Below are 72089 nucleotides of genomic sequence, written 5' to 3'. Positions count from 1 at the left end.
ATGTAGTTAAATGCCTGTTGGCGTATTATTACTGTTAATTGTGCTATAGTTTAGTGACTAAATTTGGGTTGAAGGAATATTAAGTAGGTATTTGTTAAATGTGCTGGTAACCTATGTTTTGGAGCAACAGAGGTATCTTTACATTCAAACCAAACACTTATTTTTTTGACATATGGAGTGTAGTCCTCTGAAGTGGTTGTGGCACCAGTGTGGTATACTATAACTGCTGTTGTGGAGGTTTTCTTTCCAAGAGATACTTGGCCGTATATGCTGTTATTTTTGCTACTATCTGCACTGTACCTTAGAAGCATTAGCATGACATATTGGCTATGTGAGTTTTTTTGTACGGTGGAATGCTTCTTTAAATTGCAAAAAGGGCATAATATGCCATGATTTGCATTCTGCAGAAGCTGGTGAAATGGAATGGATTCAGAATTTGATATGGATGCATATACAAATCGTTCATTAGGCATGTGGTCTTGTGAAACATGGTTGCAGAGAGTGCATGTATGTTTCCACATGTATGAAATCTGGAAGATTTCATTTATAGGGATGTTTTTGGTTACCAATACTTGTAGTAAGTACATTAGGAATTCTTGTGGATCTTCCTGTGTGTTTATGGTAAATATTACCATTCCTGCACAGTAGTCCAATTCTTGCCTTATACATGAGACACTGTAAGGGTTGTCAGGATTATTTGTGACATTTCTGTGAAGGACGAGCATTTGCAAACACAACTGGTCTGAGCTGTTTAAGTAAATGTTGTGAACAATTGCCTGTAATTGAAAGAGAAAAGTCATTGTCACATTAGCATAACAATTTACTCCAGTTGTGTTGCTGAATTTAAATGGATCAGAGAGTTCTGTTTGTGTATCGTTTGATGGGCCTGCAGATCTTTCTGGAGAAGAGGCATTTGTGTCTTTCTTTTCTGATGGGCCTAAAGTTGCAGTTTTGTGGTTGTATTGTGTGATGCAGAAGGAGTTGCTTATTGTGTTTTTAGCACTATTGTTGGGAGATCTGCTATAGCTTTTGTTTGCATTACTTGCCCTTTGAAAGGTTTCTTATTTTGAGGTTCAAGGTACATATCTAAATGGGGGTGTATAGTGCCCATAGCCTGTTCTATTCTAGGATGTAAGGAATATCAGCATTGACTTTGTTTGCATCAAAGGTAACTAGGAATAGACCATTGAGTGTACGTAGATGTGCAAGTGCTACGTAACTCATACCTTCTTTAAAGACTGTGCTGACAATCTCAATCAATGCTTGATCTAGGGTTAGACCTTGTGATTTGTGAATAGTAACAGCATATGCAAGAGATAGATAACACTTCTCTCTGTGTACGTACATGTCTTTGAAAAGAAGGAAACGTCCTATTGTCTGGCCAATTCTTTTAACTTCTGCAAGTTTGTCACAGTGGATGTTGTCAACTGAATGTTGTCATGTGGATATGTTTGGAAGCCAACAACTGTACCAATTGCTCCATTGACTAAACCTTGTTCTATGTCAAGGTTACATTTTAGAATTACTCTGCAGTATAGACACAAAGTTAATATTTTCTCCAATCCGGCTGTGTTAGAGGTACAATTTCTAAGCTATTTAGTCGTGCTGTTGATGGTTGACACATAGGAAGTGTCATGCTGTGCATTTCTAGTTTGTTTGTGGAGTTGATATGCAGTATGGGTTGTATTTCTTTTTTCAACACTGTCTTATTGAATTGACTACAGCTTATAAGGGTTGGATTTAAGGAAATACATTTTAGATTTAAGAGTTAATTGTTCCATGACATCAGGAGCAGATGTGCTTCGCCCATATAGCTCATGGATTAGTCTACTAGTTAAAATGGATTTTGCACCTTTAGTAAACATGTTAGCATAGGTGAGGTCTGCAGACTGGCACATGGTTTGAGTTAGTTCTCTGTAGTGAAAAGGATGCCCGAGATTCACATTTCCAATGCGGAGTCCGTGAGAGAGTCCAGTCTGCTGCAGTGTGAGCAGGAGAGAGGAGCTGCAGCTACGGTCTACGGTCTACGGTCTTTGTTTCAGTGTGCCAGTGTGCCTTTAAGGAAAAAGGCACAACTGCCTTTAAAAACATCAGAAGAGCGCGGAGCGCGCGCGGAGTCCGTGAGAGAGTCCAGTCTGCTGCAGTGTGAGCAGGAGAGAGGAGCTGCAGCTACGGTCTACGGTCTTTGTTTCAGTGTGCCAGTGTGCCTTTAAGGAAAAAGGCACAACTGCCTTTAAAAACATCAGAAGAGCGCGGAGTGCGCGCAGAGTCCGTGAGAGAGTCCAGTCTGCTGCAGTCCGCTGCAGACTGCCGCTGCTGTCGTCAGAAGTTAAGTCTATAGGTAAGTGACTTTCATGGGGGACAATAGGCCGTGGACAAGGCTTAAGTTAAAACAAACCCAAATATCCTTGCCTCTAACTAACAGTAAAATCATGGACACTGAATTGCATTCAAATAGAATTATTAGAAGTGACCTTGAAACGGAAAGTGAAGCAAGACAAAGTCAACCCCTCGATGAAATCGAGGGAGGAGCTGAGAGTAGCAGGTCGAGACTGACCAATCCCGTACTTTCAGCTACTCCAACCGCCACTTTAACCGTCCAATGCTTCACGCCCACAACCTCGGAAGAGTGTACAGATGGCGCAACGCCGGACTCGATAGAAGCCCCACCTTTTGTAGAGCCCGAGACGGCGAACGCGCCGGTTTCCAATGAACTTGCAACTGAACTTGCTCCAGCCAAGACGCAGGTCGACGTATGTAGAGCCACCATTATAGCTAATTCAGACGTGGAATCATTGCCAATACCGAAGCAATTAAATCTGCATGATCAAGCATCGTCTGCTAATGCGAACGTACGCGAGTCTGCTGAGAGCTTAGTGGTATTGAAGAGCAAAATGGCAGGAATGGCAAAAGCCTCCAGCAAAGCACGCACTGAATCTATGAATTCATACGCACAATTTATCAATGATGATAACGACAGCAACGGCAGGAACAGCAGTACCGCTAGGATAAGCATAACTGAAGACAAAAATCCGAGGAATGGAACAAAGCACTTGGAAGCTGATTCCAGCAGAGACAATGAGACAATAGAAGTGATCGAGATAAATGCGGAGGCATTTCAATCACCATTCGATGTAACAGACAACAAACTGCTCGCACTCGAAGTGCCACACATTGCACTTGATCCAAATTTACTGAAATTCACGTTTCCACTATCTACCAAACCACGAGAAATCCATCGGACAGAAAGTACGCCAAAACTAAAAACCTTAAATGGAGCCAAGAATTGCAACCAAACTACAGCAACCACGATGACAAGCAATGTAAATGTGTTAAATCCCTCACAGTCACTAACTAGTGGCAACTCAGTATCCGGTGCAATAAGTAGCATCCAGCCCTTTGGTCTACAACAAGGCCTCTGTAATGAATCACAGCTAAAAGAGACAGATCTGGCAGCGCGAGAAGCACGCCTGACAAAAAGACTCTTAGCCGATTTCGAAGAAATGAAAGACAGATTAACAGCAAGTTTCACTCTTGGAGCCTCAAGTAATAACAGCACTACGGAAACTGTCTCCGACATAAATTTTGAAGGCGACCAAGAACGAACCATCAGCGACAAAGCGTTAGGTCTGAAACAGACATCTTTGGATCAGAAGCGCAAAGCAGACCGCCTCAATTTAAATCCAGCAATTGACACAACTCCATGCCCAAAAAGCCATGGAACTCACTCTTGCACTATCGCCAGTACTCGCCCAAAAGCGCAAAGACAGGGGGGAAAAGCAATTGATGTGGCAATCCAACAACGGCCGAAAAGTACTCCTTCAATCACTATGAACGAACAGAGTACTTCAAGCAAAGAGAACACTGGCAGCTCACACTGTAAAGATTCTGATTTAAAATCCAACCTATCAGTTGCGGCTGCCATACAGATCCATAACAACGTTTTGGCTGCAACTTCTCTTGCCTTGATTCCATTCATAAAACTTTATGAAAGCCTGAATGAATCCTCCCAAAACAACGGAGCTATCATGAGACACTTAGATGACAAAATAAACAAAATCGAAACTGAATTCGTGGCTTTTCAATTAAGACAAGAAGCCGAAAATACTCAGTCTACCGAACACATGAGCAGGCACTTTGAACAACTGCTGATGGAACATAAAGGATCCAAAAAACGCATTGAAGAAATGTTTGAAAAATTAACACAAATGCAATCACAAGTAGCAGAGAAAAGAGATACCACTAAGGATACTAATGGAAAAATAGACATAGGGATACAATGCACATTGGACGCAGAAACACGTGACACAGGAAATGCAATTAATAATTCAATCTTAGTCACTGGTCCAATCTTGCAAGCTCCCACTGACAGAACAGGAAACAGCTCATCCATGGCTCCGAATAAACGGAATCACGCCCGAGATAAACAAGATTGCTAATTTCTCAAATCAATCTCTAGCAGAGGGAATCAGTGATTCAACAGCTGATTCGCGAATCAGATGCAGCGTGACAAACCCGAATATGGGGAAGAGTTCCGAGCAGCCATCATGTTCCTTCGCAAAAGCATCATATGGCATTTTCAGCGGCCCCGCCAAAAATCTTGAGATTACGACAAACAAAGAAAAATCAATCCCAGAGACAAACAGCCACCCAAAGAAAAAGCTAGAAAAAAAAAAGAACACTCAGACTGTCCCTAAACACAGAAGCAACATAAAGCAATTTATAAGAAATTTGACCACGCCGGTGAAATCAAAGTCTACCGCAAACAAAAGTTCCAGTAAATCAAATACAAATAGTAATGTGAGAAAAGCTGAGATAGTAGCTGAACCAAAGTGCAAATCGCCTGCAAATCCAAAAAAGCGGATGAGAATCGATTCAGACCAGAGATTTTCTGATCTCGGAGATCTAATAGAAGACCTATGTAACTTGTCTACATATGACGACAACGAGGCTGAGGATTCTCCTCGAGGATCTGCTGTGGTCCTGACAAACATGTCGACAAGTAGTATAGACTCACCAATTCAGACAAAATCAGGGAAACCTCTTTTAAAGAAAATAGAAAGCCAGAAAAGTGATATAGGTGAGGCCGGGGAGAAACAAAGAACAATTGTCGAATCTTTGTCTGGACAAAAGCGTGGAACACCGGAGTATATCTCCAAGTCAGCAAACAACTTTCGTTCAGACTTAAATCCAAAACATACGTCCGCCTACAACTGCAAGTCCTTTAATGACTTACATGACTTACCCCGAACAGCACTTAAGGCATCCTATCAAAAGATCATGATCGAAAACATCTTCCAAAATGAATCAGATGTCAACTTGAATCGTGGAAACATCTTACGTCTACTACATGCAGTACCAGCGCTAAGGAACATCAGGTCCGACGATATTCGTATTGTCGAATACTTTTCGGAAGAGCGAGTTGACATTGTACTTCTCCATATATATTCCCAAGCAGTACGTACAATGTTACTAACTGCAAAGCAGGATCTATTGTGCTTAGGATTTGAAATCTCACTTTACGATCCAACAAACAGTCACGGACCAACAGTGATCTCTGAGAAAATAAAAGCGAAAGAAACCTTGGAACAGCAACGTGATAGTTTGAGGAGACAGTTAAAAAGCACACCACTTAGAAATGCAAAGAAAAGGAACCATGATAACAAGCTGACTAAGCTTTAGCGTAAAACCAATAAAAGAAATTGATGCGCCTGCGACTGTGATTTCTTGGAACACAAGGGGCTTCAACCATCTATACACCGACTTCCCGGTTGATCTAACAAATAATTTCGCCATCTGCCTACAGGAAACCTGGCTGCGGGTGCCACCAACTAAAGATGGATATTTAACACTGCTAAACCCAGCAGTAAAAAACAGTAAGGGACCTCCATTTTCTGGCTTAATTACAATGATAAAATCAGGAACAAATTGGGAAATAACTGAAAAAATAAACCCAAATAGTTATGTCCAAGGAACACTACTTCAATCCTCGAATACTCAAAACAACAAAGAATACTTATTAATCTTGAACGTGTATTGGAATCCGATAAAAATCTCGACTGATGTATTTATATCTGCTGTAATGCAAATAATAGATACCTACCAACGCACCTGTCTGGACCTTGCAATAATCATTTGTGGAGATTTGAACATTTCGTGGTTTGATGAACACAAGGAACCCATCAAAGAAAATTCGTTGGATGGTCGTCATGGAAATAAAAACAGAACGAAATGGAGAACTGTATTGGAAGCCCGCGACTGCATTATGGCAAATGGTCAAGTGAGAGGTGATATACCACCAAATTTCACCTGGGAGAACATGGGATATAAAAAGATCTTGGATTATTTCTGGACTTCTAGAAATGTGTTTGCAATTATCACCAAGCTTCAAACTATACCTACAATCAACAGTGATCATTACCCATTAGTAATGTCTTGGCTTTTGAAACATAAAAAGAAATGTGGGACTAACAGCAAAGCACTTGAAGTAAATCATGGGCGAAATCGACTAAGGATAAGAGAATACCAAATTATTAAACTGTCCAATGATTTACAAGCGACAAACTATGATAACGGCGACCAGTTAAACTACATACCGTTGTTACCCAACCTGAATACAGGCTTTGCTAGGAAAGCACGCCAAAATAATAATGATCATAAACATAAGTGGAGCCACACTTTGACAAATCAAAAAAAACAACTAAGGAAAGACATAACCAAATTAAAAAAACAGCATGGAGCGAATGTCTGGTGTCAAATAAAACAGAGAAAACAACAATATCGAAATTGGTTAAAATCTTTCTCTATTCAGAGAGATCAAGAGCGTGGCGAAGAAATGCTGGCCTTGATCAAAAAAAATAATTCAAGGGAAATATGGAAAATCCTGAATAAAGGCACGGTTAATCAAGACGCCCTAATGTCTAATGGAGTGTCCGAAAGCGACTGGATAACGCACTTTCAAAGTGTCTTTACAGGAAAAAAGACACCATACTTAGAAGTGAGTGAAAAAAACAACATAAATTGGGACATAATTGAGTCTAGAGAAAATATTATAACGGCTATATCAAAACTAAAGACCTCAAGAGCCGCTGGGCCAGATGGAATCAGCAACACTATGTTAAAAGATCACAGTCAAGCCTGGTCTAAATTCATTTGCAAACTTTTCATGGCGATAGCCGCAAGAAAACAGGTACCGAGCTCATGGACTGAGGCAATAATAGTACCGGTATATAAGAAGGGCAGTCGTGACGACCCCGCCAACTATCGACCGATTGCCCTCCTGGACACTATTGGCAAAGTGATGGCGACTTTCTTACAAAAAAAGCTATCAACATGGGCCAATGAAATCAACTTACCTGATATAAGACAAACTGGTTTCACAAAGGGCGTAGGAGTAGAGAACAATCTTGTGCTGGTAAATCTGCTAAAACTTGATGCCCTAAACAAGAAAGATCAATTATGTATGGCATTCATCGACTTACAGCAAGCGTTCGATTCAATTAATCGAATTAAATTATGGGAGAAGTTAGAAAAGCGAAACTGCCCAAATGCCTTGCTTCAACTGATAAAGGCACTATATTCCAATACAACAATTAGAGTAAGACTAAACGCAAGTGGAGACCTGTCTAAACCTATTACTACCTCTAGAGGAGTAAAACAGGGATGTCCACTTGCTGCCACCTTATTCAAACTCTATATTGCTGACATCTCTACTGCACTGGCTAGTGTCATCTGCTTCCCCCCAAAAATAAATGGACATCCAAAAAGTTATATGATATATGCAGATGACTTAGTATTAGTTGATAAGACTCAGATTGGGCTACAAAGGCTCTTGTCAAAGCTTGAAGCCTACATGAATGATAATGATTTAACAATCAACGTGAAAAAAACAAAAATTATGAGGTTTGGCAGTGATCGAGTCGCCAAAAAAAAAAAAAAAAACTTCAAATGGCGAATTGATAACAATATTCTTGAAGAAGTCAAGGAAATTCGATATTTAGGAATAATGATGAACATCTCGATTCGAGAGCAGAGCTGGGTTTATGATCTATTACAGCGGACCAGAATGTTGGCCCTACAAGGAGCAAGAATACACTTGTTATACGGAAAATTTTCAGTAGTACCGCTACGTACGTTTTACACCCAAAAAGTGATACCTACAATAAAGTTTGGGACAGAAGCAGGCTGGAACTTGGATCTAAAGATCTGGCCCACCTTGGAAGGCTTATTCTGGCGCCAAGTCTTGAGATTGCCAAAATACCTCTCAATGACCTTAATACGCCACGAATTGGCACTAGAAAGCTTATACGGAACAGTTCTATGGAAATCCATATCACTGTTGCGAAAGATGGAGATGTCGAACCCTGCACCAGCTTACAAAATCTTAAAATCTGAAGGAACACACCAATATATGGGGCTGCTCTTAAGATGGTCTGAGAAAGTGAAAGCCATCTTGCATAGTGCAAATATTTCAACGGAAACCCTGATGAATCGCCCACAGATCGCGAGAATAAAATTAAAAGAATGGTTATGGATAGACAACGTGAACAAACTTGATACAATGCCAACAGCATTGAATCTTGGGCCAACAAAGAATAAAGTGGACAATATGCCAAACTACCTATGTCAATTTCCATCGAGATATCATAGAGATACATTTATTAGACTCAGATTAAATCTGCTGAAAACAAACCACATGCAGGTGACGAGAAAAATGAAACCAGACACTGAAGAAGCCTGTCGGCACTGCAATCTTTTTGCAGAAACACTAAAACATCTGACAATCGAATGTGTGGCCCTAAACAAGTTACGTTCCATCCATTTGAGTAAATGTAAGCCAGTAAACGAAGAGATGGAAGATCTGTGGTTTCAGATACTGAGTGGAAGCTCGACACATCTTACCTGTTCAGTGATAAACTTTCTAGACAGAGTCCTAATCTGAAAATACATGAGCTAAATTGTTAATGGAAAGCGTCACTAATGATCTAAGGAAAAGTTGTAATAAAAGTTTTTGTAAAAACTAGATGTTACAAATAAAAAAAAAAAAAAATGCTGCTGAGGGTATTGCGGTATTGTTTGTGTCGTAATGTTTTGAAAATAGGTTGATCTTTCACTGGTGTTAACTAAGAGGTCTCCGAAAACAATAACACGATTTCCTCTAAACAGTTCTTGGTAGTTGGTTTTTAGGACTTCTTGCAGTCTAAGATGAATTAAAGCTAACATGAGGTTGGAAACCATGCTTACCTTATCTATCAGGAGCACTTTCATTTGTTTTAGAGTTCTGCATACTTCAGTAGCAGCTTCTGTTGATAATTTGCAGTATTCTAATTTGTTTTGGTGTTTTACGGGGAGGAGCAGTGGTCGGTGTAATGTTACACCTCCTATGTTGTTGGCCGCAAAACCTGTGGGGGCTGTTCCTACAGCCGAAAGGTTGTTGTTTTTTAAGTTTTATAGAAATTTGCTGATTATTTTAATTAAGAATGTTTTACCAGAACCAGCTTCACCATTTACATACAAGAGTAAACCTTTATAATTTTTACAGCTACAGGAATTAGTTTCATGTTTAAACCTATGTTCAATTTCTTGAGTGACTTCCTGATCAATGGTGAGTTGTTCATCATTTAGCTGTGATTCGAGCACTGACAAGTCTTCCTCATATTGTTTAAACAGATACATGGTATTTTCTAACTCATTCATGGCTATTTCCGCTTTATTTAGAAAGTGTGGTTCTCCAAGTGGTTCTTGGCTTCCTGTAAGGGAAGGATGATTGCCCTCAGGAGTGTCTTTGTCTAGTTGAGCTTCAATTTCTTCCTCTTGTTGGCGTTCATTGTCCAACATTTGTTTGTATTGTTTGAAATTGTCATTTGCTATACTGCTTTCATTTGCTTTGAAGGCAGCGTCAAATGAGTCATAGTCACCTAACAATTTGTTTTCTTTTTTCCAAGGTTTAAAGGGTTGGAGTAAGGCCATGTAATACAGTTCTCTATGTTGTGGAGATGTACATGATAACTTTTATATGATTAATTAGACTGGGTTTGGTGAGTTTCACTAGGGTTCCTTCACAAGTTGAGACTGAATATTTGCCAGTTGTGTCATTTGGTGTGACATTGTTTTTGTAGGTGTAGTTTCGGGCAGTGTTGTACAGACACATGTTTTCCAAAGCAGTGCTTCTGTTTTGGTGGTATGTGTCAATTACATTGTTTTTAAAAATGTCCTGGCTATTGGGATCATTTGTGGGTATGTTTTCTATGTCTTGGTAGGATTTTAGTACTCTTTTTCGGGATGAAGCTAGTCCAAGGTGCAGGCAGACAATGTGTTCAGATTTGCCATATAAGGCTGTACCTGTTAAATGGTCTGCAGCTTCGTAGCACCCACATTCTCTGTGGGAGATCATTTTGTTACAGAAGCTGTTCAATTTTTGAGTAGTGTTTTGTCAGATGATATGTCATCCCAGAGGTCTTTTAGCTCTGTTTTCTCTGCGTTGGTGAGATAGGCTTTGACATATCTTGCAACTGCAGTATAATTGTCTGCAATGTATTGAATGTCTATGTTTGCATTCCACAAGAGGGCAATGATTGCATTCTAATTATTGATGTACTTGGATGCTTCATCCCTTTTAATGTTGTATGTATATTTAGGTGATTTGCCTTTTATGCTGTGTCTAACAGAAGACATCAAGCTATTTACCTGTCCTTTGTTGCAAACTGGTCTAGGGAAGCCAAAGCGACATTTGGTATAGTAGTTGCCTTTGTTTTTATATCTACGTCGGCAGTATTTGCCACACTTATGTTTTTGGAAGCATAAGACTTGAGTATGTAGATCACTATCTGTGGTTTCTGAAGGGATGTCGCAGGTAATGTATTTATCAATAAACTGTATAACAGTAGTGTCACTATCATGGCCAAAATTAGGATTATCTTTTAGCTAAAAAAGCATGTGGATGTGTGGTGCTCCTCTGGATTGATATTCTTTTCTCCAAAAGAATTGTTGCACTTCTCTGAGCAGAGGGGTAGTTTTATTGCAGATAAAATGCAACATGGCAATCAAGCGATGGTGAAAGTACCTTGATACATTGACAGGGTGAAGAGAACGGAGCGCTCCTGGTGTATTTATATCTTTTCCATCTTTATTTTGGCTTACAGTGCATAAGAAGTCTTGCAAGTCATCCTGTGCGTACTCTTCACAACTTAAAGTAAGAAACCATGTGGGTGGACCTAGGTTACTTAGCATACAACATACATCAGTTGTGATATCGGAACCAGTATTTATTTGTATCACGCATGTTTGCCAAGAGATCTGAGATACTTGACCGCAAAACTTCATCTTTGTCTTTTATTATTTGAAGTAGTTGGGTAGCGGATATGTTTAAAAGGTTAGAGCCTGTTTTCAATGTGCATGTAACTGCATAACACAGAGTTGCTAGTTCACTTTTGAAGAGGAGGTGAAAAATGTATTCAACATTTTGTCTGAATCTGGGGTCTTCAGAATACATTATTAAAGAGCGATATTCTGATGCACTAATTTGCGCTGACCTTTCATCATATCTTCATCCTTTTCGTGTAGGAAAGAGTAGAGGAAAAGAATGTGCTTATACACTTTTTCCCCATATGCTCATTGGGGTCCTTTGGCTTGATGCATTTGATATGTTTCCAATGCATCATCAATTCTGTCTTTGGAGTATAGTGGGTGAATTGTATACTGGTCTAAAATGTTGGCTGAAGGAACAGGGTCTAAACATTCCAATTAGGCAGATGCTGGTGTGTCTTGAATAATTTGGGTGGTTTCTCTTAGGTTTTCCTCTATGTTTATATCTTTGTAGTGTTCATTGTTTTCTTTTAGATATTGTCAGGCTTGTCTAACTTTGTTTATGTCGACTAGTTGTTGCCAATTTATTTGTCTTTTGTTGGCACACCATTAACTAGTATAATCAAAGATTGATCTATTGGTCATGATACTTCTAGAGTTTATACATTTTCTTTTAGATCTAATGGCAAATATACTACTTTGCCACGGATGCCCTTAAGTTACCCGGATGGAGGTAATTTGGTTGATTTCGGTTGAAGGCATATTATAGCTTGAAATGGTTGCACTGTTTGTATTATAATGCTCTCATACAAGTTAAGCTGTTGGAGAGCTTTTGAAAGTGGGAATATTTCGAAGTTATTAGTGATAGCACATGATGTATTTGTTTATTGTCAAGCTTTGTGTTGCAGTATGTGCAAACTGTTGAGGGGTCAGTTATTTTGTGTTTAGTTTCTGCTGTTAGATATAAAGCTCATTGTTTTCTATTTTGTAGGCTAGATCTACTGTTTTTGTTATCTTTTTATATAACGTTCTGTGACAACAGACACATATTTAGTTTGGTATTTCAGCAGATGTGTTTTGAAACATAGTTATTTCTTTATTGTATGTCTTTATTAGGGCATTGGTGTTTATGAGGATTTCGGTAATGTTTTCTGAAGATACAGAGTTTAAATCATCTTCAGTTCCAAAGTATTTACATTGGATGTGCTCTATTTCTTGTAGGAGAATGTTAATAAAGTTTTGCAGTTCTAGAGCAGGACTTTTGCATAGTATAGTCGATGCACACAATTCTGTATAGTAGAATGGTGGTGTGTCGCTAGCATTTTCATATGGTGGAAAGTGCTTTTGCAAGTATTTCCTAAAATTCAGGCTTATGAATGTCCTCGGAGACCAGTGTGGCTGGGCACTAGAGAGGAGTCTGTGGTTTGTAAGGTTTCAATTTTCCTTTTGTCATTTAGTTTCACATGGTGATTGAGGTATTTCGTAAAGATTTAAAGGATTGTTGGCATACATTACACATAGAGCTACATGTCTATTTGTACACTGGACTGTTTGTTTGGGTGAAAAGATGAAAAGAGCATTTGGTTAAAAGTTTGTTGGGAACTTTTTTTCTACAAGGGTGTCTTTTGCCATAATGGTGTGTTCCACCATTTCATACCCTCGACCATTATTGTCTATGGCAATTTTTTTTGGTTGTTCTTGTTTATAAGCTTCTTCATTGAAATATGGTTATGTGCTGCTTGTTTGAATACATTCACCATTACAGAAGTTTGAAAAGGTTTGTATATCGACACTGTGCATGTTTGGAAGTAGTGTATGCAATTTATTGATTGATTTAGTTAGTGGTTTCATTTTGCTTATAATCAATACAAATAATGTTCTCTTTAGTAGAAAAGCGCTGTCAATTAGAGCTTGCAGGATGAGACTCCTGCAGTAGTTTTTAAGGCTGGATCGTGACTTTTTAGCTATTTACATAAAGTTGCTTTACCGTGACTACATTAACCCTGGTATATAGAGGGTTAGGTTTGTTAGTAGGTTTGCTTTTCTTTGTACATATTTTTTTACTTTTAGTTGTGCAAGAGGGGCCTTACCTTTTTTAGTCATGGCTGCTTTAGTTTTGTTGAGTGAGGTTACTAGCTCTTTTGTTTTAATGTTTTCTCTAAATAGTTTTATAGGTGGATGACTATATGGTGTAGTTTTATTCTTATCTGCTCTATTTGTTCTTTCTCTTCTACAGAGTTGCTTTTTAGTAGGCGTTTTGTTGTGTCTGTTGGGAAAAAAGAAGGTTTGCGTTAGAAAGTTGTGCAATGTATATGCATGTATGGTGGATGGGTTTGTGGGTGTGATTGTAGAGATTATTAGAGTGCTGTTTGATTGTGAGGTGGTATATTTGGTGTGGTTGGGAAGGTTGTGAGTGTAAGAGTCTGCAGAGTTGTGATGGTGTTGGGTTAGTGAGTAAGAGAGTGGTGGTGTGATGGAATATGTAGGGTGATTGTGCTGTTTTGAGCAAAAGATTGGGTGTTGCAATGGTGGTGTGTAGATTGGAATAGTAAGAGTGTGAATGGTGGAATATAACGGGCTAGAGTGATTCAAATGTTGGTTTGAAAAGAGCAGTCTAAGGTAATATATAGTGGAACTGTGCTGCTGTAATTACATACATATACATGGTGCATTAATGTACTTACTTTGTTGAATGCAAAGGTTATTCAGTTTTCGGATAATACCTGCAGTAATGTGCTTCTTTCCTGTAATTGTAAAAGAAAGGTAGTGCAGATATGTGGTAATTGCAAAGTACTTTTAGTAAGCAAGTTTCATATTTATGAAAGAAGGAAGAGTGGTGGGGGAGAACAATTAATCAAATTGGTGGACGGTTAAACATGGTTGCTTTTAGGAGCATTTTAATGAAAGTTAAGAAATGCGTATGTGTATTTGTAGACGCTCTGTAACGTTTTGTAAAAGAAAAGAAAACTTATTGGAAAAGATTTTTAGTACACTTTTAAATGGAAGTTGGTGGGTAGAAGTTTGATGTCTTATGAGTATATGCATGATGCATTCTAATCTGTAGGTGTTTATGTAGTCCTAGATTTCTTGTTTGCGTTCTGTGACTTGTATTTCCACCTTTCCCATTGTGGAAGTTGGAGTTCATGTCATAGAATGTAGAGAAAAAAGTATGACTGCATAATCAGCTGAAGATTAGAATGGGTTATGTTAGGAAGTATACATGTACTGTCAATATATTAAACTGGCACACACTGAGTGCCAATTACAAATGGTGTACAAATCTATTTCATCTGCTTTTACTTTCTTTTATGAAAAAGTGACACAGTGCTGGGTCAGTCCCGGTTGCTTCATGGATGGGCGACCGAATGGGTATCTGAATTACTTATTTTTTTAAAACCATACTACTGTCAGTCCTTGAAGGTTTTGCATTTAGAGACAACTTTTTTGCCTTTTGCTGAATTGCATTCTGACATTTGTAGTCTTACAGTCAATAATGCAAAATAAAAAAAACAGGTATTCTTACAACAACAGTGGGTTACCCATCATTGCAGTAACTGGGATAAACCCTGCTTAGCTTTAAAGTGAGGAAGAAGAAGAACACTTAGAGAAACATGGCCTAAGGGGGCTGGATCCTTCCTGGCTTTGTAACTAAGCAGGGATGGTCCCGGTTACTGCATGGATGGCAGAAAGTCTACAGTCCTGAATGCCGTGTGTTTTCTTAGTTTTAAATATCTCATAACAAACAGCATCCGCATCACAGAACCCTGGCCTTAAGGCGTTTGAGACATAGCACTTAACCACTATACTACAATGATGTTATTGTTGGATTTAAACAAGTTTCATACCTAGCCTTTTATCATTGAACATATTAAATTGTTATCTAAGTATGAAATGTATGTCCTATGAAGCAACAAGCCATTGTGGCCTTGAACTCTGGCAGACTGCATGTTTTTATTTTTATTTAACTAATTTAAGTTAATTTAAAGAAAAGCAATACAAGTGGGAGGTGGCGAGTTTTGTGGCAGTGCAGTTCTGTGATTTTATTTAGCATGAGGGCATTTAGACGTGGCTGCAATGTCAGCCATGTCCAAACATCCCTCGTGCCAAAATAACAGCACCGGAATGGCTTTTGTGCTGAAAAAGGCACGCTGAAATGGGTGCTGCAGCAGAATACCCATGCCAAATCGGACCGCACCAAAATGGTGGTGCCAAAAAGGGGTGTACCGCTTGGAGATCGCTGCTTAAGCAAAGTGTGTGCTCCATGGCAAAGAATGTAATCTTACTGCACATTGCCTTAGAACATTGTGAATTCTCAAAGTTTTAGATATCTCATATATCAACACACGGCATCCACATTTTTTTTAAAAACCGTGATACTGTCAGTCCTTGAAAGGTTTGCACTCAGAGACAATTCTGTTTGCCTTTTGCTGAATCACATTCCGGTATTTGTAGTCTCACAGTCAAGATGTGGGGAATAATGTCACAATTGTACACTCTTGCCTAACATAGTTCTATAAGGATTTATATATATGAGTGACACTATGGCATGAGTACCTTTGAAGTTAGCGTTATAAAGCAGAGTATTGTTGAAAGACATACATGGGGGTGAGGAGGGGAAATGATGAGAGCTCAAGTAAGTCATGAGTATTTGCCCATGATGTGGCAAGAGAGTTTGCAATCCTGGACACTGGTGCAGTTATTTTCCCCTGATTGTGGTTGCTTTTCAGGGCACCAGTAAAGGACACATGTGGGTGGACAGCGTAACCTTTTTCAGAGAGCGAATGCAACCCCTTGGGTTTTATTGAGGTTGGTAATGTTGCTCAAGTATTTGGATACCCGAATTGTACTCAAATTGTCATGTTCCCAGTGCAGACACTCACCCACAAGAACACAAGCACTTGTTTCATATTGGGATTTTGTTTTCCATGGAATATTTCACTACAGATTGCTGGGTTTAAAAGGCAAGTGGTTCATCACAGCCGGTGACTTGAGGGGAGTATCGAAAAGAAACCGAACTGTGTTGAATGAAAAATAGCTAATTTGAACTATGAAAAGCTAAAAGACACTACTGATGAAAGAGGGGGAAAACCAGCAACAGAGGAGGTCGGCACCACGTGGGTACTCATGCAGGATATTCTAGGCAATTACCCAATGGTAGAACTACCATAATTAGAAGACCTTGGTAAGAGGCAAAAAGAGGTCAAAGTGTTCATAAAGGGGTCTTGTAAAATCCTCTGTAGCGTCAAAAGTCTTTGACCTACAAATAACAGAGAAGGAAAGTGAAATGAGTCCCGCTTGGTGAAATGAGCCTATGAACAGTATATTGAAGTTGGCAAGAGTGAACTCGGCAGAGGGATGCTAACGGAAAGGGGTAAAGTCTAAAGGTCCCATGGTGAACTGTTTTGTAGAAGTTGGCAAGAGTGAACCAGGCAGAGGGATGCTAACAGAAAGGGGCAAGGTCTGAAGTGTCTATGAACAGTGTGTTAGCTAAAGTGAACCCAACCACGGTTGTCCACAGTGAACTGTCTGTAAAATTTGGCGAGAGTGAACCCGGAAGAGGGAAGCCAACAATCAAGAACGAAGCCTGAAGTATTGTTTAAAAAGACATTAAGACTTGTGAAACTGAGAGGTATTGGAAGACCAGGGGAAGTGATTTGTCCCCGTTGTCAAGTGGATCCGAGCCCGGCCGAGGGAGATCCAGGGGTGAAAAGTCATCACCCAAAGTTCATTGAGCATGGAACTGTTCAATTGATTGGTTGAATACAATACGTGAGGGATTGACGCCCATAAGAGGGGGACCCAGAGGTGAAGCCATCAATCAACGTGAACTGTGGAAAATAACTTTGTTTGTTTGTTGGTTGTGGAATACTTCAGGCCCTCGAGGGCAAAAGACTTTTTAATGAAAAGAGACTTTACCATTGAGGAACCTGATAGATGGAAGCAAACTGTTGGCTCATGCTGAGAAAGCTCAATCGTGTGCTGTGCTAACTGGAATGGAACTGTCGCATCCTGATGAGGAAGCTTGAGCGTGTGCTGTGCTCCAAGGTCCCACCTTGCCCCATGCTGAAAACGTGGGGAAGGGAGACCTCTGGCAATGACATCCTTAATTATGATTTTAGAACACTTCTTTCGTTATTGACACCCTATCTCACACTCTTTCTGTAATTAGTTGTAAGGACCTGGCAATATTTTTTTTTAGTATAGGCCCTTTTATTTGACACAATGCCACTACGACTGCCTTATTTTTCATTTGATGGGCAACGCATGCTAACATCTTAGATTCAGGTTAGGCGTTTTTCCACCCTGCATACATTGTTCAATAGACACCCTTAAACTTTGATCACTTGTGTCTGTCTTTACTGTTGCCACCATGGGTTCCTTAGAGTACACTCAATGGTCTATTCCTAGTTAACTTTGATGCAAACAAAGTCAATGCTGACATTCCTTGCATCCTAAAACACAACAGGCTACGGGCACTGAACACCCCCATCTACATATGGACCATGTACCTCAAAAATGAAACCTTTAAAAGGACAAGTAATACAAACAGAATCTATAACAGATCTCCCAACAATACTGCTAAAGAAACAATGACAAACTCCTTTTGCATCAAACAATACAACCACAAAACTGTCTAGTACAAAGTCAACTCACATCCATCAGAAAAGAAAAACACAAATGTCTCGTCCACTTAAAGATCTGCAGGCCCATCAAACGATCCCCAAACAGAACTCTCTGGTATATTTAACTTCAGCAACACAACTGGAGGAAATTGTTATGCTAATGTAACAATGAATCTTCTCTTTCAATCGCCACCAATTGTTCACAACATTTACTTAAACGGCTCGGTCCAGTTGTGTTTTCAAATGCTCGTCCTTCATAGAAATGCCACAAATAATTCTGACAACTCTTACAGTGTCTCAGTTATAATGCAAGAATTGGACTACTGTGCATGAATGGTAAAATGTACAATAAAAAAAACAGGAAGATCCACAAGAATTCCTAATGTACTTACTGCAAGTACTGGAAACCCAAAACATTCCTATAAATGAAATCTTTCAGATTTCATACATGTGGAAACATAAATGCACTCTCTTCAACCATGATTCACAAGACCACATCCCTAAAGACCGATTTGTATATGTATCGATACCAAATTCTGAATCCATTCCATTTTACCAGATTCTTCAGAATGCAAATCATGGCATATTATGCCCTTTTTGCAATTCAGACAATCATTCCACCATACACATAAACTCACATAGCCAATATGTCATACTAATGCTTCTTAGGTACAATGCAGATGGTAGCAAAAATAACTGTAAGCTTATAGGTGTCATGATCTCTGCTTCCAAAAGGTCAGGGTTTTCCCAACTCCCTTGGAAGCAGATCCATAACCCAGGTTCCGAGTGCCAACCAGTCCCAATTGGGACCTTTTGGACCCAGTCCTGGCGCCAGTGGCACCAGGCTCATAAATATGCCCAGTCCCAGCGCTGGAAGCGCCGGGCTCATAATGCTTGGGTGGACTTACCTTCAGCAGACCATGCTGCTTACTTGTCTGCCAGTTGAGCCTCTGATCCTCTTCTGTTTGGAACTACTTTTCCTGTTGGGTGGGGCTGGAGCCACTCCCTAGATTCAGAACACTGGAACTCTTCTGGAAGGCAGGAACTCTTTTCTTACCAGGAACTCTTTTCTTACTTAGGCGTGGCTGTGGAAGGAGACACCTAAGCACTACAGGAGGCTATTTAAACCACATCTGGTGGATGAATCTTGCTTTGCGTTCTTCTGCAACCTCTGCAGCAGAACGCTCATCGTGTCTTCTGCATCCGGTCCTGGGCCTAAGGAAAAAGGCTTACCATCCTGAATCCAGTCTTCAGCAACACCTATAAAGACAAGAAAGAACAGGTTAGCATTCCGGCATCTGAAAGGCAAAGGCTTACCTACTCTTCGTGCGCTCCGGAGGTCTTCACACTGCATTCCGGCATCTGAAAGACAAAATAAGGTGCGTTTAAAGACATTGGGGAACTTTAATACTCACGTGCCATTACTCCTTTCCACATCTAATCCAGTGGGTATTCCGGCACCCTGCAGCCGCTCCGAACTCGTACCTGCAAAATAAAAAGACAGTTAGAGCGCATAGTGAAGCAGGCAACAAGCGCTTACTTACGTGCTTCCAGGCGCTTCTATTCATCACACGGGCTCCATCTTCAACTCACTTCAGCCCGTCATCCGCCATCGCCGGAACCCTGCAAAACAAGAGACATCATTACTAAAGACTTTAAAGACATTTGAATGACTCGAAACTTACCGTTCGTGCAGTAAACGACAGACAGCAGTCCTCTGAAGTCAAGAGGCCTGCGCTACCTATCCAGTGAAGAAACTGGTTACAGCACCCTGCCCCGAGGCAGATGGAGAGCTCGGCATTCACTTACCTAAGGTGAGAGCGTTAACCTTTGGGGGTCTACAGGAGAGGAGAAGAGGAAAGAGATAGGGACACCCCAATAACCCCAGTTCATTAACCCCATATTTTCTATCTGCAGACATCTTACTCTACACGTCAGGCATACAGTGCACAGAGGTCCAGCCCAAAGAGCCAACCGGGTGCTACACATCACCTTTGAAGATACGGTAGTCGCCCAGTCAAGACCGGCGCCTCTGCGAGAATCAGGTGAGCGTTACAGAACGCAAAGCCTACCGCAAAACTCTCGCCCAGGCGCTATGGAAACCTCGGATACTGACCCACTAGCCCGGTTACTTGGGGAACTAAGGGCAGAAGTGCATGCAGCTCGTCAGGAAACGAATGCTCTAAGAAGGGAACTAATTATTTCCAAGGAGAGAACAGACAATCTTGCTAGACAAGTGCTACAGTCACAAGCCGGACAGACCCCGTTACCCGCATCAGGGGCAAATCTTCCTTCAACATCCTCTATGAATCCAGTGCAGATCAACCTACCTGGGAATGTACCTCTGGCTCCGCCCGAACGATTTTCTGGTGACCCAAAGAGGTTTGCAGTATTTATCAATCAGTGCCGGTTGCACTTCTTATGCCGGCCAGCAGCCTTTCCAACTGATCAAGCAAAAGTAGCTTTTGTACTTTCGTACCTTAGTGGCAATGCGGCAGACTGGTCGATCCCTCTAGTTAATCAAGATGATCCGGTTCTCCATGATTTTCAAGCCTTTCAGCTTAGTATGGAAAAACTGTTCGCAAGACATTCACAGGGGCAGTCCTTGGACAATGAGCTTCTTTCGTTGCGACAGGGTAATCAAGACCTTTTGGCTTATATTGCATCTTTCAATAGACTAATAGTGGAAACTCAATGGCCTGAGGACAAAAGGATTACGCTGTTTTATAGAGGTCTACGTGGAGAGCTCAAAGACGTTTTAGCCCAAGTAGTGAATCCCCCACAAGACTGTTCGGATTATATAGACTTGGTCGTTCAAATAGATCACAGGCTGCAGAACAGGAAGGCCGATCGTTCCAAGTTTGATGCTCGAGTATTTTCCAAACCTCCAACTCCTTCCAAAGGAGTAGACTCCGGGGAACCCATGCAAATAGGGGGTCTGAAAGGTCCTCTAACACAAAGGGAGCGGGAAAGGAGGAAACAGTTGCAATTATGCCTATATTGCGGAAACTCAGGGCACTTTCTTCGAGACTGTCCGGTGAAACCTGCCAAGAAGGCAGTAGGAGCTGCAGTTACCAAAGTTACAAACTCTGAGCAGGGAAACAACCTCGCCCGACAAGAATAGAGGTCCTCTTGCCGAGCGTGAAAACCAGTTCCGTGACCTCGCATTTCGTGATACCTATGGTCCTCATTAGCCCTGATAATCCGGATCGATTATATGCAATTGAAGCTTACGTCGACAGCGGTGCCATCGGCAATTATGTGGATCATGAAATGGTTTTGAGGATGAATCTAACTCTTTGTCCCAAGGCTGTAAAGGACGTCATTACTACGGTGGATGGTACGGAGATAGCCTCCGGGCCAGTAACGCATACCACTCAAGAGGTGACGCTAGTAAGTCAAGATGGACACCATGAGAAGATCGTGTTCGATGTGATCAAGGCCCCTCAGTTTCAGATTATTCTAGGAATACCTTGGTTAGAGAAACACAATCCTCTGATCGATTGGCGAGCAAGAACGGTCCAGTTTCCAGAATGTGTCTCTACTTGTCACCCTCCACCTGGTGTTGCACTGGCCGCAATTTCTTCAGAGACTCCCCAGTTACCTCCCGAATACCTAGAATACCAAGATGTTTTCCGGAAGGATCAGGCTAACTCTCTACCTCCTCATAGGTCTTATGACTGCCAGATAGACCTGATACCTGGATCTACTCCTCCTTGTAGTAGAATTTATGCCCTCACCGAGCCTGAGAACCTTCACCTTCGACAATACCTGGATCAATACCTGGCAAATGGGTTTATTCGTCCTTCCAAGTCCCCTGCTTCTTCAGCTTTGTTCTTCGTTCCAAAAAAGGAAGGAGACCTTAGAACTTGTATCGATTATCGCTCCCTGAACCAGATCACCGTTAAGAATAGATATCCGTTACCTTTGATCCCTGAACTCCTGGACCAAGTCAGAAAAGCATGCATATATACAAAGCTGGATCTTAGAGGAGCTTACCACTTGGTACGAGTAAAAGAGGGCGATGAATGGAAGACGGCCTTCCGCACCAAGTATGGGCTATTTGAATATCAGGTCATGCCCTTCGGACTTTGCAATGCCCCGGCCGCCTTTCAATATTTTATGAACGATGTCCTCAGAGAGCTCATAGATGTATGTGTTGTTGTTTACATTGACGACATCCTCGTTTATTCTTCATCGGAATCTGAACATCGGAAACACGTGAAAATGGTCCTCGAAAGATTGCGTCAACACAAACTTTTCGCTAAGTTGGAAAAATGTGTTTTCAACGTGACTGAAGTTGAATTCTTGGGATTCATATTATCACCTGGCGGAGTGCGTATGGATTCAAAGAAGGTCGATGCAGTTCTCAAATGGCCATCACCATCCTCCGTAAAAGGTGTGCAAAGCATGTTAGGCTTCGCTAACTTTTACCGCAGGTTTATCCCCGAATTCTCTCGAATAGTCCAGCCCATCACTGCCTTGTTAAAGAAAAACAAACGTTTTGAATGGTCTACCGAGGCGGAACAAGCTTTCCAGGATTTGAAGACTAAATTTATCTCTGCACCAATCTTAAAACACCCTCGCCCCGAACTCCCCTACATCGTGGAAACTGATGCTTCAAGCCTTGCCATGGGGGCAGTTCTATCACAAAAGGACCCGGTAACCAATCAGTTGCATCCCGTGGCATTTTGGTCCCGCAAATTCTCGCCTCCTGAAATCAATTACACGATTACTGACAAGGAACTTCTGGCTATCAAGTCTGCCTTTAAGGCTTGGCGGCATTATCTGCTGGGGGCCCGACACACCGTTACTGTGATTACGGATCACCGAAACCTGCAATATTTGAAGACCGCAAAAGCCCAATCCTCTAGACAACTCCGTTGGGCATTATTCTTTGCCGAGTTTGACTTCATAATTACCTATCGACCTGGTACAAAGAACGGTAAAGCCGATGCCCTTTCTCGGATGGGAGTGGAAGAACACTTGGTCAACCCTAAACCTGTACCAATCATTCCCGAACAAAGAATTCTGGGTGTAATCGCCACAGAATCCATAGAGGAAGTTAAGGATAAAGCCAGGCAACTTGTAACTCCAGCAGACATACAGAATTGGCATCTGCAGGGAAAGGACTTTGCAGTAAAGGACAACTTATTGTATTTCCAAGAACGATTATACCTACCCAGCACAGATTTACAGAAAAAAGTAATCTCTTGTTATCACGACTTTTTAATGGAAGGTCATCCCGGTATAGCCAAGACCTCAGAAAAGATCAAGCGCTACTTCTGGTGGCCGTCTTGGAAAAAAGATATCAGAGACTTTATAATGTCCTGTGGAGTATGCGCCCAAAACAAGAGTCAAAAGGAAAGACCAGCAGGCCTCTTACGCCCTATTGACATCCCACCTCGCCCTTGGCATACGCTTTCTATGGACTTCATCACCGATCTACCTCCATGCTCCGGATACAATACGATTCTAGTAATCGTGGACTTATTCTCCAAGATGGCGCATTTCATTCCGCTCAAAGGCTTGCCAACAGCAGCAACTCTGGCCCGAGAATTTCTCGAAAACATCGTCCGACTGCACGGTTTTCCTTCAGTTCTAATTTCGGATCGAGGTAGTCAATTTATTTCTCATTTTTGGCGAAGTTGCTGTCGGTCGGCTCAAATTGATGTGAGACTATCGACCAGTCACCACCCTCAGACCGACGGACAAACCGAGAGGACCAATCAAACTCTGGAACAGTATTTACGCTGCATGCTGCAACAAACTGAAAAAACTTGGAAAGATATCCTTTGGATAGCCGAGTATGCCTACAATAACTCTGTCCATTCGGGAACTGGGAAAACCCCGTTTTTTCTTTTGTACGGCAGTCACCCTCGAACCTCGGAGTTGGATCCCCTCCAAGATCTTCAAACACCAGCAGTAGACTACCTGCATTCTACAATCACCCAAGCCTTTAAGGAAGCTGTTTCTCACCTTCAAAGGGCTAAAGAACAATACAAGAAAGGAGCAGATCAACATCGGAAGGAAGCCCCTCACTATCAAGTAGGGGATCAAGTCTGGTTATCCACCAAATATCTATCTCTAAAAGGGCCACGCACATTCAACCCAAGATACCTTGGTCCCTATTCCATCACTACCATAGTAAACCCAGTAGCGGTCAAGTTGGACTTGCCCCCGCACATGAAGATACATCCGGTCTTCCACGTCTCTCTATTAAAACCCGTGCAACCTCAAACCCGACTAACCAAATCTCCAAAACCTATCCTAGTGGATGGAGAACTCGAGTTTGAAGTCAAAAGCATTCTGGACTCCAAGATCTCCAAATCTAAACTATTCTACCTAATTGACTGGAAAGGCTACGGCCCCCAAGAGAGATCCTGGGAACCTGCTGAATATGTCCACGCTCCTCGCCTAATCAAAAGATTTCACCGAACATTTCCTGACAAGCCAAAACCCCCGGAGAAGCCCGGTTTGGGAGGGGCCTTGAGGGGGGGTACTGTCATGATCTCTGCTTCCAAAAGGTCAGGGTTTTCCCAACTCCCTTGGAAGCAGATCCATAACCCAGGTTCCGAGTGCCAACCAGTCCCAATTGGGACCTTTTGGACCCAGTCCTGGCGCCAGTGGCACCAGGCTCATAAATATGCCCAGTCCCAGCGCTGGAAGCGCCGGGCTCATAATGCTTGGGTGGACTTACCTTCAGCAGACCATGCTGCTTACTTGTCTGCCAGTTGAGCCTCTGATCCTCTTCTGTTTGGAACTACTTTTCCTGTTGGGTGGGGCTGGAGCCACTCCCTAGATTCAGAACACTGGAACTCTTCTGGAAGGCAGGAACTCTTTTCTTACCAGGAACTCTTTTCTTACTTAGGCGTGGCTGTGGAAGGAGACACCTAAGCACTACAGGAGGCTATTTAAACCACACCCGGTGGATGAATCTTGCTTTGCGTTCTTCTGCAACCTCTGCAGCAGAACGCTCATCGTGTCTTCTGCATCCGGTCCTGGGCCTAAGGAAAAAGGCTTACCATCCTGAATCCAGTCTTCAGCAACACCTATAAAGACAAGAAAGAACAGGTTAGCATTCCGGCATCTGAAAGGCAAAGGCTTACCTACTCTTCGTGCGCTCCGGAGGTCTTCACACTGCATTCCGGCATCTGAAAGACAAAACAAGGTGCGTTTAAAGACATTGGGGAACTTTAATACTCACGTGCCATTACTCCTTTCCACATCTAATCCAGTGGGTATTCCGGCACCCTGCAGCCGCTCCGAACTCGTACCTGCAAAATAAAAAGACAGTTAGAGCGCATAGTGAAGCAGGCAACAAGCGCTTACTTACGTGCTTCCAGGCGCTTCTATTCATCACACGGGCTCCATCTTCAACTCACTTCAGCCCGTCATCCGCCATCGCCGGAACCCTGCAAAACAAGAGACATCATTACTAAAGACTTTAAAGACATTTGAATGACTCGAAACTTACCGTTCGTGCAGTAAACGACAGACAGCAGTCCTCTGAAGTCAAGAGGCCTGCGCTACCTATCCAGTGAAGAAACTGGTTACAGCACCCTGCCCCGAGGCAGATGGAGAGCTCGGCATTCACTTACCTAAGGTGAGAGCGTTAACCTTTGGGGGTCTACAGGAGAGGAGAAGAGGAAAGAGATAGGGACACCCCAATAACCCCAGTTCATTAACCCCATATTTTCTATCTGCAGACATCTTACTCTACACGTCAGGCATACAGTGCACAGAGGTCCAGCCCAAAGAGCCAACCGGGTGCTACACATCACCTTTGAAGATATGGTAGTCGCCCAGTCAAGACCGGTGCCTCTGCGAGAATCAGGTGAGCGTTACAATAGGCTTCACACATGGCCAAGTATCTCTTGGAAAGAAAACCTCACAGCAGTAGGTATAGTATACCACACTGGTGCCACAACCACTTCAGGCCACTACACTGCATATGTCAAAAAAGGAAGTGGTTGGTTTGAATGTAACAATACCTCTGTTACTTTAAAACATAGGTTACCAGCAGATTTAACAAATGCCTACTTGATATTCCTTAAACCTAAATTTAGTCATTAAACTATAGCACAATTAATAGTTAGAATACGCCAACAGGTATCTAACTACATCCATAATACTACAATAGTACGTTTGAACGTCAATCTAGTTAGAATACGCCAACAGGTATCTAACTACTTGAAAAATACCCTTCTTTCCAAAACACTTCAAATACGCAATCTCAATTCTTATACGACAAAACATCTTCTAACCTCTAATGTAGTTAGAATACGCCAACAGGTATCTAACTACTCCAAGCATTCTCTTACTCACAGCATACCACAAACAAACATACTATCACCCCTACACTCAAAAAATTGTAATCAGGTTTTTTCCCAATGACCCCATGATTATTTAATGTCAAAACAACAGCAGTGTGTCATACACTAATGTTGTACCGTTTATGAGGGTCTAAAAAGAATTACGTATTGTATTGTATTGTATTTTATTTATATAGCGCACTGAGCCCTGAGGCAACTGGGCACATTTCTTAGGTACATATAGGAGCATAATTATATTTACAAATACAGGCATAGAAAAATCACATCGATTACAATTACAGGCATAGTATATCACATCATTTGCAAGCCTAGATAGGCATAGTAAACAGCAGGTAGTATATACAGTATAGATAGCTAGTGAATAGAATCTTTATAGCTAAGCAGTGTTTGTAAATTGGAGATGAGGAGGATAAGTTTTTGTTCAGACAGAGCCAGGATTTGGCCATATGTTGGAATTTGTGGAAGGAGTGTTTTAACCTGATGTTGGGAGGTAGTACATTCCAAGTTTTGGCTGCTAGGACTGGGAAGCTTTTGCCTTCTGCTTTTTGCAGTTTGAATTATGGTATGATGAGATAGTTGGAGTTGGAGGATCTTCTTTGTCTTAATGATGGTTGGAGTTTGAATTTGTCGCAGAGGTATTTAGGTGCTTGATCATGTATACATTTATGTAGGAGGGAAAGAGTTTTGAGTTTGATTCTTGGTTGATTGAGAACCAGTGAATACTACGTCTCAGCTCTGAGATATGAAGTTTTCTGGGGAAGTTGGTGGCTGCCCTTAAGGCGTTGTTTTGGTAGATCTGTAATTTATTTAGATTGTGCTCACTAGTGCCTGGGTACAGCGCATTGCAATAGTCTATTTTGGTTAGTACTAGCGCCCTAGCCAGGGTGATGCATTTTGCAGTCATCAAGAAAGGTCTACATGCGTTGATGAGCAGTCGTAGAGGCGGTAGCGTTGATTTGTTTGCCAAGTGAGATGGAGGAGTCTATGTACATGCCTAGAGATTTGACGTCTTTCGATACTTTGATATTGTTGCCGTCAATATTGAAGGTGTCGTATTTGTTGTCAAGTTTGTTGAGTCTAGCTTGGGTACCCACAAGGAGAAGCTCAGTCTTGTCATCGTTGAGTCCGTTTTGTGCCATCCAGATTTGGATGATAAGATAGATGTTGTTGAGTCGTTGTGCGTTTGTGTCATGGCTGCCTGTTATGTGTATGAGGATTAGCGTGTCATCAGCGTAGTTAGTGTAAGATATGCCTAGTTGGTCAAGTTTGTCAAAAAGAGGTTTTGTGAATATGTTGTAGAGTGTAGGGCAGACACAGGAGCCTTGTGGAATGCCGCAAGTGACAGACAAAGGGGGTGCAGAGGCAGAGGGTGCGAACACTCTGGTTGTTCTATTGTTTAGAAATGACTGGATCCAGGTGATTGCTTCATTGGAAAAGTGGGCTGCTGAGGAGAGATGATTACAGAGGGTTTTATGGTCGACCAAGTCAAACGCCGCTGATAGATCTAGTAAGAAAAGGTTGGCAAGATTGCCTGAGTCCTTGATGTTTTCGATTTGGGTTACTAGATCTATTAGGGCTGTTTCAGTTCCATGTCTTGGTCGCAATCCGGACTGGCATAGCCCTAGCAGATTATTGCTTTCCAGGTGGTGTTGGATCTGCAAATAGGCTGCTCTGTCTATGCTTTTCAAGAGGAAAGGTACGGTAGTGATTGGTGTGTAATTGGGTGGATTGTTAGGGTCAAGGGCTGGTTTCTTGAGGAGGGGCATGACCCACGTGTCCTTTAGGTTAGTAGGGACGGTGTTGAATTTGAAGGAGGCGTTCATGGGTGTGGTGATAAATGGGGCAATCTCCTTTGCTGTTTCTTTTATGATAGGGGCTGGGCAGATGTCACCCATACATCTAGATGGTTTGAGACTTAGTATTATTTCTTCTACTTCTTTGGTGCTGAGTGTGATAAATTTGAATAAGTTAGGTTGGGCAGAGGGTGGGTTAGTTGTCTTAGGAGCAGGCAGGTTATTTGTTATAGAGGCTTTTTTATTTTCAATCTTTCTTTGTAGGCGCTCACTCTTGTCTGATAAAGCCTTTTGGATGTTCTGACACCAGGTGGTGTCCTTCAGGCAAGTTGTGGGAGGGGGTGTGGGTGATTGTAGTTCTTTGAGAATGTTAAACAATTTTTTAGTATTAGATTTAGCATTTTGAATGCGTTCATTGTACGAGTCTGATTTGGCTAATAAAATGGCAGATTTATGGGTAGTAGAGGCTAATATAAAGTTTTCTTTATTGCGAGGTGATGGGGTATTTCTCCAGCTGGATTCGGCTGCTCTTTTGTTTTTCTGCATAGTTCTCAATTGTGGGGTGAATCAAATATTGAGCTGGTCATGTGATTTAGCTTTGCGAAGCTTTTGGGTGCTATTTTGTTGATGGCGTTTAGTATAGTAGTGTTGTAGAGGTTTCCAGGTTTTGAAGGGCCTTCACTATGCTCTGAGGCTATGTTTGCCTGTAAGAGTGGTTGTAGAAGTGGCAGTAAATTGTCCGCTGTTATGTTTCCTGTGTTTCTAGCTAATCCCAAGGGTGCTATGGATTTCTCATAGTTGTGTGTCTCTTGGAATGGAGAAGAGGTTGGCATTGTGGTCTGTCCATGCCAGAGGGTGGTTAGACGTGATAGAGATGTTGCAATTGCAGTCGGCAATCCAGTCTAGTTGTCGCCCTTTAGCGTGTGTAGATTGTGCAAGCCTTTGTGTGAGGCCTAGATCGGTTATGCTATTGCTGATGGTTGAGGCATTTTTGTCATTAATGTAATGAAGCCCTAAGTTATAGTCTCCAAGGAGGAGAGTTTGTGAGCTTGGTTTAGCTTTGTTTGTGAGCAGCAGCGATAGGTCTTCATCGAAAGAGGACAGTGGGCCAGGGGGTCTGTAGATCAGGTGGGCTGAGATGGTGGGGGGCGTTATTACATTAATGGCTGGAGGGAATAGGATGTAGGCATGCAGCATAGGTGGTCGGGCCGTGGCGAGGTGCTATGGCAACAGAAAAGCACTGTGGTTAAATGGCTGGTGCAATAGCTCTGCAGGTGTGCGAGTACGGGCATGGTACAATCAATAGCGGGTTTAGAATGACGGTAGACACGGCGAATACTTACGGTGCAGTGAGTCCATAAGGTCTGTACCTGAAGGCAGCTGAAAGGTGATGTTGATCAGTTTGTGCTTAGGTGCGATAGTTTGTCTGGGCCTCAGGTGAACAGATGGATCTCGAACGCAGGTAGGTACGAATCGATTTGCGAGGGGGAGGGGCAAAGGGTAGTGTCACGCGCCATACTGCTGGTGCAGTCATGTGCAGACAGGAACCGGTCTTGGTCGCTGTGGGCGGTTGGCGGGGTGGGCCGGCTCACCTTGCTGGATTTGGCTTGTCACGTAGTTGGTTGCTAGGGAACCGAAATAAACAAATAAATCAGATGCAGGGCGGCGGACATCTTAGAGAGCAGGAGGCCGGAACAACGGCTCCTCGAGGTGGCAGAAGGGCAGGGGGCACTTCATAACTTGCTGCCAGCACGCTAGGCCTTCACAGGGAGCCTTGGTGGCCAATGCAGCTGGATTGTAGGCAGTAGAGGTTGGGCTGTGCACGCAGGAGCAGGATATCTTTGGTGAAGGGCTGAAGTCCAGCTGCCACTGCAGCAGACGGACTTCGTAGGCAGCATGGTGCTGCAAAATGATGCAGGGCTCCAGCCCTGGTGGAAATGAGCTGCAGCTGGAGGTACAGACAGGTAAAATGTTATACAACTAAAGCTTTTAAACTATCCTGCTTACCACATTGTACTGTTTTCTTCACAGAAAATAAACTTCCAGCTTCATAACGCTATGAAACTAAGTAATCATAGCAAGTATAATCAAATACATATTCTATGAGCACTATCCTCAATTGTACTACAATCATAAGTACCATATACAGTTCAATTACATTATTCCTCCATATTACAAACTTACATACACTTTGTACTCCCACTACATTACCTATAATTACTATACACATATTACTATTGTGGTGCTTCTGGCCATACTCCTACTACATTACCTTCAATTACTTTAGACACATTACTACTGTCATGGCCATGGCGAGTGGCCAGATTCTGGGGGCCATGGCTATACGTACCATAAACCGTCAACTAATAAAACTCACCCTGACCCGCCTGGAATCAAAATGATGCCCGTGGACACTGAAATTGACCACAGACTCTGCAGCATTTCCAAACCCTTTGTTACCTATAAAACCAGCTCCACATTACCTTAATTTCACTTCCTATCATTTCAATGCCCTCTTTCAGCCATCAAATAACCTCAAATGTATTTTCCAAGCTGGCCGTTCACGGCACTGTCCGCAAACTACTACGGTGTCTGCTGACAGCCACAACGCCTGCCCTACCTTTTTCCACCTACAAAAATATCCCCATATCATTATTTGCCACCCTCACACCCTTGCAAGCCCCACTTTCCACCACCGAATAACCCCAAATGTGTTTTCCAGACTTTTTCCCCACTGCGCTGTCTGCAAACACTGGCCAGACAGCGGATCCAACAAGGCGGGCGTTTCCAAAAATATGACGCACCTCATGCTTTTCACCATCCAATCAGTGGGCACGTCTGATGTCGGCGGACCTAATGCCGCCCTCCGGACCAATTAGAGCCCCGTCCACGTAGCGGAAAGGGAAGTAAGTACGCGGACCGAACTCAGATATCAATAATAGTTTTTTACCTACTTTTTGGTCATTTTAAAAATAACTGCTGGATGAATTTAGACCAAATTTACAAAAGCACACTCTCTCGACCAAGCCACCACTCCTGCCACAAATTTGGTGAACATTCATCCAGCGGTTCGAGCTGTAGTTGTGAGCAATTCTTTTTCCATTGCGTCTATGGGAAAAACCACCCATTTTGGGACGGCCCTATAACTTTGCCCTCCCTTAACAAAACCTCACTAAACTTTGCAGAATCAATTTTACGGGGTCATATACTTTTTTTGAATAGTTTGGTGAGGAGTCGTCCGGGGGGGCAAAGTTATAAGCCACCCAAAATGTGCTCTTCCTAAGGGTTGAGCAACTTAACCATAACTACGGGCCGATACTGCAGGCCCTATAATATTGAGGCCTATAAACATTACCTCATAAAATGGAGTATTAGCAGGTATGTCAGTGCTGTAATATTTTACTTATTTTCATTTATTGAGTATTTATAATGCGCCTATACAGCAAATGGTGTTTCAAGGAGCCACAAGACAAAAAGGTGGGTGGGGGGCAGAGGAGGAATAACAAAAAACAGTCCTGCTAGGGCTTGTGTCATTCAGATCATGCACGTGCAGTAACAAGAAGTGCAGGGGAGTGGGGTCCACATGCAATGTGTGAGGATGGGCCTGGACCGGGCTCAGAAGGGGTGCAGCCCTGCCAAGCTAGTACAGGTGGAGGGAGCCCAGTAGGGCAAGTACAAAATGGATGGACGGGTCCTGGGAGACCGAGGAGTTGGGGTAGTCTGGGTGAGGAGGGCCTGGTGCCCAGTATGACTCAGAGGGAACCAGGCAGCCAGTCAAAATTAAAATGTGGCAGAGGGGCAAATTAGTAGGGAAGGGGTAGAGAGAAGGAAGAAGAGAAAAGGATGCTCTTCAGAAGCTTCCAGAATGTATGGAGCTCCGGCTCAAGCCTGCGATGGACAAGGAGACCATTCCAGAGGGTGGCTCCTGCAAAACAGAGAGAGATATAACTCCACTTTCTGGCTGAAAAAGCATCTGATTTGCAGGGAAGTGGAGCTAGAAGACCGAAGGGCTCTAGCAGGTAGGTATTTAGGGAGAGAGAGTTGGATGTAGTGGGGTCCCAGGCCTTAGAAAGCCTTGTGGGTGATGCAGAGGTTCTTGAACCTGATCCTCACAACAACTGGGAGTCAGTGGAGAGATTTCTGGGCTGGAGAGATGCAATCCCTGGGGTTGAGGCCATGGATAAGTCATGCAGTCCTATTCTGGATTAGTTGAAGGGGGCAAAGTGAGGATTTAGGAAGATTGAGGAAGAGGCTGTTACAGTAATCAAGCCTAGAGAGGACCAGAGCCCTTTCTGGGGAAAGGTGAGAAAAGGGAGAATGCCTCTGAGGAGGTGCAGGTGAAAGTGGGCCTTCCTGGCAAGGTCTATGTTGTGAGGAGGGAATGAGAGAGAAGAGTTGAAGATGACACCAAGGTTTTTTGTCTCACAAGAGGGTGAGGGGAGGGGACCAAGGGAGGGCTGCTAGAGAGTAGGAGGTAAAGAGGGATCTGGGGTCCCAATGAGAAGGACCTCCGTTTTTTTGGCATGAAGACAAAGATCATTGGCACGTACCATGCCTGAATAGCAGTCATACATTGAGGAATGAGAGAGGAAGAGGAGGAGGCAGTGGAGGGAAGCATGAAGGATAGATGTGTGTCATCCAAATAACACTGGAAATGAGGAGAGAAGGTGGAGATCAAATGGGCCAGAAAGGCTAGGTAGATGTTGAAGAGCCACAACAAGAGGACAGAGGCCTGAGGAACACAGCAGAGAGTGTGATGGAGGTGAGAGAGGGCCCAGTTGAACCCAGGATGGTCAGTCAGAGAGGAAGGAGGTCAACCATTCCAGAGCCAGGTATGTGATGCCAAGGGCTCACCTCCAATCAAGAGACACAAAGATGGTTTCCCAAATGGGTTCATCCACATAGGCAGGCAGAGCTCCATACTGGGATCTTTACTGGGCAATGACTTGGAGAAGGTTATGTGCCAGTACCAGCTGTTTATTAGAATATAGCTCACCTCCATTTTAGCAATTGAAGGAGAGGGACTACAGGATGTCCCTAGCAAAGGTGCTGCCACCAGTTCGTCTCATGCAAATGAGGCCAGAAAGACCAGGTCTGTGAAGATGGAGGAGCTTGTGGAAATACAGAATGACCTTAGGGGCACTGCAAAGAAACACATCTGAATGTCTATGTGGCACCATTCAGACAAAAATCCAGCTACCCCGAAGGTATATGTAACAGCTATGCTGATGGCATCCAGCCGTAGTACCATTTCAAGGGTGGCTTCCCTCATTTAGAGTCCACAGCCACTACCAACACAGAAGGTAACAGCTCTGAGGGCCCCTAATTGCAGGGAAAGTGGCTTCAGGAGTGTGCATTCCCTTCAAAGCAAATGCCATGTCCACTAGCAACTTGTTATATAGTTTCTAACTTGGGCAACCTTTCTTTTTCACTTCGGTATTCTTTGTCAGTTGAGGTTAGGGTGTTCTTATTTTAATGTTTGCAAATCTATTCTGATATCAAAATTTAGAAGGGGGTGGGAGCCCCTCTACAGAGAATGAACATGGTTCAAATAACCAGTTGTATAGATTTTCTTCAATTTCTTATTGCAAATATGCATGCTTTGCAATGATTTAAGTGTTTCACATGTGAATGACCCAGGTGGTAGATATCCCCCATTATTGGAATAAAATCCCTCACATTTCCACTATTACAAAGGGGGAAGATGCAGTAGCTCAATGTGTCCTTCTTGTCTGCCAGTACAATGGTGGACAATTTCTTTGTGTATTTTTGTCTCCTCCCCATTCGTCCCCATTCACCTTGTCCACTTTCTGAGTTGACTCAGTAGTATGATGCCCCTGTATCGGACATTTTGGAAATGCCTGCATGATAACATGCGTGTGAAAGCTTTTTCTATTGGGTTAGGATTTGCAATGGATGAGATATGTGTCACTTGATTTAGTTCTCTTGTGACTTACACACTTTACTGGACCACTTGGTCCACTTTCTGTTTGGAACACATTGGGGGTCATTCCGAGTTGGGCGGTAAGGGTTTACGGGCACCGGTAAGGATGCCGGTGCCAGTAAACCCTACCGCCCTATTCCGAGGTCCCTTAGCGGGTCCCAACAGAAACAGCTGGTCCGACCAGCCATTCTTTACGGGACCCGTTAAGGGACCTTGGAGCTAATAACGGGCCCGCAATTTGCAGGCTCATTATTAGCATCTTCCCCATGCCCATTGATCCCTATGGGGGTCAAATGGGAATGGGGAATGGTTTACTGAATGGGGACTTACTGGGTCCTCCAAGGTCGGAATGACCCGGTAAGTCCCCATTCAGTGAGACCGGACCCGCACCCGCACCCACACCTGGACCAGGGTTTGGAGGCAGCCATGGCGCTAATAGCACACTTGTTAGGAAAGGACTAAGGGAAACAAAGTCTCCCAGTACTGACTGTCATAAGGGCATGTCAGTTTCCCCATAAAAAGTGAGCAAAAGCCCAGAGGAGTGCAGCTGAAGGCTGTGCTTCTCTGGCAAAGTTTAGTCAATGGTGTAAAACAGCAGAAAAAAGTTTGGGGGTTGACACATAGAGGGAAAATTACATTCAAATATGAAATCTTTCCTAACACTCGCCCTTCCCAGACTAAGGACTGGGGGAACTCATCCACCCCTGGATGAGTTTCTTGTTCAGGTCGGTTAAACATTCTGGACAACCCATCAGCATTGCTATGTTGGACACCTGGCCTATGCTCAACAGTGAAGTCAAAGCCTGGCAGATTTATGGACCACCTAAGCAACTTTGGATTCTCTCCCTTCATGTTCATTAGTCACTTTAAGGGCTTATGGTCAGTTTGCACAGTGAAGTGGGTCCCATAGAGGTAGGGCCCCAGCTTCCATAGGGCCCACACAACAGAGAAACATTATTTCTCTACTGTGGACCATCTGAGCTCTCTGTCCTTAAGCTGGCGACTAATGAAGCCAATAGGGTTTTCCTTACCCTTCTCATCTACTTGTGATAGTACAGCTCCTATCCCAGCGTCAGAGGCATATGTCTGCACAATAAAAGGTCTTTGGTAATCAGGGGCCCTGAGAACAGGGGCCTGGAACAAGGGGTCTTTTAAGCCATGCAAGGCCTTCTCACACTCTTCAGTCCAAGTTACCTTCTTGGGTTTCTTTGGAGTAGTGGGAGCAGTCAGAGGGGCAGCTATGGTACCACCGTTTGCCATGACATTTCTGTAGTACCCAGTGAGTCCTAAGAAGGCTCTCACTTGGGTCGGTGTAGTGGGGGTAAACCACTCTTGTACTGCTTGTACTTTACTGGGTAGAGGCTGTATCCTCCCTCCACCTACTTCATGTCCAAGGTAGACCACTGATTCTTGTCCAATCTGGCACTTACTGGCCTTTATGGTCAAGTGGGCCTTCTGAAGAGCCTGTAACACAATTCCAAGGTGTTTCACATGGTCTTCCCAGGTGGCACTGAAAACTGCTATATCATCCAGATGTGCAAGACAGAATTCATCCAACCCATTGAACACATGATTCACAAGCCTCTGGAAAGTGGCAGGGGCATTCATCAACCCAAAGGCATTACTCTGAACTGGTAAAGGCCCTCTGGAGTTGAGAAAGCTGTCTTCTCCTTGGCATGTTCTGCAAGGGCTATTTGCCAATAGCCTGCAGTGAGGTCAAACGTGCTGAGGTACTTGGAGGCACCCAAGGTATCCACCAGCTCATCTGTTATAGGCAAGGGGTGTGCATCTGTCTTGGTGACAGCATTCAGAGCCCTGTAATCCACACAGAACCTCAATTCGGAAGTACCTGCTTTTGGAACCAAAACCCCAGGGCTGGACCAAGGACTACTAGAGGGTCCAATCACCCCAGGATCTAACATTTTGTTGACCTCTGTCTTAATGTAAGACCTTACTTTGTCTGACATTCTGTATCCCCTACTTTTGGTAGGTACACTGTCTCCTGTGTCTATGTTATGTTTGCACCAAGGTGTCAAACCCGGGGACTGTGAAAACAGGGGGAGAAAATTGCCTAAGCAAACTTTTCACCTCAGCCTGTTGATCAGAAGCCAGGTGAGGGGCCACTCGGACACCCTCAATGGAGCTATCTGAAGGACTGCTTTGGAATAGGTCAGGAAGAGGTTCAGACTCCTCTTCTTCAACATCTGAAGCCAATAGCAGTGCTGCGATTTAAACTCTTGGGATGAAAGCCTTCAGCCTATTTACATGGAACACTTTGGAGCCTGTCCAGGCCTTCCGAGGTCCACTAAATAGTCAACCTCACCCAGTGACTCCACCACTGTGTAAGGGCCTGACCATTTATCCTGTAGAGCTCTAGGCCTTATGGGATTCATGATCAGGACTTTCTGACTAGGTGTGAAGTTGATGAGGGAAGCTTTCTGGTCATACCAATGTTTCACCAGAGCTTGTCCTGCCTTCAACTTGTCACTAGCCAGACCCATCAGGAGTACCATCTTTTTTTCTGAGCCCTAGCACATAGTCTACTACTTTGGTCATAATGGGGGGAGTGGGCATCTCCCATCCCTCCTTGACTATGGCTAAGGGTCCCTTTACAGGGTGACCAAACAGAAGTTCAAAGGGGCTGAAGCCAACACCCTCCTGTGATACCTATCTGTAGGAAAACAGTAAGCATGGTAATAGAAGATCCAATTTTCTTCTTTGAGGTTCTTCCAGAGCCCCAATCATACTTTTCAAGGTCCTGTTAAACCTTTCCACCAGACCATTGGTCTGGGGGTGGTATGCGGAAGAAAACTAATAGGTGACCCCACATTCCTTCCACATAGCCTGCATATACTTTGACATAAAGTTGCTGCCTCTGTCAGACACAACTTTTTTGGGGAAGCCAACCCTAGTAAAGATGCCAAGTAAAGCTTTTGCAACTGACTTGGCAGTCACAGTTTTTAATGGGATGGCCTCAGGATACCTGGTGGAATGGTCGACCAGCACCAGGATAAACCTATTGCCTGAGGAGGTTTGAGGGTCAAGGGGACCAACAATGTCGATCCCTACCCTCTCAAATGGTACCCCCACAACTGGGTAATGGTACCAATGGAGCTTGGATGGTTGAGCCACTCTCACCAGATAAATGGCAGGAGGTACAACTCCCGCAGTGGCTTTCTACTTGCACCCCCATCTTGGGCCTGTAGAATTGCATGGATAGCCTTTGCTTGGTCCTCTTAATTCCAAGGTGACCAGCAAGGGCCACTTCATGCGCCAGCTGCAGGAGGAAGGTTCTTACAGCAAGTTGAACCAACAACCTCCTATGGTCTCCTTCTGTAGACTCTGTAGGCTCATTATACAGGAGCCCACCTTCCCAATAAATCCGATGCTTCCCAGGAGGTTCACCCTCAAGTTGGGAGCAGGCCTGTCTCCTTAGGCCTTCCAGAGATGGGCACTCACTTTGGCCTTTACTGAATTCTTCCCGGTCAGGACCACATTCTAGTAACACATTTTTAGTTCAGGATGGTCATTGGGGTCAAATACTTCAGGCATCACCACCTCCTTGCAGGGTCTGGCAGCAGTGTCTCCCACAAGCCCTAAGGCTCAGAGATCATTGCTTAACAAGACTTTTCCTGGGACACTCCTCTGAATGCCCACTGGAATCCTGGCTGCTGTACCATTGATAGTAAGATTTACAGGTATTACTGGGAACATGAGAGGTGGACCATCAGCCAACGTAGTGGGCATCAGAGTAGCTCTGGCAACTTCCGCCGGGTCTACCAAGGTAGAATCCACTACAGTTCGACTGCACTCACTATCCCTAAGAGCTGGAGTATCTACTCCATTGATCAGCACACTGTCTTTAAAGTAGTGCTTGGTGTTGTCTGGAATCCTAGCATAAGCCTCTGAGATTTTAGGCTCCCTGGAACCCAGGGAAACTAAAACTACCTCAGCTTCTATCCCACTGGGGAAGGAGTCTGAGAAGAAGGATGCTCCCGTAATCTCTTCTTCCTCATAGAAGGAGAAGGCCAGATTAGCAGAGTGGACTCCCAAGGTTTTGACCTTACATCTGGTATCCCCTTTCATGGGGTCAGTTGCTCCACAAGCAAAACAAGATCCATTGGGTCTGTTTACATAGGGAGGCTTACTATAACCAGAGTTCTGTTTTGGAGGCTGTCCCCCACTACCCTGTGAGTTATCTTGTGTCTTACATCTCTGTTTCTTTTTGTGGCCCTTATGGTAGGAAGATTTATCAGTTTCCCCAACCTCCTTATCTTTGGACTTTTTCCCTTCCTCCTGCTTAACAGGATGAGTCTTGTCCTTATGGGACACTCAATGTGATACCCACAAATCTGCTGCAATGGCTAGCTTATTAGGATCTATCTCCTTTGAATCTGCCAAATGCTGCTTAAGCTCAGGGGAAGAAGATGCAAAAATATGTTCCAGCACGACAAGACTTATCATACCTTCAAAGGTAGAAACCTTATAACCTTCAACCCAGCCAGTCAAGTTTTTTAAGGATCAGTAACATAAGATACCCAAATACCACCTTCTTTCTTCTTGTACTCTCTGAATCTTTTTAAGTATTGGGCAGGAGTCTTTCCAAACTTTAAGATGAGAGTCTGCTTCAGCATTGCAAAATCTGTTCTCTCAGCTTTTAACATTTCCATAATGGCACTGCAGCCAGAACGAGGCAGTCTGCTGAGTAACCAAGCAATTTTATCAGCATTGTCAACTTGTTGAACTTCACATGCATACTCAAATGTATTCAGCCAATCCATAATGTCATTATTTTCCTCATACACACTGAGCAGATCCTTTGGAAACCTTGGATGAGAGGAGGCCCCAGACCCATTTCCAGGACCCTTGGATCCATTGTCAACTTGAAGCTTGGCCAGTTCCAACTGGTGATCCCTGTATTTTTGTTTTTCTGCCTGCTCTATCTTTAGTTTGGCCATATTGAACTCAAGCTCCTTCTGCCTAAACAGCAGCTCTTGCTTCTCGAATTCAAGTATGGCCTCCGCATCAGCAATGGCAGAGGAACCATTCGACATTACATCCTCCATGTCCTCATGGTTGCCGTGGATCAGTGCAGTGGCAGAACCATCAGTTCTACCAGTGAGAGCAGCCCCACCTCCTTCTGCACTGTCCTCAGAAGCTATAGCTCTAAGCTGAACTTCTTGCCAGTCCATGATTCTTTGGATCATTTCTACTTTTTTGCCTTGAGAGGGGATACCTCTCTCAGCACACATCTTCCTCAATGTGTCGGATTTAGACAAATTTAAAGTTAACAAGGTACTTGTTTCCATACTGTTAGATAGGACTATGGTCTTTTAAGTTATACCACAACAATTCACTATGTGTCCTGGTAAAAATAACTTGAAATGCCTTCACTAGTGTGCAGCACTGGATACCTTCAGTCCTATCCCACCACTGCCACCAATTTGTTAATACAGATTTCTGAACGCTGACCTGGAGGGGCAGAGGTTCAGAAGGCCAACCTAGTTTCTTGGAACAGGGTAACCCCTGGACAAGCCAGACCAATCAGGGTAGCTATGGCAGACAGTCAAGACCAAGTCTCAAGAGGGGTGAGGGTGAATGAAAGACCTCAATGAGCACACAAAGCAAGGACACTTACAAATTACTCCAGACAGATGTTATATTAAAAATATAGACACATTTATTACAAGGCCTTTGTGACATAGACCATAGCAAAGAATCACAGTAACACTAGATTAAACCAATACATCACAATTAATACAATATATATACAAGACCAAAGCGGTTTAAGGGGTTAAGAGCACAAAATATGTAGACCACCTAGATGGAGAGGAAAACAGGCAATGCAAGTAATCTTTAGACCCAGTTTGACATCAGGAATACACCTAACTAAGAGGCAGTCCAAGCCCTACGTAGAGAGGAGCTTTATGCTCAATAGAACATACACACGCTGGTGCCAATGGACAAAATAGGGTCTCTTCGAGGGTCTCTAGCAGCTCAGGAAGGTGGATAAGGCAATGAAGAACAAGTTCCCACTATTCCAGCAGGGCCTCCACTTGAGGGCAGAGGCAGTTGGAGAGTGCGGGATGGAGTCACTATTTCGCAATAGCCGTGGAAAGGAAAGGGGCCCTAAGGGGCCACTTCATGTGTAAAAGTGGTCTCCTGCGCTAGGGGCCACCGGTTGGTGTAAGGACTACTCACCGGTCCCCGACGCAGGCAGACCCAAACTTCGCCAGTACAGTCCACTTCGCTGGCAGGTTCGAATGCGACAATCAGGACGTCTCGACACTGTGTAGTTCCCGAGATGCAGCGAGGATTCCCAAATGGGATAGTGGCTATTTCTCCGCTGCGGGTCGAGGAATCAGCCCAATTCCACTGCAGCAGGCTTCAGGGTTGAGGGGGTCACAAATGCAGTGAATTTGCACAGGTCGTTGCCACAGCAGGGCAACACGGTAACTGCGTTTACTCCGGTCCAGGCACACTCGTCTCACTTCAGACCTGGGAATGCCAAGTGTACGAAATTCAGTTTGAGGGTGCCATGGACACAGAACAAGCTGTATACCAAGTTTCGAGGGCCTCCTCGAAACAGCGGCGGTATCAGAGCAAACGTCCCGTGTAAGCTGGTCAGCCCACTGGTTGGCCCAGGCTTACTTGCAGGGTTTGTTGAAGGTGGTGAGAATAGTTGATACCACTGTTCCAATGGGTCAAAGCATCTTCGCAGACCTTCTAGGACGATCAGAGACAGAGGGGTCTCACAGGACAACAGCGGGCTCAGGGTGCCAAACCTTCCAGCGGGTCACCAGCGGTTCCTTGACTCGGCTTCTTGTTGCAGGATACTTGGCTCCTTATCCTTTGTTTGTGTGAACTCAGGAGATCGACATGGTAGTGGTGTTTTCAGCCTCCTCTTATCCAAAGTTCCCTTCATGCCAAAACGGAGAGGACCCAATGGGAGATCTGCTCACAAACACTCACTCCATACGTGGACCAATCATGGACCACAGTGGTCCCAGGAAACTCCAGACTCTCTGGACTCTCTGGCACCCAGGATTTGTATTGGGAACAGACATCCCAGACATCCCAGCCCACAACCTGGAGGCACACACACAAGAAATGCAGAAGCCCGCGAAAGCATTGGGTTTCGCGGGAAAGTGCATGACCAAATAAGGACTGACCCGGGTTGACTTGACCTGGGGAAGTTGAAGGGGCAAGATGGCCAAAGGACAGGACAAAGTACCTCGTGGCATGGCCATTTTGGAGCCAGTAATTATTAAAAAGGGCACCTGGTTAATTTTGGAGCCAGGCCACCTATTCGTGCCAAACACGGTAATCGTGGTTAACATGGCAAGAAAGGGTTAAAAATATAAGACAATGATAGCTGCCACCAGTCCTGTCCGTGACACATCTGCACAGTTCATAAAAAGTCCAGCGAGAGTTTCTAGGGCCTTTGGAAAGACTAGAGACCCAAGTGTACTGTAAGGTAAGTTAGATTGCACACTTGTTACATGTTGCAACATGAGGAAAGGACTAAGGGAAACAAAGTCTCCCAGTGCTGACTGTCATAAGGGCATGTCAGTTTCCCCATAAAAAGTGAGCAAAAGCTCAGAAGAGTGCAGCTGAGGGCTGTGCTTCTCTGGCAAAGTTTAGTCAATGGTGTAAAACAGCAGCAAAAAGTTTGGAGGGAAAATTACATTCAAATATGAAATCTTTCCTAACAGCGTTCTGAAACAACAAGCCAGTTTTGACCAGTAAGCATGCACCTGTGTGACATTCTTTTCTTTATCACTTGGCACTAGCATGCTTGTCACTGTATAGTAACCGTATATAAACTACCCAACACTTCTGCAAAAGGATCATAGTAGATTCCCTTCTCCTTGTTGTGTTTGCTGCATTCAGACACAACAAAGCTTTGAGCCACTACAGCTGCCGCGGCATGAGCATCTAAGCATACTGCGGCAATGCGTAAAGCAACCATTCCGACCCCTGACTCTCCCTTGCTCATGACTATCTCAGAAGGAGAAGTGGAAAATAATTGTACAAATCGACCTGATGTCACAGCTATGCAAGAGGTGGGATGGGAGGAGAATTGGATTACATCTATCTAACTGTACCCAAAGGGAATCCTCAATGCAGCCACGGCGCCTATCACGTGGTTGCCCACAATGGTCGGGAGTTATTTGAGACTTAACGCTTCGTCCTAAGCACAACACTAAAATCACATTTTTATCATGCTTCAGATAATGTTCTACAGGAAGCCTCTGGTGTCCTGCACGCTGAGCATACTGAAGAACTAAATGCCAAGCTTCCATGCACTGGAACCAAGATCATAGAACCTGTTGTGAAGGCTTTGATCACTCCAACTCCAGGGCATATAGTGGATCTTACCGATGGCAACTTGGGCCTGACTGATACCAGTGGGGTGTTCACTACAAACCCACCCATCAGTCCGGTAATTCCATGCTTAGAACTATCAGCTGCACAGAGTATGGAAGGATGGATACACCATCGATGAGAAACAACAGACCAGTCGGGTTTTCCAGTCCTGCACCAGACTCAATGGCACAAATGTACAATCAGGATGGCCATATAACAGAGCACTTTACTCCAACACAGTTGTTGCCTGCAGTCTTTAGGTCTATCTATTCACTGCAGGACGACACAGCCACAGAGGCCCTAAGCTATCTTGAAAATGATAGCACCACATAAGAAGCTTTGTTTGGCATACTTGAAAATCTATTGGTCAAGTTGACTAACAAGTTCAATACCATTGACATAAAACTGGCTAAAATGTGTAATGTAGTAGAGCCTCAAAAAATTGGGATGACTAACATAAAGCCTTGAACACCATTTCTGCACACACAGAGACCATGGATATTAGGATGAACTCTATGACTGGTCTAATACTGGAACACCTTAACTCAAATAGAGTTTACCCTGACTCAGCGATCCAAAATAATAATAAGGTGATGGACCCAAACTCTTGCGCTTGGTACCAGAGGAAGAAGAATAAAAGTGCCAAACAGGCAATTATGATTGAGAATCTTACCAGAAAAGAAAGGAGGCTAAATACCAGACAGAAGGAATTAGGTGAACCCGGCATCTCGAGCACCCTTCCTCCCGTTCAGGCAAGACTTCTATCAGACATGGCACGAGGTACACAACACACCCTAATAATTGTGTCTCGAATGTACCATCTAAGATCCACTGTGACATCCAAACAATAGGAATGTCCACTAAGGAGTGTGGCCAAGACCACCATATGAAGATCAGTAAGCATATTGGATGCTACGATGCCAATAGAAAGAAGGAGGCTAATCATGTAAAACCCCCAAAATCTGTGCACTATTACGATAACTCTTCATACCATTTGGAAGAGTTACTTTTGACGCAGACATCTACTGAACCTCCTCTGACTAAGGCAACCAACAGAGTAAGATTTACTACCAACAACACCATGACTCAGGTAAACTTTGGTTGGGATAATAAAATCAACTTGTTGGATATCGAGAGGATCGGGTATGGCCCCAAAGATGAGGGCAGTATCTCTGCTGGGGAAAACTGGCCCAACTTCCATTTCTGGAGCAAGGAATGTTGCTGAGCCTGTTAAGCCTACCGGACAGCTTTTTAATCAAAACAACATGAAAACATCAGCTACTTATGGGGAAGAGCGCCATTGCGAGTGGTTGGCCAATATGGTGGAGAGACGAAAAGCTAACAGTACCTAACAATGGTTGCTCTACTCCCTTTCTTCTTTTGAGTTGGAACACATATGGAAACACACACTGGTCAGACAGAGATGGATTACTAGATCACATAGACCAAATAAGCATGGTGGCCCTTCAAGAAACCTGGCTTGTCAATCCACTGACAATTGATGGATGGACATGCATAACTCGTCTGTTCAGGGCCACAGAAGCTCTGAATCGAGGCCTTATACTTGGTTTAAGGCAGGACTTGTGTACAGAGAAGATCCCCTGTCCATCGGATAATATTCTCATTGGCAGGATCACTGTTCCTGCTATCCCTCAGCACCACACCTGCCAAACCCTTATTGCTCTAAACATATATGTTCCACCATAAAAGGGTGCAATTGGATATGGTTAAACAATTAGAGGGTATCTTAGAAGGACTTCATAATGCCCATCCTGTCCTGGTTTTGCAGTGACTTCAACACCAGAAACTCTGATTTCTCAACGTTGGAAGGATGCTGTTGGAGTTGTGAGAGCTTTGTTCACCAGAAACAGGGCCAATATAAACCCTTCGACATAGTAGGAGCTGGGCGTCCATGCAATTTGCTTCAGGCCTCAAGGTAAATGGAGCAGTTCCATATGACTGACCACCTAGCTATACACGAGTAGGGAATCGTGAGAGCAGTTCTATTGACTACATGTTCATTGCAAATATGAGCACAATGGTGGACGACATGTTTATAAACCCTTGACCATTCTATGGGAAAGGCACAGCTCATTGCACAATCAATCCTACATCAAAGCAACTTAGACCACTTTGGTTTTGATGACACTATAGGTCCTGAGCTGGCTCCTTTAGTCATCAAACATTTTGAATTGTGTATGGACACTATCAAACAATGCTATATGATTAAAAGTCTGCCTATTCGTAGACTGGCTGTTGAGAACTCCACTGGTCACTTGTATGAGTGTGATCACTTAATTAGAGCGAGGAAAAGGCTTCTTAGTAAGGAGCTGCACAACTTGACAGAGGCTTACTGAAGCCTGATCAAGTACTGTGCCACAGATAAGGCTACCAAACAGGTATATGCAAAATGGCTCAGGAGATCCAAATACATCTCAGAATGTACATGATGGCAGGCTTTGGTCCATCTCTCACTCACACAGGACTCTACTACATTTTGGAATATAGTGAACTGGTATAAGGCCAGAACTGAGTCATTAACAGAGTTTCTGAATCAGCCTGGGAACTTCACATGGCACACACATTTGGGGTTGAGGATCTGGGGGTACTGACATCTACTTAATTAAACTGGCAGTATCAGAACAATCAGGCCGGTATTTGCAAGATTATGACCTCCAGCAAGTCATCCAGGGCTCCTGGCCCGGATGGCATTTGCAGTTCTCTAGTCAAACTAGACCCCAATATCTGGGTACACAAATTGCACAGGCTGTTCTGCAGTATTGAAACCATTAGGACAATTCCTTCGAGCTGGCACAACAGCATTATTGTTCCCGTCTGGAAGAAGGGCAAACATGAAAATGTAGGGAATTATAGGCATCTTGCAATGCTAGATATCTCATCCAAAATATTCACCCGTATTCTGCTCAGAGAACTTGAAGACTGGGCAGAAGATCATAACATCATCCCATTCAACCAGGCTGGTTTTCGTAAAGGTTCCAGTATGGTGATTTATTGTCTGGCACTATTTATTACTTTGGAGCAAGCTTGGAAGGTATGAAAGATCCTGGAATATGTGGTCATGGTAGGCTTCAGTGCTGCCTTTGATACAGTAGATAGAGGTTGACTCTGTAATAAGTTACGTGGCTGGGAATACCCTGGGCTCCTCAAGATGCTTGTTCTACTTCACGACCAGACTAGAGTAAAAATAAGATTGGATCAGCAAGGGCAGACTACATTATGGACAAACACCTATAAAGGCCTCAAACAAGGCTGTACCCAGGCTCCAATCTTGTTGAATCTCTGTCTCTCAGATGTGGGTAGCGCAGTCCATGACACTGCTACTCCTCCACCAAAATTAGGCTCAAGCATCTTACAATGACTTGGTTATCTTGGACCTTACTCCAATGGGTCTCCAAAATGCACTGAATAAATTTAAGCAATATGCAGATCTCAACTCCCTAAAAGTTAATACTACAAAAATCAAAATCATGGTATTCAGCCAGTCTAGAAAGACACCCCAAAATGTAAATTGGAAATATGAGTGGGCACTAACTGTGGAGGTACCTGTCTATGATGGGGATAAACCTTGATAACATACTAAAGGGTTATGAGCACTTTGAACAAGTGAGATCTTCTTCATTATCAACTCTGGGTCGTATCATTGCGTTTGCTGACAGAGGAGGGGCCTATTCTGTTGCCAGTATCCTATAGCTGTACCAGACCCAGATCTCTTCCGTTATTATTTATGGAGCGGCCATCTGGACCATGACCCACTTGGATAGGGTGAACAAATCTGAGTGGACTCTGCTCAAGAAACCTCTGATGCTACCTGCTTGGACATCTATAGAAAGGGTCTACCTTGAATGTGATAACCTGCCTATGGCAGTGAGAATTCAATTTAGTTACCTTATAACAGACTGGAAACTAATCAGAGTACCCGATAACGCACTCCAGGCCTGCATACGCAGGATCATGAGATCTAGAGTCCACTTAATGCCAAACAGCCGAGTTGCCACAATCAAGGCTATTGTATCCCTGTGGCTAGGATACCAGTGGCCACAGCTGACTTAGATTATCCATCACTTAAGGCAAATGTGAAGTGTATGTTCACTGACTTTAGTAAAGAACAGCTAATTGTCAACTTGTCATCACATGAACAGGGAGCAGATTTCGTCCACCGCATACTGCTGAGAGGATCTACCCCTAAGTATATGAGATGTTTCATAGGGAACATGTTGGTATGGGACTACGTTACAATTAAATTACATGCTGTCAGCACACGGGATTTGGAGGGAAAATGACTTTGCCTCTCGAGCGAGGGCAGGGTCTGTCGCTTAGGCAGGGACGACACACTTGAAACAGCAAAACATCTCTAGATACAATATGAGTCCCTACAGCCACTTCGTTCCCTGGCATTATTGTCTGCAAGTTAGCCTAACTACAGATGAAATGTGGGCCTTGTACCCAAGTGCGAATTATGAAGCATACCTCATCTATTTGACCATTATGTGGAAGAAAGTCTATGATATCCTATAAGCTCTGACGTAACCATCTCCAGTGTAAAAGTGGGGAGGATGGTTGGGAGGTAATTTTGTTTTGTGCAATGCTCAAGTAGGAGTGTCAATTTTCTTTTCCTGCCGTTTGTCATTAGTGTTACACTCTCTGATTACCTAGAGAAGTATGCCCGCCTGCAGATGAAGCAGGATTTATTGCTATGCAATCATTTTTGCCATTTATCGTGGTTTTTTTCAGAAAAGTCTGCAAATATTTGGATGTGGGATTTATTGCTATGCAATATTTTATTTTGTTCTCTGTGAAATGTTTTCATAAAACTGTAACTCAGTAAATACAAAAATAAAACACATTGTCTTGGGTATTTCTGAATAGGCTTTTCAGTGCATCAATGCCACTTTCTTCTGGTCACAGCCCTAATGCATGCTAAATTGGACATCTTCAGATGCTTTCTGCTCACTATGAGCATCATTTGCTCTCATTTTGCACACATTCTGGCCACTCGGATACCTCTAAGAAACTCTTTTTTAAAACAAAAAAAAAAGGTGCACCATTTCCTTGTGCATTTGTTGTGCATCTCGGATTTGCAACAAACACGTTTTGGTAATCTTCCCCAAATAGTTTATCTTATCCTGACACTGTTCTGCTTAGCTTCTACTCTGAGAATGATATTATATTTTGTTATGAAAAGACCATTTACCCTCAAAGGAGTGATCATCAACCGCATCCTAAAAAAGATAATACACCTTAGTTTGAACCTGAAATATATTTGTTGTGTTTCCCCACTCCTTGTAACAGTGGGTACTGATGTACTGATACATACCATGTTATTATTATCTGAATACACTATATAGATAACACATCCTTTTGTACTCATGTGCCTATGCCATATTTTTTAAATATCATGTAGAGGATGTTATGTTGTATGACGCATACATCTTCTATATTTATAAAAGTGAAAATGTGTGGGTTTATGGCTGGGTTTGTGGCTTGGCAAAGTGTTTTTCCTCATATGTTTCCACACTGTTTCACCAATCTACATCAAATCTTGCAAAGTTACTTGCTAGGACCATCTGGACAATACTGGCTACATGACATTTGGACACCCCACCCCGTTCCCTGGATTTAAGTAAATGTCAAAATTTGTTTTTCAGTTTGTGGCTTGGAGAAGTGTTGTTCCTTGTACAATTCCACACCGTTTCACCAATCTGCACCAAATTCTGCATAGATACTCGTTAGGACTCTCCGGACAATACTGGCTACATGACATCTGGACACCTCACCACTTTCCCTGGATTTCAGCTCCTTCACACATGAGACGGTTGCCTGAAATCGACAAAACATCAATATGGTCGTAGAAGGACTGGTACTCGACCCTAGAATGCATGGTTTCTGGGACATTTGCAATGCATTGCAACAAAATGTGACACACCAGGGTGAGGCAACAGGTGGGGAGAGAGCACAGTAGGTCCCATTATGCAACTCTTGCTTCCCCCCAATGTCTGCTCTGAGGTATGTCAGCCAGCTATAAACGCACATTCTCACTGCAGTTTACTCCAGAGTGCAAAGCACATCAAGCGATAAGCGAATTGGAACAGTGATCTACAGGATCATTGATTTTCAACAATTGATGAGAGTGTGGGCCAACAGTGATTCTTTTACAACAAAAATTCTCTTTAACAATGTGCAAGACTTGTGTGCTATCTTCAAGAAGTCCCTCAGCTCCCCTAGACTTTGCTCAACTGACAATGGCTGTCCTGGCTCCCTGAAGACTCTTCTTATCCTCTGACTTTGTGTTGATCTGTCCCCCCAAAAAGTCATACATACCTTACTTGTATAGCTGGGAAAGGGTTAACCTATATTTCATTGGGGGATTGAAAAGTGCTTACCTGTTTGAGCAACTTGTTAACCTTTGTCTCCTTCCCTAACCTTTTCCTTTTTCCACCAAACCTCAGTATTGCCTTAACTGTATGAGTGATATATTAATGTCCACAGTGTCCTAGCAATTGAAGTCACCTCAGGGTGCAGGAAGTGTCTGTGTGCCTTCCCAAAAGGGTATCTACTTACTTACTTACTGAAACGGAAGGAGTGTATTTTTGAAGTGTATTTTATTGTTACATATTGGCCCTTTCTAAAGAAGGCTTATTTTAAAACTGACTGTTAAAGGAATAAATAATGATTTCATCAAGAAACCTTGAGTATAAGTGTTATTTGAATATATGTCACTGTGAATCTCTATGTTGCAACCCTACAGCTTGCATTGACCCCTCTTGAGATAAGCCTGGCTGCTCAGTCACTCTACCTACAGGCCTATACCAAAATTTGGGTTGCCTATTGCCAAGAGGACAAGGCTGGTGTAGTCTCCTACAGGGTTACTACATACAATCTTGCCTAACACCCTCAGATGGACCGGAATAGCAACATTTGGGAGAGTTTTGGAGATGCTATTATGAGTGTCTGCATTTCAGCGATTAAAGTTACGAGAGGGTGGCCAAGACCCTGGTAATCACCCATGTCTCAATGGTGTGTGTATAGGTGCAGTGGAGGAAATACTTTGCACTAGGGGGGGATTGTGTTGAAGGAGATAGAGAGTTATGTGGGAAGCTACAGTTCGAATTTTTGTCGTTAAAAGTAGCTTCATTCTTATGGCAGAGGTGATGTGCAATAGTGTTTCTATTATACATGCGTGTGCAGGTTGTGTGGAATGAGACCGTGCCTTCCGCTAAGTTGCAGAGTTGCAGCATGCGAGGGGAGAAATGGGTTAGCTGTACAAGCAACGATGTCTGTTTCCTAGGTTCCATCAATGTACAGAAGCAGTGCTGTGTTTCACAGGCGGTCTAAGTGCTCCATGAATGCATAAAACATGCCCTTTGAGAGGTTCTTAGAGTGAGAGATTGCCATGCCTAGTTCCTTCTAGTGGCAAAACAGGAATCCCATTTCATGATGACAAGCGGCAGTCTGGCCCACCATCCTGTGCTTTAGAGTTGCCTCAGCAGAACTTTTTTCAGTTAGGAACACACCAGTTCTTAGGATTAGTGTCAAAAAATGTTTCAAGTTAATATTCAAAAGTTACATGGATAATAGATACTGTAGTTTAACACAACACAGGGGCAAACACACATCTGTATAACATTTGTCTACAGCATCAAATTTTACTCAGTCTCGAAGTGGTACGAAAAGGACAAGGTAAATAAAGGAGACAGAGGATAGAGCGATTTTCTTTCTAATACCGCCTGGCCTGTGTCTACAACTAGATCACACTGATATAAAGCTTATCTAAAAGGGACAGAATAAAGAAAATAAAGGGATGTTTGTCCCATATTCAATATTTCGACATTCAACCTTGTCCTTAATCGACCACTCTCTTCCAAATGAGTGAATATCAAGGAAGGGAAAAGATGTTAAAAAAGCAACACCTAAGGCATATGGTCAGTAGTCTATTGTGGATACACAGTAGTTTAATAGCCCATAGACTATCTGGTTAGCCCTAGAAGAACTTAGGTTAAAACACACATAGGAAAGACCCCATCCAAGGAAGCGTGTCCAGAGAGGGACAACACCTACTAGGAATAGGGAGAAGACTTACAATAGATCCTCACTCTCTGTTTTATGATTGTGTATCTTGGCAGGGAGTGGGGGGAGTAAAAGTTTGCTCAAGAAAATAGGTAGGTAAGTTATGGCCTCCTAAATGTAGCACCCACTGTCAATGGTAATAGATACTGTAACCATCTTGCCAACTAGAAAATGATTACAGAAACAGAGGGTAGACCATTTATGTTGCAACAATCTGTTTATGAGTTTATTATATGTACAAAAAGACTGACACTGTACCGATAAAACTGTATATATATTTATCGTCATACTTGAGACAGAACACTTAATCTAAATTGCTCATGATTAAAATGTACTGGACATACGAAGTGTACCATGGTCGATAAAGTATATTGTGAATCTAAAATGTACTATGGTTGATTCCACCCGAAAATAGTGGTGCTAAATGACAAATAACCAACAGAGACAACTGTAACAGTCTCACGACTGATTTGCAATCAATGATTGTACATTACAGATCCTCTGAGTCACCATCAATGACAGCACAGGGGCTAACTCACAAACTAGCTAGTGGATTCGCAGATGACACACCGATTAAATATACACACTGTTAAAAGGAAAGGGTTCTTCTCCATATTCAGACATTCTCAGTACATACTGAATAGATCACATAGAATTAACTGCAACAGGAATTCGGTGCTAATACCTATATGCAGATGCATAAAGATGAACACTGTGAAGTCATCGCATACGTTTTACACGCACACCATGTCATATAGAAGGCTGCCATCTTGTTTACAGAGTGTTTTCACTCTGCATGCGGCATGGAATGGATCGGCACAATTGGTAAGAGAGATAGAGATTGCTGGCTGGCAATATCACAATATAACATTTATTCCTAGATTAGTGGGGAATTAGCTATACACCCGTTGAACCATTTTTCTATATAAAAAGTCTACACTTTTGCAATATAACGTTGATTCCCTGACTAGTGCGGAATTACATATGAACTAGTCTAACTGGATTTTAAGAAGTCTACACTTTCTCTTGTAGATCTGTCCCAGGATTATTTTAAGTGTTCACAGCCTCTAAAAACCTAGAATTACTGCTTGACCACAAGGAGAGTGGTTTCAAAAGTTACTTAAAGTGATATATTTCAGAGTATATATGGTGCTTGGGATATCATTATATAATCAAATCCAATCTATTAGCACCCATTATAAATTTCGAATCTTATGACTCTGTGACCGGAGAGCTACAAGGACTACGAAACATCCTTAATGCACCACATCCCAGGACATTAGCACCATGGCATTCTTTGAGACTTTAAGGTAGGCTCCAGGCACCTCTAACATGATCATTGACATCTTATCTTTCTTTAGATTATAATGTAAGCACCCAGAACATGCTGACACTCCTATAAGTATTATAACAGGTGGAGTTTTAAAAGCCAACACATGAGAAATGACTGAAGACTCTCTGAATCTGGATGCCACTTTGCTGTCATTGAGGGGAGAAGGTATCACTAAATCACACTTGGATCTTATACCACTCTATTGCTCCGTTAAACTCACTGAAAGTACTGTGTTATAGATACATTTTGAATTTAGAAGTGTGAAGCATCATTGACGCACACGCTTCCTAAGAAATATTGCTCCTGATAAAGGGACCAGTTTCACAAAACGCTTCGAGCTCCTTGTTTTTATGATAGATTGATTAATTTCTTCATGCTGAAAAGTAATAAAGTATTAATTCCTTGAAGAAAGATATACACATTTTTCTATTTCAGACTACTTTGTAAACTGACCCACTTGATAATTATTATTGAAAAATCCCTGATTAGTCATAAAATAGGACTGTGTTTATAGTAGATAAGGTGTGCAAGGGGCGCGAGTGTCTGATACTTTAGGACACTTTCCTTCTTAAGAGTTACCTGCCATTCTGACCCTGAGCGAGGGGTCCAGGATGCCTGGTTGTCCTCCTGCGGGATGATCACCGTGACTTTCTAAAGGTGCATTTTAAGCGAGATGCATTGCCCCATTCCAAGCCCATATGGGTGCAATGCCTGGCTCATTTTCAGGGTTCGTTCTAAGTGACAATGGCTGGAGTGACTACCTGAGTCCTCCAAGTGTGCTTGGTATCCCACCAGGAAGGTTGGATGGCAGAACAAGGTGTTTGCAAGGAAAGAAGAGTAGGCTAGTAACTGACAGATTGGCAAGGGGGCGAGTGTGCAGAGGAGATGAGGACTTCTGGATGAAATGTGTGTGCGATAGGCCGGGAGTGCACATGGGGAATCATGAGGTTGGGTGGAGCAGTCATGGTCTGAGGACTTTTCCTGAAGGCCACGTGATCCTCTAAGAGACGAGGCATGAGGGGGAGGGAGTTCCTGAAGATAAGTGCAAGGACAAACAGGAACCTCCTAATCTGGAGAATTTGAAAGCAGGACTACCAGGAGGTGTGTGGAGCATGATCTGAGGATTCTAGTGGGGTGGTAGTAGGAGAGCTTATTTTGGAGGAATTCTTGGCTTTTCTTGAGGATGTCGCAGTGAGTAATGCACTTGGCTTTGAAGGAGGCACGTCGGTGGAGGGGCAGCCAGTGGAGTGGCCTGAGTGCAGGGTAGATGTGTTCTATGGGCGAGAGTGCAAGGAGGAGCCTTGCTACAGAGCTTTGAACCCACTGAAGCTTTCTCAGTTGGTATGTGGGTGTGGCTAGGTAGACGGAGGCCGAGTAGTCTAGGCGCGAGAGGATGATAGCCATCATTTCAGAAACTCTATGCAGTAGGAGGGAAAGATTTGCTTGAGGATGGGTAGGTAGAAGGTGCACGATCTGGAGACTGCATTGATGTGGTGGGAGAGGGTCAGATCAGAGCTAAAAGTGCATCCTGGGTTTTTGACTGAAGGGGATGCAGTCGGATGGGTCCTAATGAGTGAGGCGAAGGGATAGGTTGGGGAAGGAGAGCTGTTTTGCTACAGATTCGGATTTCAGTTTTTCCAGAGTTAAGGAGCAGGTGATTGTTCGTCATCCAGAGGTCAATGTCTGAGAGGCAGGATGCAAAGTTTGGGGGTGTCGTCAGCATAGTTGTAACAGGTAAGATTGTGGGAGTGGATGAGCTTGGCGAGGTGCGAAAGGTAGAGGTTGAAAAGGAGGTGGGAGAGAGAGGCTCCCTGGGGGCCTCCATGTGGGAATGGGCAGGGGGAGAGGAGAAAGGGTGTGGTAAGACAATTTGTGAGCAGTCGGAGAGAGAAGAGGAGATCCATCTGAGGGCAGAGTCCCTTATGCCAAGGGGCGAAGAGTCTGTTCATGAGGATGGAGTGGTTAATCATGTCGAAGGCTGCTGGGGGGTCAAGGAGGTTGCACAGCGCAGTTCTCAGCGTCTGCTGTTCTTTTTAGGTCATCCCAGATAGAGACCAGGAAGGATTCAGTTCCTTTACGTGCCAACAATCACCAAATGAACCAAAACCAAAAATGGCTGCGTCATTTAACAGGCAATGAATTAATATTGATTCAGAATCAAATGAGTGGAAAAATGCATTTGCAAACATGGGAAGTGGGTGAAGGGGCATAACTAATAGATGTTTGTATCAGGAAAAACACCACATCACTTAGAAGTCAAGTGTACATTTTCTCATTGCCAACTAATTTAACAAAAGGTAAAACTGGTGCAGATTACTCTCAGTCATTACTGTAGGGCTTAGGTCTGTATACTGGTCTATGATGTTGCTCTGGGGGGCCTTTTGTCATGTTGAAATGGACAGCAGAAATCAGATTTTCAGTGCTCTGCAGAGATACCCCTTGGTAGGTGTGCCACCTGCTTCAGCCCAAAGGATGATGTCATGGTCCTAAAACAAGTAGCTAAAGGTTTTTGATTGTTAGCTATTGTGCAAGGGCGAAACGGCTGCCCACTGGAAAAGGTAAAGGAGCATAACACCGGCATTGCGTAAATCCCAATATGTGATCATGTTCAGCTCTTAGCAAAATAAAACGAGAAAAAAGTGAACACTTTGGTAAAACTACTTTAACATGTTTTTGTCAGGAAAAGGCACAATATGGAGGTTTGGGGGTTACCCAGCACTGTCAACAATGGCTGTTTGCCAGTCATGGATACTAAGAAGCACAGTGGGTGCAGCAAAGCAAGTAAGTGCTCAAAGAGAGCTGGAATGCAGGTGGCATGAAACATCCCGCTTCGAAAGCAAAGACAGATGAAATGGGAGATTCCAATCAACAATCAAATACCTGTCCTAAGTGCTTTGGTACCAACTCTGCTAAGTTGGGAAACATAAAGCAAGAAGTGCGTCATGCAGGCACGTAAGTCTAAATGCAGAACATGTAAGAGCAAACTGAACAAGGGGACAAAGCATCGATGTGAGGTCCCAAAAGCTAGCAGTCCATCTTCTCGGCTGAGTGCCCCTCGGGATTGGAAAGTGCCCACATCTTGCTTTATGACCTCTGATGAATAGAACATGACTAAATGGTTGGTTGCTAAATCAGCCATCAGTAGTCGCTTGGAAAATTCAGCTTCAAGACTTTCACAACAAAAAAGAAAAACAAAAATGCAATCCATAGCACAAAATACGGGACATTCAAAATGTTCACCTACTCTTACGCATACAGACCTTGTCTATCTTCAATGTATTGATTTACACAGATCACCCTTCGTTGATCCTAATGAATAATGTTCTCCTGAAAATGAAATGGAACATGTAAACAGGCAAAGTTCAGTTATGCATGTTATTCTCAAGTATAATATATTTTTTACATGATTCTTATTGTTTTCATGCAATGTGCCTTAAGGGCACACTCCGTGTTTAAGATTGCAAGGAAAATAATACTAACAGAGGCAGCTGTGACGCAAGCAAATGGAGAGCCAATCAAAATAAGGCAGAGACCGAAGCAAGCCAATAGTGAGGAGGCACCGTGATCACAGCTCCCGCACCCTTGCCAGAGATGCATGACAGGAAATGCTGTGCAGAGGTGAGATGGATATCACCACATTGATCAAGAAGTTTGGAACGTCATTTGCCCAAGAATGCACAGTGAATGTGAAACTTGGTACAAGAACCCCAAGCCACTCTAAGAACTCCATCATGTGGGATGCCCCACTTGGTTTGCGCCTTCTAGATGTTCTAAATCCAGAGAACTGCATCTGTACCTTCATCCCAGGAAACGTGTTATTCTAAGTAGCAGCAAAACTGTGCGACCAGTGGCAGGATTACTGCATGCTGGGCGAGTGGACTCTCCTTTTCCAAAAAAATAGAGAGGATAATTCAGATAACGGCAAATCTAAACGGAAGCAGAAGGTTTCCAAAACCCCAACAGTGTAAGAATACTAAATCCTTTGCAAGATCCGACACTACATGAGGTGTGCAGCAAGCAATGGCCGCAACTTCCATGTCTGCAGAGAATAGTTAGGTGTATTTGTAACACTCATAATACAGCAATCAAGGTGCCATTAATGAAGAACCTACCACAACTTTTGGCTATTCTTCATTTTATTTCGGTTTAGATTCTTTCTTTACTACTAAAAGAACTGGTATAAAAGAAAAAAAAATGCCTTGAACATAAGCAGCGCAATTAACCGAAGATTAAGATGTTCGTTAATAACTCCAACTGCATTATAACTACTGTACTTTCACTTAAAAACAATACCATATTGAGTAATTTTGAAAACCTCTAACAACCAATTTAGTTTCTATTAACCAATTAAAAAAATTCTAAAACATGTTGTCAGCCTAATGAAAGACGTTTTTTATTCTGTGCAACATTTTAAAAATCTTCAAAGGAACACGCGGATTTGCTTAGCTATCTTTTAAAATGTTTTGATTTACAAATTAGACTTTTAGTATGTGAGTCTTCTAAACAATTTACTTTAAGATATAAACACCCCCCAAAAAAGTTTTAAACACAATAACCACAAAAGTACAGCTTTCTGTAAACTCACACCAATATGTATAACTTTGTGCAACTTATTCCAAAAACCCAAAATGCATTTGAACTTCATAACATATCATTACATTTTAAAACTGACATTAAGGCTAAAGGCTAAGAAAAACAAATCTGATCCAATGCGTTGGTGGCTAACACCATATTTTGAGGCAAAACGTTAAGCACTCAAATACCTGAACAAATAGAATCCCAGCATCAAGTTCCTTTGACTGTCAACAGAGAGTATGAAGTCAGGCCACCACTTCTTCGGCACAAACCTCAATTAATTCTGTGAAATGTGTGCTAGGAATTAACAAAAAGTATATGACAACAGAAAGGTCCCCTGATTGTACACTACATAGACACGAGGAATGACCACGTTCCATGACTAAACTTAATAAATCAACGGTATTTCTGTAGGTTATTAATTTCAAGGTTGATGCAAAACACACACAAATAAACATGCACACTGTTACTTAGCGAAATACATTTTCTCACTTGAAAGAAATTTAAAAAAAACGGAGGGCCAGATTTCAATGGGGAAGTCCCCTTGAAAACTTTTTTTGTAAATCAGGCCCTCTGTGGCATCTGCAGACTTAGGTCTATTTTCCAACCTCTACAATAATTGTCTTCCTGACTCTTCATCTAGTAGTAGAAAAAAACAGATCCAGAAGAAAGTATCCTGCAAAGTGCAATCAAGTCGTTATTTGCAGTCCTGTGATTGCACTGAATATATTGAGAAACAATACTGAACAGTGATTTCGTATAATTGGTGTTCTAACCTGGCAGTGTGGTGCACGTGCATACCGTTTTCTTGGTCCAGTGAAGACATCTTCATGGTCCTTTCATGACCTTCAGATCCTATTTATCTAAGTGGAGTGGGTTTACACCTTTACCCAGCTCTACAGCTGCCCGGCCATGGAATTCACCACTGGCCTCTTCGGTAGCAAAACACATGTCCCTATGATAAATGAGCTGTGAGTAGAAGCAAAGACACAGTGCCCTTTCACAACTAGTTTGCACAGTACCTGAATTGTGGGTAAAATGTGAAGAGAGATGGAAATTAGAGCCCGAGCGGCAAAAGGGGCCATTTATTGGATGATATCATTTTCACTGGACCAAACTGAAAATATTGGCTGAAACCAGTAGCACACAAATCCCTAGGGCATGCAAGTAGGCAGTCTTGGTTCTAAAAAAAAGATGTGTGCACAGGGTCTCTATGCCACACTGATGATGATCATGCTCTTCCAACCAAGCATCAACTTGGTCTGCCAGTTTCACTCCAAATGTCAGGATGGGAAGTTATCAAGGAGCCCCTGCCATTTTTTCACAGCCTAAACGGTTCCTGTGTGTTAAATGCCTTCGGACTCCAAAGATCTCTCAACCTTTTAATTCCTTCTTAATTAAATATCTAACCACCTTTCCTTTTTGTGTCTGCAATGACTAGTTCTATTGGCAAAGAACATATGCATCACGGCAGAAACCAGAGACAAATATGCCAACCTCATACGTAGCTAATCGAGGTTAGTCACTATAAACAACTTCTTAACCAGTCGAAAGGATTTGCTTTTATTCTTGGTAAATTCAAAGTCTTCTACAGGAGATTAGTACTCTGTGCGTGTTGGAGGCAGGGGTGTTACTAGGTCTGGAAAAGATCAGGGGCTACGCTAATGTGGGGACTGTCAGGACTCAGGGTTAGCTAGCTCTTTGGTTGTAGCCCCTGAGCTTATAAAAGGACTTCATCCAAAAGACCCAGGGCTATAGCCCCTCCACCCCTTCCCCCAGCAATGCCTCTGGTTGGAGGTAAGATAAGGTAGCAATGCTCTACGAAGCCTACCAGTATTTATTTACATGATACAGAAGAAACACTTTAGATCTAATCTCTAAGTTTTCACAATGTCTATTCTGTTTGAGTCATGATTTATTTGATCCTGTGATTTTTGATGTTTTTCCAAATGAACAGAGTGGTCAATGGACAGAGGTGCGCTCTGCATGTTCAGAAACTATACTTTCCTCCTAGGTTTTTCCCCATTGTCATTTTGTTCAAACTGTAGATATTCCTCTACTGTAGCTGTGCTGGCAGATGTTCCTCCATTGTTATTTTGCTCCTAGATCTGGGGCCTTCAGCCTGTGGCTTTCCAGATGTTTTGGACTACGGCTCCCATGATCAATCCTCATTGACTATGCTGGCTAGGGCTGTATGGAGTTGTAGTGCAAACCATTTAGGGAGCCAAAGGTTGCAGAGCCCTGTCACACATAGTTGTTCATCCCCACTTGAATTTGCATGGCTATAATAGCTGTGATAATTCAAGTGTGCATTGGGGTCTCGACTGCCCATACCCCTCAGTAACCCATTATAAATCCTACCTTGCACCGTATGCTAGGCCCTTTGACTAAGAAACTCACAAATGGCGATTGAACACCCCCTCCCAGTAAAACCAAACCATCCGTACTCAGCATCTCTCCCACCAACGTCTATAACACAGTCCCAGCCGTGAATGTTAGTGTATGTGCACACAAATCTCTCTTCTGGATATAAATCACCTCTGTACCTACTAGCCAAAGCCACCCGCCTTTCTTGCAGATTCTGTAGTGTCAAGAGGCTGCATACACTGTAGAATGATAGACAAATAATATATTATATGTATAGTCAATTGCTGTCTATTAGCGCAAGCAAGTCTTTATAGACCTCCTACGAGCCAAAGCGATTGATTGAAATGCATTCAATAACTAGCATTGTGAACATTTTGCCTTCAGAAGCAAACAGGGAAACAGCAGAACACACTTCTGTGCGTTCAGGATCCAGCAATGACATTTCACAGCAAAGTTTCTTTCAACAAAAGATCCAAAAATGATTTCACTTTCATATACAGAAACTGTTTACTTTTACACCCATTGATTGCTCCTGCCAAAACAGAAAATAAACATTCAATTTCTACCAAGCTGACAATTAAAATGCTTTTTTAATCCCTCAAAATTAAATCACCTTTAAATTACTAATACGTTTTGACCATTCACTTTAATCTAAAGTTTTTTTCCTTCACTGCCACAGCTACGAAACCTATATTGCTATCAGCACTGTATGCTAGTATCCTTATAGATATCGGATGGGGCCACGGGGGTCAATTTTCTCTTGGTGTAATTACCCCTCCCCAATTCATGGCCTAGGTAGTAATGACTGTTCCCTCTGTCTTTTAGTTAGTAGAGCCAAGTGGATATAAATACATGCCCAGAATGTTGTCATTTTCAAACATTTTAGGCTTCTACCTGTATGCAATATGCCACCTAGCTCATGTCTCATAGCGAGCTGGTCGTGATGAAAGAATCCGTTCCATCAATAGTGTCATCAAAATGAGCCTCACGTTGCTTGGAAATCCTATGATATGAGCACCATTGAGATAGCGGCAAAAAGGATCACCTTTGTGATACCATCTGCTCTTAGGTTGTTCCTATACATCCTGATTCCTTTATTCAGGTACTCTCTTCTTTGCTTTCATGAGAGGCGCTTAGTCCATGGCAGGCAATGTAGGAGGAAAAGCAATTCATCTGTATGATTGATACAGCCCTGCATCTCCAGGTGCTTCCAGAATACGTCAAGTATATCCTACAAGCTACAAATACTGCCTGCTAATACCTCACATGCCAAGTACGTCCTAATGTGTAAGGTACAGCCTGACATATCCATGTGCTGCCATCGTATGCCAGGTGCAGTCTTCAATCCCTCAGAAAGGCCCACTCATGGTACTTAATTCCTCATATCCATGGTCTGGCAACCATATGTAATGTGGAGCCTATGATCTGTTTGTGCTGCCAGCACATGTAAAGGGCATCCTCAAAAGCTTCGGAAATGCCATCTAATGCAATGTAATACCCCCAATGTGTATATTTACCACATGAAAGGTAGTGTCACATGACTAGTTGTTGTATGCAAATGCAGTTAAACTGCTCCAGAAAATTCTAACTAATGCCAATAACAACTTCTTATGTAAACACACGAGATGCAAGGTAAGACTAAAATGTACTATCACTTTCTCAAATGCCTCATAAAGGCTGTTTTAAGATGGTTAGATTCTGGTGTAGTCATCATGTGTACGGCACAGCTCTGAATGTCCACTTGCCGTCATCATATACGGAATGTACACTCAGTTTCCCATTAATAACATCCAATGTCTGAAAACGCCTCATCATAACTATGGGGATTTTAGATAGCTTCATGCTGAGTTCTCCTGCTTTTAAATGCCTTAATAAGGAAGACTTATTGCCCAGAGCTGTGGGTACTAAAGCAATTAGAAACTGTGAATGAGGCTGGGTTAACTGGTAGGCTTGGATGTGTATGGAAAACAAAAAAAGAGTGAGAAAGCCATGGAGAGATGGCTACTGAGAAATATATGCTAGGCGGCCCAGGTAAGGAACTCCCTTGTCAGTGATAGTGGCAAAGAAGAGGTGGCAAAAAGACGAATAGTTCAGGTAAGGAAGATGGAGTGTGGCGAAGCGCTGGTCTCTAGAAATGCTGCGCACAGGGGACAATGGAAGGGTGGGAAGTTGCGGAAGAGTGGGTCATGGGAGCGGAGTCAACAGCAGCAAATGGAGCGGGGAGATGCGGTCCCGAGAGCTATCAGGATCCCTGGCTACATAGGTGCATTTTTCCCGGAAGCCCGGAATCTTGATTGACTCCCAACATTCTAATGTTCCACCCTCCTATCTGTATTTTCCCAATTCGATGGTCCTCAATTCATCAACATTGGAAGGATGAAGGACTGAGGTGGAACTGTTGAGTTTCAAACTTGTGACGTATTGTGCTACCCACCCAGACAATAGGCATTGTACATTTAAAAGTAGTAAAATGCAAACTCACATTTACAGTTGCTGCCTCATATGACAAGTTTAGCATCAAATTTCTGATTGTACTATATTAGCAAAATGAGACATCCTGTGTAATTATGTTGCTAATAATCTAATATGTTAAGATCATCAGTAAATGTATACTGCAGTTTACAGTCAAAGCTATGCTTTATGTTAGATGACCACTGTTGGGAACGATTTTGATTACAAACAAAATGGAGTGGTTCAACCGTGAACCTCAGCTCATCTGTGACACAATTAATACATGGAAAACACTCTCAAAATGTTCTTGATGCATATAAAATCCCCCATAGAGGGGCAGTAATAACCCGGATTAGCTTTCATAATAAGGATCCTGGGCCAGCACTAAGAGGATGCAGACGCTGGGTAAAACAGTCATGAAGTGTGTGATGTATTATTTCAGAAGTGTGCAAACCCTGCAGCAATGGAACATTCGCACATGTGGAGTCTGAGGTGAAAGCTTGCCCAAGGGAACTGTGTCCTTATGTAGCCTCATGTTTCATGGTCAACTCACATAAAACATGAGAAGCAAGTGTTGCTAGGGTAATACCAAGGGTATCAAAGGAGAATTCAGGGGTAGCAGCTGCTACCCCAGCTACTGCTGAATGACAACTATCTCCTTAGTCCTAGATAGTCAAGTGAATGGGACATGGACCAATGTCTAAAAAGAATTTGCACCCGTCAAATAGTAGTTGAGGGCCTCACTGGGCCACATAAAGACCATTCTCTCAGGCTAAATGGTGTGTACATTTTGTGGCAGGGATGCAGCTTTGGGCTGACAAAGATAATTTCCTTTTCTAATCCATCCGGACTTTAGAAAACATTGACCCTAAAGCTACTCAATAGGTATCCATTTGCAAGATGAATGATCATTAAGTAAGGCATTATTAAGTGAGGCTTATGGCAAAGGGAGTTTTCCAACATCGTAAAGGTCACTCTGTACTATCGTCGACTACATGCGATTACATTCTGATTGTTTCATCTGGTCCATCAGAGGTTCCACGATGGTTGAGAATTTTGGAATGAATGGGTGGTATAATCCAATAAAACCAAGATAAGCTCATTATTCCGTCTTCGCCTTAGGAGCCAGGATGTTTTGGATACTTTCAGGTATTGCTACTTGTGGTTGAATCATCCCTTTCCAACTTAGAAACCTAAGTACTTGACTGAAGCAAAGCAAGGTGGCATTGCAATAGATTGTCCTTAAACCCTGCCTTTCTGAGACTTCGGGTGGCCAGGTACAGATGTCTCATGTGGCTGACTTGGTTTCGACTGTATAACACAATGACATCCAGCGAGGCTTCTACCAAGTATTGACAAGGTTTATGTATGATATACATTTATTGCAAAGCTGATGGTATACATTATATGTTTCTTTGTACTGTCATGTGGCCCAAACATTAACAGTGGAGAAAAAAAACATAAAGTGACATGGGCAATTTTTTCCTGATCATCTTGGTTCAAGGAAATCTGCCTGTAGCTGTCAAGAATCTCAAGTTGAAGATATGGAACCGATAGAAGTACCTCTGAGTTCCGACACGGTCCCTGAAGCGTGTTTAATGGTCCAGTGTTCCCCAAACATGGCCGCCGCCATGTATTTACTGGAGCAAGTGCATCGCGCATGTGTGTTGCAGCCCTCGCTTTCCAGCTTGGCTAGACGCTCTGTAGTTCGCTCTTGAGCATTCTATGGGTTCTGCAGCAAATGGAGTGCTGCAATACTCGCCATGCCAGGTGGGCCTATTACTTCTCCCAATTTTGTTTACATCATCGATTTACCTGGTCGAGAGACTATCCCGGCAGAGGCCTTATCCCGCAACCTTGGTGATGACTGAAGGCAGTACGAAGGTCATTTGAAGATCCTAGCAGGAAAGAAATTCATCGGGCTGGTGAACACGTTTCTCCAACAGGTAAAACAAGCCCAGTGTGGCCTTGCACCCAATACCATTCTTCCTTTGAAACGCAGGAAGGGCCTACTTTTCTGAAAGGATGCTCTGTATTTACCCTCCCGGGAATTGCAATCCCAGGCGATATCATGGTGTCACAACCCCCGATGGCAGGCCAAAATGGCCAACCCGCCACCCTGGAACTAACATCATGTCATTTTTGGTGGCCAATCGTGAGCAAGGATACCAGCGAATACATCGCCTCCTGTCCCACGTGAGCCCAGAATAAATATCCCACTTCCAAACCACTGGGTCTATTGCAACAGGGAGCTCCCGCCTTCAGGCCCATGGCAACACATATCAATGGATTTTATTGTCAACCTTCCTCCTTCACAGGTTTTTTCAGCCATCATGGTGACAATAGATTCATTCAACAAGCTGGCCCACTTCTCTCCACTCAAGGGTCTTCCTTCGGCTTCAGTTAATGCCAAATACTTCATGAGAGATGTAGTCAGGTTACACAGACTCCCCCTTATCAGCGTCTCAGAGAGAGGATCACATTTTACCTTTAAATTCTGGGCAAGCCTCTGCAAACAGTTGAACATACACTGGGCACTCTCATCCGGATACCATCCTGAAAGCAATGGGCAAACCGAGAGACTCAACTCTACCTTGAAGCAATAACTGAGATGTTTCTGTAATCAGGAACCAAGTGACTGGTCAGGGCTCATCCCTCTGGCCAAATACGCACACAATAACGCTAAACACTCTGTGACTGGGATGAGTCCGCTCTTCTGTACTTACTGTGGGATGCCTTGACCCACTTTTGCTCTGCCATGCGGCATCACTGTGTTCTGATGGTGCCAAAAATAGTAAAATGGCCGCAAAACACTTGTGAGCGCCAAAACCTCTGAAAATCGTGCTTTGCAAAGCACAAAAAGATGGCTGCCCAACCTGCCATGCATGTTGTCAGTGGTGGAACAGAGACCTCACTCCTGAAACATGTCACTGGGCTCCACAACATGTGAAAATGGAGTACAGAAGAAAAAAGCAGTGCTTTGCTAAAGGAAACCCCAAAAACCTTGTTTTAAATCCTTTTTCTTTGTTGCTGAAACTGCAGAATGTCGGTACAAAACACCCTCAAACATCCAAAATCTACCAAACTGGATTAACAGCTTGCCTCACAGAGGCAAGGCCTCTCCCTCCAGCTCCCTCCAGCAGGAAATCACACCAAGGCGGTAATTATAGGGTGGGGGAAGAACCTGGTCTCCAGTGGGGAATAAAACAATGAACAGCTGCAAAGCAGGAAATGCTAGGTGCGTGGACATTCGTAAATAGCCTCTGCCCAGAGCCAACAGGGAGGAGACTGTTTCTGAACTGAAGGGAGACAAAAAGAGGCAGACCCAAACAGCCACCTGTGGCTGAACATTCACAAAGAACATTTTGTTTAAATACATATAACTTGCCACTTAAAATTGTCAAAAACACAAAAGTAACAGAATTGTAAATCTAAATTTTGGCTGCACATTTCAAGAGGCAGCAATATTGTGTGACATATTTTGGAAGGAAACGGCAGAAAATGTGATTTTACACCAAATGTATGTCTGCTAGAAGTATGAAACTTTATACACTTATGCCCATCTTATACGCGCACACTTGTAGAAATTTGCTAATAAATTGGACATTGTGTTCCTGATGAAAAGGGCAAAATACGGTGAAAAGCAGACACACGATCCCACAGCGACGGTGTTTGGAGGAGTAGCTGCTGTACAAATGATGTAATCTGTATAGGTGATTGTTATAGAGGTTGCACCTGTGTAAATATGGATTGTGCCAAAAGTAGATTTTGTGCACAAGAGTCTAGGGGTGGACTCTAAGCCTCATAAACCCACACCATAAAGGTGACACCCTGTTTCTCTCCTCCTATCAAGGCAGAGAGGAGACCCTGACCAAATCACCTGTCTAAGGGGCGAGCTTAGGCTAAACCAGCACACACACCCCATTTAGCATAGCATAAATAGAGACAGCAGAGGGCAGATAAAGACAGACAGATTCACCCACTATCCGAATGCTGGCGGAGCACCCTGCTGCAGAACTTTCCATCTTCCTTGCTCCAGACTCCAGAAACCTGGCAAAGCAGAAAGGCCCATTGCATAGCTGAACCATTTTCAGCTAGGCCTTAAATTCCAGAATCAGAATCCCACCACCTAAGGGGAGCATCAAAATACAGCCGGGCTGTGCTGTACTGCTTGCCTGCTGAAATAATTATCATCAGAACCAAAAAGGGCAGATCCAATCCAGTCCTGTGCCGTGCTATGACCAGAGTGCATTGCAGATCCGATCCAGTCCTGTGCCGTGCTGTGACCAGAGCGCCTTGCTGATTGCAGATCCAATCCGATGTGCCAAGCTGTCTGTCCCAGAACCAGATTCCCTTCCCTGACCAGAATCTTGACAGACCAGAATCCTGACGGTTCCATTTAAAAACATATCTAGTTAGTATCTATAGATATAACTGTATCTCTAGCCTATGTACCTTGCTTAGTTATTCCCTACCCATCCTATCTTGTCTTCAGAACCTGATATTGTTAGGAGTATTTTTGAATTGTCTGAACTCTCTATTCAATCCCTCCTATCTTCCTCTTGTGCTAGTATTGTCAAAACTATCTCTGCGCTGAACTTTTCTCATCTGAAGAAGGCGGGGCCACTGCAGGCAGTCGCCCTGATCAAGTGGCTGTGTTCCTGTGTGGTATTCGTTGTATTCATAGTTATCCTCTAGTGTAAGAAATCCTTTTTGTCATTTCAAAAGTGCATTCCTGTTTTCCATTCTTGCGCCTATCTCGAAAAAAATGACCTCCACTAAAACGTCCATAACTTCCTCAGTATCCATTTGGTTTTCCTTTTATCGCGATTATCGCGCAGTGAAAATTTTGCCGAGAATTCCATTTTTGGGAAATTCTGACACATGTAAAACAGCTTTTGATTGCATCCGACCTTAATTTTAAGATTCCAAATTGTTTCTTGGTATTAAATCATTGCTTGTGTTTGTGTGCAACTATCCAAAGTGGCTTCCATAAGAATTATAATGATTTCAGTGATTTAAACCATATGTAGTGTTTTTACCTAGTCCATTCTAAGATAACTTTAAAACCATTCTGACAGCTTGCCAATCAATTCCATTTTTCTCTTGTTTTGCTGGGGGAAAGTGGGATTGTTATTTTGTTTGAATTCTGCCATTACTGAATACCACTCTCTCCTCCTATCTCTTTACATTGCCTATTGGGGGGTTGAGGAGTGTGCAGGGGGAACCTTTAACCACAGTGCTATCTGATCTGAACACACACACAAAAGTATTATTTCTGTGCTGAATTGTTTTGCTCACTATTACTCCGTGTGTATTAAAGAGATTATTCTGGGTTACATCACCCCATTGGTGATTATTGTGTACCCATTAAAACATACTGTGATTAAATTGTAACTGCATAAATACATATTTTAACTTTGCAAACCAGCCTGATTCCTGGTTCAGTGTGACCGGGGGGTTCCAGGAGAGGGGCGTGATATGAGTGGTACATCGTTCAGAATGAATGAACTTTTAGACAAAAATAAATAAGGATTTCAGTTGTGCATTACATGCCAGGCATTGTCTTGGGTGAGTGCCGGATTGAAATCACTTACATTACGGGTATCATCCTTGGCGTCTCCCTACTAAAGGGATTCCCACCTCCATTGTACCCACAGTGGATCAGCTCTTGGAAGTCCTCAAGGACACCCACAAAGAAGCACAACAGAACCTACACGCTAGAAAGTAAACCTACAAGAAATGGGCTGATAAGGGGAGAAGACCGAATCCTCAATGGGACGTGGGTTCGAAGGTTTGGCTCTCCACTAAATATCTTCCCAGGTGGATCCACCCAGGCAAGTTTTCCCCTCGTTACATTGGGCCCTATGTGATTGAAGCAAAGATCAACCCAGTTGCCTTCTGCTTGAAGCTGCCACAACATCTCAAGAAGGTGGACCCTGTGTTCCATACGTCCCTTCTCAAGCCGTATCTGCCCGATCCATACTCATGTAGGGTAAAGAACCAGGAAGCTCACCTGACAACACCAACGAATATGAGGTCTTCCACCTGATCGATTCCCGCTACATAAACAGAGTATTACAGTACTTGGTACACTGGAAAGGCTACCCAGAAACAGAGAGGTCATGGGAACCCGTATGCAACATTAAAGCCTCTTGGCTGTTACGCCAGTTTCACAGGTACAACCAAGGAAAGCCAGGGGGGTCCCCGGCAAGAAGGGGTTATAATGTCACGAATATGCCATGGAAGATATGGAACCGATGGAAGTACCTCTGAGTTCCGAGATGCTCTCTGAAGTGTGTTTAACAGTCCAGTGTTCCCCAACATGGCCGCCGCCATGTATTTATCGGAGCAAGTGCATCACGCATGTGCTTTGCAACCCTCGCTTTCCAACTTGGCTAGACACTCCGTAGTTCGCTCTTGAGTATTTTTCTTGTCTTCCTGCTTCCCTCCATGTCCTGGCTCCCTCGATACAAGCTGTGCTCTCTCTCTTGCCTCCCTGCGCGCCCGCACTCATCCTTTGTCATCTCTCCCGCAGCGTCATGCTGCTGCTTCGGTTTCACAAGCCCTGCCTTTGCTTCTCCCCAGCATCCTGTTGCTACTCTGTTTTGACCTTCTGTGTTCTTGCCGCTGCCACGGTAGCACCTCCTGCATTCCTGCTTCGAATTGGCTTCCTCTCGCACTCCTATGCTAGTACTGCCTTTCACTTACCTGGCACTGGGTTTCTCTCTGGTGCATTCTGGGTCCTGGAGTGCTGAGCCTTGCCTGCCATCACTCATTGTTGAGGCGGCTAGTAGCAGGAACACTTGTATCTTGGAATCCCTGTTTGGTTCATCGGATCTCTGGGGAATCTCCATCTGTAATACAGAAGTCAGCTCTACTTACCTGCATCAAATCATCAAAACCAGGGTTTTTCTGCCAAAACGGCTTTTCCCTGGACTGGGGTCGGCTCCCTGGTGTCCCAACTGCCTGGCAGGTTGCTTATAAGGTAAAGTGGCCTCCAGGGGAGCTCGCCCCTTCCTCTTCCAAAAGAAAAAGGACAAGAAGGCAACCTCCCAAAGACGAAAGAAGAAGATTGAGACCCCAGATGTGTCCACAGAAGACACAGGTGAGGAGACGGAGGAGGAGGTTTGCATAGTTACACAGGATACATCTTTAGATTCTGAGAGTAACCTTTTGTTAAGTCGAGGACAGATATAAAGAGGAGGGGCTTAAGATCTTTCCTGAACTATAGAAGCGTGGGGGTGAGTCCGATGCTGATAGGGATGAGGTCCAAGAAGCTTGGGGCATTAACAGTGAAGGCCTGTCTTCTGTTTTTTCTTTTTGCACCGGCAGAGTTCAAGTCTGCATATGTCTTTACATCTACATGATTGTAGGACTCTGGTGAAGCTAATTCCTCAGTGAGGTATATTCAGGATTTCAGGGTGACAGCCTTGTATATGATGCAGCAGGATTTGAAAATGATATGGGCTTGCAGCGGATGCCAGTGCAGATTGATGAGGGTTGATTGATGTGATCGAATTTGCAGAGTCCTTTGAAGAGTCATGCTGCAGCATGCAAGACACATCACAGGGGAGTCAGGTAGTTGCTGCTAGGCCTTCCAAAAAGGGCATTGCCACCAGCAAGGTGGGAGAGGACCAAGGCTTGGACAGCAAATCTGAAGTTGTTTTCTGGGATTAAGGGCTTTTTTGCAGGAGAGAATGTTGGTACCAAGCCGATAGTCTCTTCCTTGCTATTTGAAAGAGAGGAGTCTGTCGATGTCGAACCCAAGGGACTTGTTGCAGGTGTCCAGCTGAGCTGTGAAGCCCTTCAGGTTCACAGCAGAGAGCCAGGTCTGGATGTCTGGGTGTTTGATATTGTTGGTCAGCAGTATGAATTCATTCTTGGAGGGGTTGAGCTCCAGGTAAGCACTAAGTATTATTGACTGCATCAATGAGAGGCAGGTCTTGAGCCTGTGGATGTCTTTGATGGAGGATATATTGAGTGAGAGTTGTGAGTCATCTTTGGATTGACGGATGTTGTATGAAGCAAGAGGGAGTGGATGGATCCTTGCAGGACTCCACAGGAGATGGGTTGAGTGGTGATCTGGAGAAATCCATTTGTTCAAACTGGTGGTAACCAGCAAGGCATGATTTGAACCTGCTAGGAGGATCTTGCTGATACCCGTGCAGTGATGTAGATGGTCGGTGAGTGTCTGGTGGTCTACTATGTCAAATGCTGCTGAGGGGTCAAAGAGAACCAGGAGGCAAGGGTGGCCATCATCAAGGATTTTAAGGGCATCGAGAGTTTATCCGGTCTTGAAGGTCGAGGAGAAGGTGCTTTGACGTAGGGAGCTGTTGACAATTGACAGGTAAGGGAGGAGTACTTCAGTTGGAAGTGTCTTGAGTACAGAGGTATGGAGGATGGCATCCAATTATGATGTGGCCTTGAGGGAGGGTAGAATTGCAGTATGTTGTAAGTTGTCTGACATTTGTAGCATTTGTAGCATTGGTGTCTATGTGTTGGTGGATCAGGCAGATGGTTGATGCAGTGAGTGATGGCTTTGAAGAGGTCTTTCATTGTTGGCCTTAGCTGTGGTGCTTTGGTTATAGTTGGCATAGGCAGTACTGATCAGCCATCTCTGTGTAGCACAGAGTTCCTTGAGCAGGGCGAGGATGGATGCACTGCAGGATTTTTGCAAAGTATTCTCTTGTTTTTCGGTGGTGCGTTTGTTGAAGTTAAGTTCTTGAGTGTACCAGGGTACGCTGTTTCACTTGGGCATGTGGAATGTTGATGTTGGTTGTTAGGGTGGTATTGAGTTCTTGGAGGAGCGAGTCACAGTTCTGGTAAGTCAGGGTTAAATCAGCCCATGTGAAGTGGAGTTTGCTGAGGTCTTCTCTGAGAGCCTCCGCTGGGAAGTTCTTGAATAATTGGAAGGCCTTTTTGCAGAGTTGAGTACACAAAGAGGGCAAACTCAATATTGGGTCAAAACTGACTTTATTTAAAATAAAATGGTTTTCTATTGAGTCAGGCAAGCCTCTTCTCATAGGTTCTAACAGTTCAAGGGCTCCTTTATTTAGTTTTCAAGGGATTGGATTACACCCTGTCACCCACAGTCGCTGAGGTACTGTCTTTGCTTTGGTTCTTAGTGTGGTTTCTGTAGACGCTGCTGTGTCTCTGCCAGGAGCTGGAAAATCAACTGGAACTTCTTCTTAACTCAAATACAGAGCTAACAAGGTTTGCCTCCTCCAGTGCGATTAGGAGGGATCTATCACCGCCCTTTCCTAGGGTCCTACATTCTCCCTTCTGCCTCTGGTCCTGTTCCTCCTTGATGCCATGCCACATCCTCATTCCACCTCCCACCATAGCTTTAGGACCTTCAGATCACTTCTGCTTTGGGCCTAGAGTGTGCTTTCACTCTTCCTATTTTAGCTAGATACCACCATGCTAGCCTGTGGTACTTCCTCCTGACTCCACACTCCCACCTCCTCTTTCTGCTACTTTACTCCGACCTCCTCCTCCTCATGTTATGATCCAAATTCCTCATGTTTTAACCAGCCATTGCCTGATTTGCCACTACATACTCCTTCCAGTATTTTAGTCCCACTTCCTCATGATGACTTCCAGTCTTCGCCTGATGACTTCCAATCTCCTCCTGATGGCCGTCTCCCCCCTCTGCTCTTCAGATTCCTTCTCTCTCTCCCTGGTGTCTCAAAACTCTCTCCGCAGACTCCTTCAAAAACTGCCACACTGCTCAAAATTCCCACAACACTGAGCTCTAAGCAAGCCTTTTTGAACTCTACAGACCCATCATCAGGTTGCCAATTAGCTATGGACGTTTTGAAATATGATTAGGCCCCCAGGACTGTGCCGGTTTTATTTCTGCATTGAAAGCATGTATATCTGATTTTGTAAAGGATTCATTTTGGGGCGGGAGGTCAGAGGCTTTATAAAACTGGTACACCCCCTTAGCTTCCTGGTTTGCACATGTCCACACATGCGCGCCAAAACCCCTGATTGGAGCAGAGCTCTGGTTGTAGTGGGACCACGGTGAGTGAAAAAAATGCTTCTGAGTTATTACAATAGTTTCTGAGAAAGCTGGATCCAGTATTTCCCCAAGCCTACCTTGGGGAGAGTGTGCACTTTGCTGCACAAGATTACAGGTCCCTTTGCATTGTACTAGAAGGGCCAATGGAGTTTGTATCTGGCATTGGACTGTCCCTTGACCAATGATGGGGGCTTAGTGAGGGTGACTAAGGGGGCTAACCATCCGTCCAGAGTACAATCATCCACTAGCTTGGAAAGGACGCAGCCCTCTTGTTTACCCGACCAGATGTCCATAAAGTAAGGCGGGACACTGTCACAGTTCATATTCTGGAGGACACATTCATGTTGCAGCACTTAGCAGAGTACTACTGGAAGAGTATCCTGAAAAGTATGCTTTCTTCAGAGGGCTTAGAGACCCTGGAAGATTTAAGGTCCTATTACCACACCAAAGGTACATCTATACTTACATGAGAAGTACCCAGGTTGATTACTTCTTTTGAGATAGGGGACAGTAGTTCATGTGTCTACTTTGACAATGTGAACATAGGTGTGATGGCTGACTTTAAATGATGTTTCTGGTTCCACAAAGAAAAGCTGGTAGAAACACATTGTTAGATCAGATGTAAATAGTGTATTCCCATAGACAATTACTTTGGTAGATTATGGCCAACAAAACATGGTTCTCCGAGGATAACCTATCGGCTATGACTAATCTATTTCCAACAAACTTTAAAATCCTAACCTTGTCTTGAAACGGAAAGATAGGAGGTGGGTTTACTTTCATAAACAAAGTACGGCAGTGATTACTTACATCTCCCCCTTTATCTTTCTCTGCGACTTTGCTGGTTAAACTAATGATGTCAGACAACTCCAAGCATATTA

This window comes from Ambystoma mexicanum, chromosome 5q, assembly GCF_040938575.1.
Source record: "Ambystoma mexicanum isolate Mex_15411 chromosome 5q, UKY_AmexF1_1, whole genome shotgun sequence".
NCBI classification, from domain to species: Eukaryota; Metazoa; Chordata; class Amphibia; order Caudata; family Ambystomatidae; genus Ambystoma; species Ambystoma mexicanum.
Note: the sequence above shows the minus strand (reverse complement) of the source record.